The sequence below is a fragment of the Perognathus longimembris genome, chromosome 2 (genome assembly GCF_023159225.1).
Source record: "Perognathus longimembris pacificus isolate PPM17 chromosome 2, ASM2315922v1, whole genome shotgun sequence".
Classification (NCBI taxonomy): Eukaryota; Metazoa; Chordata; class Mammalia; order Rodentia; family Heteromyidae; genus Perognathus; species Perognathus longimembris.
Window position 1 is genome coordinate 87,817,511 of NC_063162.1, and position 72,089 is coordinate 87,889,599.

General features: G+C 39.4%; 1 pseudogene; it reads right to left on the reverse strand.

The window, feature by feature from the left end:
- Positions 1-22,408: 22,408 nt before the first annotated feature.
- Positions 22,409-33,608, reverse strand: LOC125345790 (annotated as a pseudogene).
- Between the last annotated feature and the right edge of the window lie 38,481 nt (positions 33,609-72,089).

Below are 72,089 nucleotides of genomic sequence, written 5' to 3' on the forward strand. Positions count from 1 at the left end.
ACACCATCACCCCACTTTCCAGTGTGGTGGGAAACACTGCTTTTTCAGGATCTTGGAACTTTTGGCCCTCGGTGGTGGCGATGGTTAAATGAGCAGTGTCCCCAATCCGCCAGCCCTTCTGAAGTCAATTACTATTGACTCCATGTGTGGACTCTGACCGAAATGACCCAGGAAAAACGGCCAACATTCATTCGTCTCGGCAAACCTGTTGAAGGAACACGAAAGGTCCCCAAATCGATGCCCTTGGAAGTTCAATTTCTCTCAGTAAAATGGTACCATAGGGAGAGTAAAGCATTGACATCTTATTTTAATGCTAAAATGATTTTGTTTAAAGGGACACTTGGTTTTTGTGCTGTTCAAAGGTTTAAAATATCGATTCTGGCGGAGAGAAGAGTAGGAAGGAGGGAGACAGAGACTGACTGAGAGAGACTATGTGTCTGTGTCTTTGAGTATAATTAAATGATTTTTTTTAAGAGCAAGATCCCTTTGGGCTACGTAATTGTACTTTCTGAATCTTTTAAACACATGCCAGAAACATAAATATTATGGCCATATGAGAGCCTTTGGTAAAAGGAGAAAACCTGTAACTAGAAGCCCCTTCTTCATAAGGAGAAAGGCACAATCCACTATTCAATAAAACAATATTGTATGTTAAGCAAATCACAGATTCTTATCAGTTAAAATGGACTTAGAAGGAGTCATTGCATTTCAGAGAAATTATTGTTAAGAAGAAGCATCCCTCTTGAATAGGAAGCACTGAGGGAAATTTGATTATCTTACTTTAAATGAATATTACTGGTACTTAAGAATAAGAAGTCTTCCTCAGAGTTCAGCAGTTGGAGAACAAAACCAGGGAGCTAACTGCCTTTTCTCTCTAGTCCAAGCTGAATGATGTGGCATTGGGCTCTAAATACAGTCTCTCAGGACTTTGTTTAATCAGTTTGCAATTCTCTTTCCTATTATCTTCCTGCAGCCTATAAATTTGCTAGGGTTTAGAGAAGCAAGCCAATCATTCCCCCCAATTATTCCCCCAAAACAATAAAACCAACTGTCACTCAAATCAGCACTTCCTAGCTGTGAAGTCATTGTTTTGTTTCAAAGTCAAGTTTGTTTTTTTGTGAGTTGGTCCTTTCCAAAAGATTTGTGAGATCCCACTTAAACACACTAAAATACAAATGTTTAACACTTGTAGCTGCATATATTTGTATATATGGATGTGCGTGATGGCTGTAAGTGTCTATGTCATGACAAAGCTATCACCAACACCCACCAACATTTCCAAGTGTGCCTTTGAGATTCCTTCTTCCTGCCACTTACCTCCTTCCTCCATTAATCTATTTCCTGCCACTACAGACTTGTTTGATTTATCTGGAATTGTGCAGATTATAATTCCACAATGACTTCTCTTGGTTTGCCTTCTTTCACTCAGCATTATTACATTTAGATCTAGCCTTATCAAAGCATAGATTGACAACTCTTTCTTTTTATTGCAGGGAGGTTTCCTATTACGATATGACATGACTCAATTTTTTATAAATAATTTAGCTGCTTATGCACTTGGGGCTGTTTCCAGATTGCACTAATATGAATAAACATTCATTTATAAGTCATCATATAGACTTAAGCTTTTGTTTCTTACAGGAAAATTCTTTAGAGCAGAATGCCTAAGTCATATATTGATTGAATGTATCTCAATCTCACAGTTCACCAGTGGCCTAGTTTTGTTTAGCTCATTTGTTTTCCTGTGGGATTTTTAGTTTATTTGTTTGTTTTCAGTACCAGAGTTTGGAATTAGGGCCTCTTGCTCTACCATTTGAGCCACACCTCAAGTCCTGCCTTTTGTTGGTTATTTTAGAGATGGACTCTCATAGACTTCCCTGCTCCAATCAGAGATCCTCTGGATCTCAGCCTCCTCAGGAGCTAAGATGGCAGGTGGAAGCCACTGTGGTCCAGGCTTTGGGATAGCTTGTATTGCTATGTCTTTGAGTTCACTAAACTGCCGCTATAGATGTGACCACTATCAATCTTATCCAATGAATTTCATTGTGCTCTCTTATGTCTTCCATGTTTGAATAGATACAAATGTTACACTAGCTTTTGAATATGTTGTTGTTATGATTGTTTGTTAATTGAGACAAAGTCTTGCCATATAACTCAGGCTGCCCTCAAACTCAGCATCTTCCTCGCTCAGCTCTTAAATGCTAAGATTACAGACATGCACCAACATGCCCAGCTGAAGATAAATCACTACTAAGGATCATTATCTGTATAAGCTGGACTGATCGGTTTTTCTCCACAGACAGTTTACACTTTTACTTTGTGTGTGTGTGCCTCATAATTTTTGATAGGATGTCAGACATTGTGAATTTAACCTTATTGTTGGCTGAACTTTTTTGCATCCTTACACAATTCTTGTGCTTTTTTTTCCTGGGGCATAGTTAAAAGCTTATAAGTAGTTCTGTCCATTTGGATCTATCTTGTTTTGTTAGGTGAGTTAAGGTCAGTTTTGTGAGATGGTTCCCAAACTGGCTTTAGTTTAGATGTGTTCATCAGAAAAATACCTGAAGCTGAATTATATAACCTCATTAGTATCTGATTTTGCAAATGAAGTTTTTTGTTTTGTTTTGTTTTGCTTTTCTTTTGGTGCTGATCCTGGGGCTTGGACTTAGGGCCTGAGCACTCTCCCTGAGCAATTTGTGCTCAAGGCTAGTGCTCTACCACTTTGAGGCACAGCTCCACTTCTGGCTTTTTGGTGGTTAATTTGAGATAAGAGTCTCAGGTGCTTTCCTTCCCAGGCTGGTTTACAACTTTGATCCTTAGATCTCAACCTTCTGAGTAGCTAAGATTACAGGGGCGAGCCATCAGTGCCCAGCTATAAGTGGAGTCATACCTGTCCTATGCATGGTCTGTGGCTACTTTCTTGCTGCAATGCAGAAATGGAGGAGTTGCTGCAGAAATTACATAGCTTTGCAAGGGACCATAAACCATGCAGCATCCTCTCAGTGGAAATGGTAAGGCAGTGAGGTTAGAAACAGAATAATAGGCAAAAATGAAGATATGAAGGCAACACATGTTTATTTTATGTTATAGAAGATAATATGTACTCACTATGTCTGAGAAACAAAACTTGAGATGATCAGTAGCATAGGTTTTAAAGTAATCTAAGGCTTAGTTTCTTTTAGTAAGTTTATACTATCCACATTTATTTTGCATTATAGTCTTCAAAGTAGCCAGTAAGTTCATGTACATAATTCAATGACAAAAATACTTTATATAAAGATGTGACTTGAAAGATCTCCTTTCTATCCATACATTTGTGCAATTTCTTGCCTCCCATATAGCTAATTGTTTTAAAGTTTATTTCTTATGGATCTTTGTAGGCTTTCTTTATGCAAATAAAAGCAAAACTGAACATATGTTCTTATATTTTTTCCTTTCTAATAAGCAAGAAGAATACATCATACACAGCTTATCATCTTTATTTTACTATTTAATACTATATGTTGGGCAACTTTCCATTTAAAATATTAAATGGTTTTTGTTTTGTTTTGTTTTTTGTTCTCTGTGGGTGCCAGTATTCAGTCTTAAAGTTGGGCCCTCAGCACTGACCCTGAGTTTCTTTGCTCAAGGCTGGAACTCTACCCTTAACATACATCTCCACTTCTGGCTTTTTGGTGGTTCACTGGAGATCAGTCTCCCTGGCTTTTCTGCTCAGGCTGGCTTCAAACTGTGATGCTCACATCTCAGCCTCCTGAGTAGTTAGGATTACACGTGTGAGCCACTGGCGCTTAGCATTTTCAGTATATATACATACAAATATAGCATATATGTATATATATATATAATTTGTTACACATTTAGACATTTCTAATTGTCTCCATTATATAATTATATTATGACTTATTTTATCATCTCCTCTCAGTGGCCATGTTGGTTGTTTCTAGCCTGGTGCTATTAAATGTTACTGAAACTAATAGCTTTTTAAATGTGCAATTTCTTATGTGAACAGACATATCTGTAGGAATTTTTCTCAGAACTAGGATTGCAAATTCAAAAGCTATTTGTAAATCTTGCATGCTGCTGATTGAACCCAGGATCCTGTGCATGCTAGGCAGGCACCTGTACCCCCTTGAGCCACGCTCTAGTCCTTTTTGCTTCAAGAAATTTTCAGATAGGCTTTAAGATATTCTTTTCTCAAGGAGGACTTCAGATCCAGTCCTGCCTGTGTAGTTAGATTCCAGATGTGTCCCACTTGTTGAGATAGGATCTTACTTACTTTGATCTGAGCTGGCCTCTAACAGCAGCCCTCTTTCCAAGTAGCTGGGATTATTGGCATGGGCCACCATACCAGCAAAAATATTTGCCAATCTTATAAGTAGTTGCACATTATTCTACATCGGAGATTTATGAAATCTTACTCCCTCTAATAGTCTAAGGTAACTATTTTTCCATAACTGAAGCCATAATGTGATCAGAGTTTGGTTTCTAACCATCAGGTAGCTAAGAATGAGGTACATCAGAGACCTTTAGATTTCATTCCATAATTTTCCCCTTGGTTTTGGGGTGCCACATTCTTCAGTGTGTGTGTTTTCTCTTTTATCCTGTTGCCCTATATGGCTGTACAGTCAAGTTCCATTGCTTAAGTAAGATGGGGGAGATTGTTCAGTATTCCCACTCTCCAACATCATCATTCTTTTCTCAGGGTTATTGACATATTAGTGTTTTTTAGTAAGCTGGGGGTATTTTTAACATTTTATTCATTTATGTGATTAAAAAATGTAGTTTACCACTCCCTTTTTTCTGTCCTTTGCTTTATGATCTGTGAGCTTTCTTTTCCTTCTTTTGTTAATCTATTGTTTCTTCTAGTGTTTCTCTTAACAGATTTGAGCTGAACAATGACTATTATTTCAGCCAACTACCTAGTAGCTACTCCTACTTCCCTGCTGACAGACCTCAATTTATTTCTGTTGTCAGTGTTTTCAACCAAGCTGTTGGATTATAATAATTCTCTTACCTCTACACATGGTTGGCTTACAACGAAGTAACCTAATCTTAGTCAGGAAACTATTAGGCTAAGTCAGGAAAAGCCTTTTCTCCTTCAACAATTAGAGGCTTGTGTTATTTCATTTCCCTTCTCCCTGCTTACTCTTTAGTGAAGATATGACAGAGCTGTAGCAACCCCCTTCGGGTGATGAGGAATAATATCAGAAATATGCCAAACAGTTGGCAGAATGCTAAAATGAAAATGGTCTAGGTCCTTGATAAAACTGGCGTAAGCCAATCTCAGGACTGCTTGCTTTTAGATGGCTCATTAAGTTGATAATGAAAGTCTGTATGTTTAAGTCATTGTTAGTTGTATTTTCTGCTATATGTAGCCCAAAGCATTCCTAATTATCAAGCTATTTAAGTTTCTATTCATTGACTTTTTGTCTATTGGTTTTGTGATTATTGTTTAATTTAAGATATTATTATTATTATTATTATTATTGGAAACCCATCTTTCTATTTGTAATGGATTTTCTTTAATTCTCCCATCATGCATCTGTGCTCCCTTTTCTCTCTCTTTCGTTCCTCCCTTTTCTCTCTTTTTTAGGTCCTCCTTTTCCTTTCAACAAGTTAGACCTGTTATATTCATGGGTTGTGCCCTTTAGTTTGGAAGCTCTGGATTTTTCCCCTTCTTTTTGTCCATCCTTGTTTATTTCTGTGCATTTTGTTAGATATGGGAGAAGGGAGGTTTTGATCCTGTATGTTTTTTCCTGGCTATTAAAAACCAAATCAGAGGCTGACTTCTGGAGAAGATACCAGTTTCCTGTTTATAGATGGTGGAGATGCTGTGTAACTGTCCTGCAGCTTCCTGAGGGGTCTTGTCTTCTTCATCTCTAATAAAACGGGAATTCAAGAAAGTTCAGTCCCCAGGCGGCTGAGGCATCATTTCTACTTTCAATACAATTTGGAGGTTGTAGAAGTGCATATCCTTTGTTACAGGAGAGTTTCCAACCTCCCAGCACCACAGAGGCTGGAGCGTGGCCACCAGTTTCCAAGCTTTATTTGCCAATAGGGTTCAGGTATGAGTTAAGGCAGATCTGGCAGCTTAGGACTTTGGTTTAGAAATTAAGTTTAAATACTTAATAAATGATCTTTTTCTCGATGTGTATTTTTACACATAAAAGCTTTCTGACAACTATACATTATAAAAAGAGTAAGTGATGTATGGAGAGGTCCAAGCAATGTCCTCTTCCCAGCCCAATGGAGACAGAAGCAGTAAATTCTGCAGCATACGAATGGAAGAAGTTTCTAGATTCTGTAGCTACCTGACTAAAGTAAGACAGTTGTGCTTATCATAGCCTGGCTCCCTTGTGAAGTTCTGGCATTGTTTCTAGAACCCCAGCCTAGACTGAAATTTTCTTTTACCCTTCACTCCCTGAGAGTACAATAAGCAAGTCCAGTAAGTAAGCTGAAGTAACTTGAAGAGATTCTGAGGCTTGGAACTAAGCTCTGATCAGAAATAGGGCCATGGGCATCTTGGATGGGGTTTCCTCCCTTCTGGCCATTTCCAGGGGTCCATTTGAACTCATAAGGTAAGAAATATGGACATGGGCCATTGTGAGCAGACTATCTTTGGAAAAGCAGTTGGTATCTCAAAGCAGGAAAGGAAGTTCTTATAAGAAGGCATATAAGTATATGCCTTCGGTATACCTATATGCATAATCCCCAGATTTTTCTTATAAAGTGATAGACACTGAGGTGTTGTGTTGATACTAGGGAAGATAACTAGGCCAAAGGAAAGGAAAAGTTCAAACCATTTCCATGTGCACACAGTGACCTGATTATAGCCATTTCAGGATAGTGAGGGGAAGGATGGGATTTCTAAATAAATGGCACTGACTGTACTGGATATCCATCCAAAAGGACAGATAGCGTAAAACTGTTCTTTTTCTCTTATCAATATTTCTTAGTTTCCTACATATGCCTTTTCCCAGACTAATGAAGTTCTAGATTTAATCTGCTAGATTTTTAAAAATCCATATAGATTGTGAATCTTATAAAATACTTTTTGCCTCTATTGGCATGATAATGTGATTTCAGACACCTGTCTCCGTAGGATAAATGTCACTTATTCTTGATGTCATAATCATTTTCTATACCAGTGGACTTAATTTACTGCTTTTATAAAAATTCTTTTATGTAGTTCATGCACAAGACTGGCATGTAATTTTCTTTCACATAATGTCCTTGTCAGATTTTGATATCAAAACTTCCCTGTCATGATACAATATGTTAGAAAGTGTTCCTTTTCTTTTATTTTAAAAGATATTAGATATAAGGAAGACTGTATTGGTGAATTCTTGAAGGACATTTCTTAAAAGAATTTTGTTTAAACTGAGTGTTTTTCTTAAAAATTGTTATTGAAAAGGTGATATATAGAGGGGTTACAGCTACATAAGTCAGGTAATGAGTACATTTTTTTTAGAACAGTATCACCCCTTCCTTCGCTTTCTCCCAGTTTTTCCCTCTCAAATTCCTCCTACAAGTTGTATAGTTCATTTTCAACATAATGTCTAGTGAGTACCACTGCTGCATTTGTTAACCCTTTGTCCCACCATTTTTGTGCTACCCTTACCCTTCCCAAAACAGATAAACTTACATACAAGACAAAAGGTACTGAAAACAAAAACAGCAGCAAAGGAAAAAACAAAACAAAACAAAAAAGCCAAAATACAAAATAGGACAAAACCTCTTGCTTCCATTTCTTGGAGTTCATTCCAATCGATATCATTTCATATGATTGCCAGGAAGAAGGCTTTTAACTATAAAATTCAATTACTTCACTAGACCTAGGCCTTCCCAAGTTTCAATTTCTTCTAGTAAACTTTTATCAGACATGTTTTATAGGACTTTTTTTCTACATTTCTATACTTATTAGCATGATGTTGTTTTTCATATCCTCATGGATTCTTTTTATTTTATTTTATTTTCAAGTTTTTATTATCAAGCTGATGTACACAGAGGTTACAGTTTCATACGTTAGGCATTGGATACATTTCTTGTACTGCTTGTTACCTTGTCCCTCATACCCCCCTCCCCCCTCCCTCTTACCCTTTCCACCCTGAGGTGTTCAGTTTACTCACACTAAACAGTTTTGCAGGTATTGCTTTTGTAGTTGTTTGTCTTTTTTTTTTCCCTGTGTCTCTCAATTTTGGTATTCCCTTTCAAATTCCTAGTTCTAATACCAGTATATACGGTTTCCAATATACTCAGATAAGATTACAGAGATAGTGTAGATACAACCACAGGAAGGTGATACAAGAACATCATCAATAGTAGAAGCTACAGATACACATGGGACATTGAAAGTAGTTACAACTGTGATATAACAATCATTTCCATAACATGGAGTTCATTTCACTTAGCATCATCTTATGTGATCATAAGGGTATAGCTATTGGGCTCTTGTGATCCTCTGCTGTGACTTGCCTAAACCTGTGCTAATTATTCCCAATAAGGGAGACCATATAGTCCATGTTTATTTGGGTCTGGCTCGCTTCACTTAGTATAATTTTTTCCAAGTCCTTCCATTTCCTTACAAATGGGGCTATGTCATTCTTTCTGATAGAGGCATAAAATTCCATTGTGTATATGTACCACATTTTCCTGATCCATTCGTCTACTGAGGGGCATCTGGGTTGGTTCCAGATTCTAGCTATGACAAATTGTGCTGTGATGAACATTGTTGTGTTGGTGGCTTTACTGTGATTTTGTTTGTGGTCTTTTGGAAAGATACCCAAAAGTGGGGTTGCTGGGTCATAGGGGAGTTCTACATTTAGCCTTCTGAGGAATCTCCATACTGCTTGCCAGAGTGGCTGAACCAGTTTACATTCCCACCAACAATGAAGTAGGGTTCCCTTTTGGCCACATCCCCTCCAACAATTGTTATAGTTAGTTTTCTTGATATATGACATTCTTACTGGGGTGAGATGGAATCTCAATGTTGTTTTGATTTGCATTTCTTTTATGTCCAGTGATGTAGAGCACTTTTTCATATGTCTCTTGGCCATTCTCATTTCCTCATCAGAGAAGTCTCTTTGTAAGTCTTTTTTTTTTTTTTTGCCAGTTATGGGGCTTGGACTCAGGGCCTGAGCACTGTCCCTGGCTTCTTTTTGCTCAAGGCTAGCACTCTGCCACTTGAGCCACAGAGCCACTTCTGGCCGTTTTTTGTATATGTGGTGCTGGGGAATCGAACCCAGGGCCTCATGTATACGAGGCAAGCACTCTTGCCACTAGGCCATATCTCCAGCCCCTCTTTGTAAGTCTTTAGCCCACTTGATGAGGGGGCTATTGGTTCTTTGCGGTTTTGTTTTGGAGGAAGGTAATTTTTTTAGTTCTGCATATATTTTAGATATGAGGCCTTTGTCCGTTGAATGGCCGATAAAGATCTTCTCCCAGTCTGTGGGCTTTCTGTTTATCTTGCGAGATATGTCCTTTGCCATGCAGAAGCTCTGCAGTTTGATGCAGTCCCATTTGTCCAACCTTTCTTTGATTTGTAGCCTTTCTGGGTCTTTGTTAAGGAAGTTCCGTCCTGTGCCAAGGAGACCAAGTGTTTCTCCTACTCCTTCCTTTAGTGTTTTCAGGGTGCCTGTTTTGATTTCCAGGTCTTTAATCCATTTGGAATTGATTCTGGTGCACGGTGATATACAAGGATCTAGTTTTAGTTTGTTGCATGTGTTGAGCCAGTTTTGCCAGAACCATTTGTTAAAGAGGCTATCTTTCTTCCATACTATTGTTTTAGCTCCTTTATCAAAGATTAAGTAGGCATAGTTCTGTGGATTCATTCCAGGGTCTTTGATTCTGTTCCATTGGTCTTCAGGCCTGTTCCAGTGCCAATACCAAGCTGTTTTTTTTTTTATTACTTTTGCTTTATAATACAACTTGAAGTTGGGTATTGTATTTCCTCCAGCACTGTTCTTTCTGCTTAGGATTGTTTTTGCTATTCTAGGTCTTTTATTGTTCCATATGAATTTCTGGATTGCTTCCTCTATTTCATCAAAAAATGGTGTTGGGATATTAATGGGTATTGCATTGAATTTGTAGATAGCCTTTGGCAATATTTCCAATTTGATTATATTAATCCTCCCAATCCAGGAGCATGGGAGGTTTTTCCATTTCCTTAGTTCTGACTTAATTTCATTTTTCAAGGTTTTAAAGTTCTCCTCAAAGAGGTCTTTCACTTCTTTGGTTAAGGTTATTCCTAGGTATCTTATGTTTTGGGGGGCTATTGCAAAAGGAGTTGCTTTCCTGATTTCAGCCTCGGTCTTTGGGTCGTTAGCATAGATAAAGGCCGTTGATTTTTGAGGGTTTATTTTAAATCCTGCAACTTTGCCCAAGTTTTGGATCAGCTCTAGTAGCTTGGGGGTAGATTCTTTTTTTTTTGCGGGGGGGGGGGGGTAGATTCTATGGGGTTCTTTAGGTATAGGATCATGTCATCTGCAAAGAGAGAAAGTTTAACTACATCTTTTCCTATTTGGATCCCCTTCATATTTTCTTCTTGTCTAATTGCTCTTGCTAGGAATTCTAGTACTATGTTGAAGAAAGGGGGAGAGAGTGGACATCCCTGCCTTGTTCCTGATTTTAAAGGGAATGGCTTTAGTTTTTCACCATTTAGAGTTATGCTTGCTGTTGGTTTGTCATAAACTGCCTTGATTATATTCAGGAATGTTCCCTGGAATCCCAGTTTTTCCAGGGCTTTAAGCATAAATGGGTGCTGGATTTTATCGAATGCTTTTTCCACATCCAGAGATAAAACCATGTGGTTCTTTACCTTGCTCCGGTTGATGTGGTGGATGACATTAATTGACTTGCGTATATTAAACCAACTTTGCATCCCTGGAATGAATCCAGTTTGATCGTGGTGTATGATTTTTTTGATAATCTGTTGAAGTCGATTGGCCAGAATTTTGTTGAGAATTTTTGCGTCTATGTTCATCAGGGAAATCGGTCTGTAGTCCTCTTTCCGTGATGAGTCCCTGCCTGGTTTTGGGATGAGGGTTATACTGGCTTCATAGAATGAGTCTGGTAGTGAAGGTTCTCTTTCAATTTCATTGAAGAGTTTGAGAAATATTGGTGTGAGTTCTGTTTTGAAGGCCTTGTAGAATTCTGCAGTGAATCCATCTGGACCTGGGCTTTTCTTGGATGGGAGATCATTTATTGCCGTTTCTATTTCAATTCTGGATATGGGTGAGTTTAGAAGGTTTAAATATTCATGGTTCAGTTTGGGGATATGAATTTTTTCTAGGAAACCATCCATTTCTTCCAAGTTCTCGAATTTGTTGGCATAAAGGTTTGCAAAATAGTCCCTTATTATTTTCTGAATTTTGGTTATTTCTGTGGTGATGTTAACTGTTTTATCTCTTATCTTGTTTATTTGAGGGTGCTGCCTTTGTTTTTTGGTCAGGTTTGCCAGGGGTCTGTCTATCTTGTTGATTTTTTCAAAGGACCAACTCTTTGTTTTGTTGATTCTTTCGATGGTTTTTTTTTTTTTTGTCTCTAATTGATTTAATTATGATTTGATTTTAATTATTTGCTTCCGTCTATTGATTTGGGATTTGGCTTGTTGTTCTCTCTCAAGGAAATTAAGGTGCTTCCTTAAATTATTGAGTTGCTGTTTCTACAGTTTGTTGATGTATGCACTCAGAGATATAAATTTTCCTCTGAGTACTGCCTTTGCTGTGTCCCAAAGGAGCTGGTACTTTGTGTTATCAACTTGGTTGAATTCCATAAACATTTGAATTTCTGTTTTAATTTCTTCAATGACCCTCTGATGGCTCAGCAGTGTGTTGTTTAGTCTCCATGAATTGTAGGATTTTCTGTGGTGGCTGTTTGAGTTGAGCTCTAATTTTATTCCATTGTGGTCTGAGAGAATGCAAGGAATGGTTTTGATACTTCTGAATTTGTACAGATTTTCTTTCTGCCCTAAGATGTGATCTATTTTGGAGAATGTTCCATGTGCTGCAGAGAAGAATGTGTAATCTGTTGTTGCTGGGTGGAATATTCTGTAGATGTCGGTTAAGTCTAGTTGGTCTATGCAATTATTTGGTTCTGTGGTTTCTTTGTTCAGTTTTTGGCGTGTTGATGTGTCCAGAGGTGATAGTGGAGTGTTAAAGTCCCCAACTATCAATGTGTTTGGGTCTATGAGTGTTTTTAGGGTCAGTAGTGTTTGTTTGATGAAGTTGGGTGCTCCTGCATTTGGGGTGTAGATATTTAGAATGGTTATATCTTCCTGTAGGCGAGATCCCTTTACCAATATGTAGTAACCTTCTTTGTCTCTTCTTACCTTTTTTAATTTGAAGTCAATTTTGTCTGATACTAGGATTGCAACTCCAGCCTGCTTATGGGAGCCATTTGCTTGATAGATTTGATTCCAGCCTTTCACTTTTAGAAGATGTTTACTTTTGCTGGATAGATGTGTCTCTTGGAGGCAGCAGAAAGATGGATCTTGATTTTTGATCCAACTTATGAGCCTATGTCATTTGATTGGAGAATTAAGTCCATTAATGTTGACAGTTAGGATTAAGAGATGATCGTTTGTTCCTTTCATTATCACTATCTTTTTTAAAGCTCTGTTTTCCCATTTCTTGATCTGATGTTTAGTATTTAGGGTTCATTTCTCTGTCTGTATTGGGATCTTTATTATTATCCCTGTATAGTACATCTTTGAAGACTTTCTGTAAAGCTGGTTTGGTGGAGATATATTGTTTCAGTTTTTCCTTACTGTGGAAGACTTTTATTTGACCTTCGGCTATGAATGAGAGTTTGGCTGGGTACAGAATTCTTGGTTGGTAGTTATTTTTATTTAGTGTTTGGTATACTTCATTCCAGGCTCTCCTTACTTTCATGGTCTCTGCTGAGAAGTCTGGGGTAATTCTGATTGCTTTTCCTTTATATGTGATTGTTTTATTTGCCCTAACAGCTTTGAGTATTTTTTCCTTGCACTCTATTGAACCTGTTTTGATCACAATGTGTCAGTGGGATGTCCTATTCTGGTCTGGTCGGTTTGGGGTTCTAAAGGCTTCTTGTATCTGTATAGGCCTTTCCTTCTGGATTTTTGGGAAGTTCTCAGCTAATATTCTGTTAAATAGGTTGCCTATCCCATTAACCTCTTTCTCCAAGTTTTCCTCAATACCTATTATCCTTAAATTGGGCTCCCTGATGGTGTCTTGAATCTCCTATAGCGATGTGTTTTGTTGATTGGACTAGATTTGTATTGATTTTTTAATCTTTCTCCATAGAATCTAAGGAATCTTCAGCTCCTGAAGTTTGATCCTCTGCTTCAGTTAGTCGGGACTGTAGGCTAGCTACTTGATTTTGAATCTCTTTTGCTTCTGACTGGTCTTTCCTGATAATTTCTATGTCATTTCTTAGGTCTTGTATGGACTTCTTTACTTCATTAACTTCATTACTTTGGTTTTGAGAGTTGTCTCTCAAATCTTTAAGCTGGTTAGCTATCTTTTCATTTGACTCTTGAAGTTCATTTATCTTTCTATTTGTGGATGCCATGAAATTCTCCATTAATTGTTGCTTTGCCTCCTCTCGCTCTAGAATAATTGGCTGAAGAGATTCAAACTTTTCATTTATCATGTTTATCATTAGACTTTTTAGAGCTTTTTGGGGGTTCTCTTCTATGTCTTTGATTGACTGGTCTCCTTCCTGCTTGTTTTGAGTGGGGGATAAGACTTCATTGTTTGCCATCTTTCTTCTGTTTCTTCTGCCCATTTGAATTGGGGATGCCAGTCTACCAGCACCTGTGAGCACCACTTAAGATCCAAAGCAGCCCTTACCAAGCCCTGTTGTGTAAATCTTACAAGTTCATAATTATATACAGATACCCTGTATACCTGTCTATAAAATTAGATTTGGTGTTCCTAAAGAATACAGTTTCAATGTAACAACCAATCCTGGGCCTTGTATTCAGTAGTTACTTATTTACTGTTACAACCCTATAAGCAAATCTTGTTTTTATATTAAGTTCTTTTAGGACTGGCTTTCTCTATGAACCCCTCTGATTCACTCGGATTACGCTGGGATACCCTCTGTCCAATAACCAGGAGTCAATGGAGACTGGAGGTACAGGCAGTAAGTCAGGAGGGTAAGATGGAGGTAGTAAAGAGAATAGAGTAAAATGTATTTGGGAGGGGAGGTGGTGATTTTGGTTTAGTTTCAGTGACGTGGAAATGTGGAGAAGAGTAGAATCAGTAGAGAGAACAAAGTTGAAATGATAGATAATGGAGAGTTAGCAGAAAAGAGTGGAGGTGTTCTTCATAGGAAAGTAATTTTTAAAGAAAGAGAATGCAAAGAGAGAAATAAAGTAAAAATAGTGGAAGACAGATGCACACAACAGAGAAAAATTATTTAAAAAAGAAAAAATAAATAAAAAGGAAAAAAATCAGAAAAGGAACAACCCAAACAAACAGAAAAGAAAAGAAACTTAATAAAAACAAATAGGTAAAAATAGAAAACATGAAAAAAACAAAACAAAAAACCGAGGCCGTTTCCGAATTGAAAGAAAAAAATTTTTTTTTTTTTTTAGTTTAAAAAATGTTGAAAAGAAAAAGAAAAAAAAATTGGAGTCTTCCTTGTTTGGGTGGTCTTTCCCCAGTCTCTGGTTTCCTTGTGATGGTCTTCAGTCTATATTCCAGATTGTCTGGGTTTGGCTTGATTTCAGTTTGCTCCTCTGTCTGCTGCGGGGCCTTGGCCTTTAACACCTGGCTTTGAATAGGCTGTGGACTGAGCAGGGCGGGGCACCTCTGGCCTGGTTTACCCGGCTGAGAGTTGCTTGCCTGGGTGAAGCTTCTGCCTCCTGGGCGGGCCGGCCGCCTTGGTGGAGGTGGCTTGGAAAGCAGCTCCGTTTCGGGCTGGGAATTGGGCTTCCTCTGTGACGGGATCGTTTAACTGTCTCAGGAACTATTCGTTCCTTGGTCTGGTGTTTCCGTGCCACCGGGAGCTGCTGGCTGCTTTCGCTTTAAATTTAGAAGTTCCGGCGGGCAGGGCGGGGCACCTCTGGCTAAGCCTTGGCCCTGGACACGCCTCCCGCCTGGGCAGTGGGCGTTCTCCTGGGTGGAGCTGGCTCTCACTATTCAGTCCCTCTTGCCCTTTTCAAAGATGGCTACTTTGACCTTGCTTTTCCCAGGCCCACTTTAGTTCCAATCTGGTCTGACCCTATGCCAGTGGCAAAGATGTGCTTTGCTCTGGCGGTGGGGGAAGGGCTGCCTTGCAGAAGCTGCTCTGTGGGCGCGAGTGAGAATATCTTTCGTGGGGTACTCACGCTTTCTCTGCAATTTCAGGTCATCCGTGCTCAGCCGCCGTCTGGAGTATTTCTCCCTGGTCTCCGCTGTGTGCTTTATCTGTGTGAAGTGTGGGTTGCTGTGCCGGGTGCTGTGCTGGCGCTGGCACTGGCGTGGCGGTGGGACTGCCCAGAGCTCGAATCTGTGTTTTCAGATGAGCAAAGTCGATTTTTCCTTCCTGGCCAGAATCCCTATACTGTTACAACTTACTCTGGTTGTCTTTCTAGTAGTAAAAGTTTCTATGGGGTGAGAAAACTGTGATGTTAGAGGGAGCTCAGCTAGTGCACTGCAGCTCCTCCGCTGTTTTCCCGAAAGTCCCTCATGGATTATTTTTAAATCTCCAGTATTGTCAATGATATAATCCTGTTCATTTCTGATACTGATAATTTGGGTGATATGCTCCCTTTTTCCTTGCCCTTTGCTCCTAGATGCCCATTAATTATGTTAAACTCTTAAAATAACAAATATCTGATTTTCTCTAATGTTTACTTTCTGACCAACTTATTTCTTCTCTTATCTAAAAAGTTAATTTTCCTCTCTTCTGGTGAGTTCAATTTGATGGTTTATTTCTTCTTTATGATGTGTGTGTGTATGTGTGTGTGTGTGTGTGCGTGTGTGCTTATGCTGGTACTGGGGCTTAAACTCAGAGTTTGAGTGCTGTCACTTAGCTTTCTCATTTAAATCTGGTGCTCTACCATTTGAGTTACATAAGAGTCTCATAGACTTTTCTGTCCTGGCTGACTTCAAAGTGCTAATCTCAGATCTCAGCCTTCTAAGTAGCAAGGATTATAGGTGTGATTCACCAGGACCCAACTCTTTTTTTCTAACTTAACAATTACACTAAGATAATTAGCTTTTCAGTCTTCCTTTTCTCTTAAGATATGCATTTACTTCTACAACTCCCTCAATGCAACTTTAGTTATATCTCATGAGTTTTAATACATTGACTTTGCATTATCACTCAGTTGAATATATTTTGTAATTTCCACTGTGATTTTTTTCCTTGAACCCATGCACAGTTATTATATGCCAGTCATGGGGCTTGAAATCAGCCTGTTTGCTCAAGGCTAGCACTCTACTATAGCTTTACTTCTAGCTTTTTGGTGGTTAATTGAAGGTAAGAGTCTCATAGACTTTCCCATCCTGACTGGCTTCAAACCATGATCCTCAGATTACAGCCCCCTGAATAGCTAGGATTATAGGCATTAGCCCCAGCTCCGAGCTCTACACAATCCTTACTACTGCTTAATTTGAAAAGACCAATTTTCTAGTTTATTTTTACTTTTAAGTTTTGTCCACTGTGTTGGATTTCAATTCTTTGATTTTGTTGAAATTAGCTTTATTATTAACTTGCTATAATATCAATTTTAGTGTATAGTCTACGTGAACTTCAAATCCTTAAGAATGTATAAGAATGCTAATGGCTCATGCCTGTAATTCTAGCTAATTAGAGGGCTGAGATCTGAGGATCCAGGTTTGAAGGAAGCCTGAGGAAAAAAAGTCCTCTAGACACCATCTCTAAATACCTTGCAAAATATGAGGCTGGAGGCATGGCTCAAGTGGTAGAACACCAGTTGTGAGACAGCAAGCCTAATGAAAGTGTGAGCTGTCTACTACCGACACACACACAAAGAGAATATCTATTCAACTGTTAATTGTATTGTTCAAGTCTAAAACTTGCTTATATTTCCATATCTATTGTTAGTTATTGAGCAAAATATCTCATAAAATTGTATTTTAGATTACTGATTTATCTTTTCCTTTTTTAGATCTATTAATTTTGTTGCATATATTTTTAAACCACAATATTAGATACATTTTATTATAAGTTATTGTACTCCCTTTATGGAACGACTCTTTTATATGTAAAAATATTCACTATTGTCTAGTAATGCCTCTTGTTTTACATTCATATGTTGATGTAATGACATTAGCTTTTGTTGGTTTCTGTTTTCATAGTATGTTGAACCAATGTCTCCAGAAACAGGCTTTGAGATGAGTTTGAATACATGTAGTTTATTTGAAAATAAATCAGGCATCATGGGTAAGAAAGTAGGAGCAGACATGGAAGGAAAAAATGAAGATAATGAAGGATGAATTATAGAGACATGAGGACCTGCCTTGGGGCTTTCCACTTTAAGGGAAGCAAGCTGGAATATTTATCTCCAGCTCACACCCACCACTAGGCGGGGTTGCTCCAAAATGCATTAGCTACTCAGAATTCCTATTTCTGTCATCCTCATCTCTGCACAAAGTACACATACATCAACTTCTCAGAGGGAGCTCCATAAGTACTCACAAATACCCATCGTTCAAAAATAAATAAGTCATAAACTTAGTGAAATGGTCCATAGTGTTACAATTAGCTTACCTACATTACAGTCAAAAGTAGATGGTCACCGACTTTTTGTTTAGGGCAAATTGCTCAGAGGTGTAGATCCCTCTGCATGTCACAACCAGTGAGTGGGTAGGCTCTGTGGAAATAGGAGTATAAGGCACCCTAATGGGGGTGTGGATAGAATGTATGCCCCTGCACAGGAGGCTCAGTGGTTAAGAGGCTGCCTGGCTTGGTGGGAGGAGCAGATTCCTCCACAGCCTAGCTCGCAGCTGAATCAGCTATCAGGGCTTACAAGCTCTTGAAAGGTCTCAAGAGAAACCACATTGACAAACCCTTAACCAAACTAACCAAACAAAAGAGGGAAAAGAACCAAAGTAACAAAATTAGAGATGAGAAAGGAAATATTACAACAAATAGCAAAGAAATTCAGAGAATCTTGGCAAGCCATCCCTCTTGATCAATCAGACCCACTTAAGGCAGGAAACTGTTTGCGTTAAGCAGGTTTCTCTCTGCTCCTTCAGAGCCCATAGTGCCCTTCTCCTCCCTGCTCTGTGCTCAGAGAGGCTGAGCTTCTCAAAAGGCATCAACAGGCACTGGGTGCTTCTAGCTTCTGGCTGGATCTAGCTGTGAGAGGAGGGAAAAAAACAGGGTTATATTTCTTCTACCTTACTCCAGCAAGGGTACAAATCTGATTGCACATGAGATCACTCCCAGTGTCATGCATCACTGGCATTCACACTGTGAGGAAGACATAGTACTTCCATGGGAGTAGGGACATTTAGGGGAAACTTAGTGTTGCTCATATATTGTCCTTAGCAAGCAAAATCAGCAGTGCCTAAGACAGTTGAAGCATACATTTTCTTTAGGTAGACATCTTTATGAAACACAATAACAGGGATGAAAGCATGGTGCAGCTATTCCCCTGCCTACTGGCAAACTCATCCCATCACACTAAGTGTGGTGCCACACAAAAGTAAAATTACAATTAATTGAGGCCCACTCTGTATGAAGCACTGTACTTGAGTTCATCCAATTCCAACAATAGCCCTTAAGGTAAATGTTATTACCCCCATTTTACTAAAAATGAAACGAAAAACTCAGAGAAATTGTAGAAATTGTTCACATAACAAGGAGCAGGACAAGAATCCAAGCTAAGAGCCTGAAGCTAAAATGACTGATTAGGACTCCTGGCTATGATTTATAGGTCAGACAGTAAACCTGCATGGGAGTCTCTTCCTCCAAACTATCCAGTTCTCACTCTTGGTCCCTAAAAACACATCCTGCTTACGTTCCTCACACTGAAGTCACTGTTTATTTTGGAAAGAAGAGCCCAGTTTCCTTCCCCCATTAGCTTTAGTGTCTTGCTTGAGCAACAGAATACAGTAGATGTGACATTTGGGGACTTGAAGTCATGGTCCTTGCAGCTTCTGTCTGTGCCCCACTGCCCTGACTCATGTCATGCAAGCGAAGCCATGTGCTGGCCTATCAGGCATCAAGCATCAATCCCATCCTTCTAGCCCCTCCTTCAGGGGCATGGCACCAGCTAGACCAGCCTGCAGCTAAGTACCACTCACACACATGCAGTAGAGAAGAAAATCTGGATAAGTTCTTCAAAACATTTTCCTTTCAGGTTCATAGAAGTGACAACTTGCAGATCTGTGTTTGAATCTACATAGTTTGATTTCCTACCACTTCCCTTGAATACTATGCTTTTTGTAAAAACAAAACAAAACAAAAGGGGAATGGTTAATACTATTTCCAAGGTTTGAAATCTCAGAAGCACAGGAAAGACTGGAGATGGGGAGAGGGTAAGAGAAAGGAGGGCACCAGAATAGCTGATCTCTACCAGCCATAGATTCTAAATCAGGCACTGGTGGCTCATGCCTATAATCCTAGCTACTAAGGAGGCTGAGGTCTGAGAATTGAGAGTCAAAGGCAGATGGGGCAGGAAAGACTGTGAGACTTTTATTTCCAGTGAACCATCAAAAATCCAGAAGTATAACTGTAGTCCAAGTAATAGAATGGCAGAATAGCACCCAGGTCCTGAGTTCAAACACTAATGCTGGCAGAAGAAAGAAGGAGAAAGAAAAAGGAAAGGAGGGACAGAAGAAAGGAGGTAGGAAGGAAGGAAGAATGAGTTGGGGATTTAGCTCAGTGGAAGAGCACTTGCCTGACAAGTGCAAGGCCTTGAGTTTGGTCCTTAGCTCTGAAAAAGAAAAGAAAGAAAGAATGAGAGAAAGGAAGGAAGGAAAAGAAGAAATAAAAGAAATTGATTTAAGTTGTTTGCTAGACATTTTATAAAAGTAAAAGAGTCCCAAACTTGATTTAAGGAAGAATTATGGAGCAGCATGAAGTTAAAATCTCTTGGAGAGATAATATTCTTAATGTATTTTTTATATGTTCACAGAGAAATAAAAATTGAATCATGATGCTATCCACTAGAGGAAATGACAAATATAGTAGAATTTCCAAACTAACTTAGAAATAAAGGAAAATAACATTTGGATCAAAGAAGAAGTTGTAACTAAAATTATACATTATCCAGAAAGAATTGAAGTGTAAATATCTCATAGATAAAGCTATTAAGACAGATAAACTTGAAATCAAAGAAAAATTTAAAACTGAAAGTTTTAAAAGATAATTTAATCAATTAATTATGAAATATTATATAAAAACAAATAAAACAAGTATCTATAAATGAAAACAGAATAGTACAAAGGAAACCAAAAATTGATTCTTTGAGAAGACCAGTAAAACAATCTATCCAGTTTAACTGAACTTAAAATAAAAAGTAAAAATAATAAGTGAGAAGAGAGAAAAGATATTGAAGCATGAATCATGAACAGATTATGCATATTAAAAGATAACTGAATGTGAAAGTCTACAATAATAAAAATTTAAATATAGGGAAATAAGCCTTTTTATTTCTTAACCTAGACAAATGTACTAAAATTGGGCTGGACATGATGGTTCACACCTATAATCTCAGCTTTTGAGAGGCTGAGGTAATGGGATAGAGAGTTCAATGGGATAGAGAGCCAGCCTGTGCAACATATGAGCCCCCTTTTCAAAGGCAAAGGGGAAAGGAAGAACAGGAAAGAAATACAAAGAAAGGAAACAAAAAATAAAGATCTATTATTGACTACAAGGTAATTGGAAGCATAAACAAACCAATAAAAACATGAGCAATAATTAATGATTCTTCATTTTAAAGGAACCAAATGCAAATGGTTTTACAACTGGATTCCACCTAATCTTTAGAAGTCAAATCATTCCAGACACAGGGAAGCAAGCACAATCTCCCTAAAGTCTTATACTAAAATCTTATAAAGACAGAACAGAAACAGAAAAAAGTCCTTGAGCTAGTTCACTTACAGGAAAGAAATGCAAGATTTCCAGATTATACAAAAAAGCAATCATAAAAGTAAAGTTTCATAGTGTGAGCACTGAACTATATTAAGATATTAATATAAGCTAGACACTGGTGGCTCATGCCTGTAATCCTAGCTACTCAAAAGGCAGAGTGAGATCTGAGAATCACAGTTCAAAACCAGCCCAGGCAGGAAAGTCCATGCAACTCTTATTTCTAATTAGCCAGCAAAAGAGCTGAAAATGGAGCTGTAGTTCAAGTGGTAGAGCATTTACCTTGAGCAAAAAAGCTCAGGCCCAGAATTCAAGCACTAGGATGGGCACACATACACACACACACACACACACACACACACACACACACACTATAAATGACTTACTAATTAGAAAATTAAACGACAGAATATTGTATGACTAATAGATTCTAATAGACATTCTTAGTTTAAAATAAGAATAAAAATATGACTTAACATTTATGAAACCCATCTGCAGTCAGCATGACCTGACACCTGCACCGTGGCAGGTGTCCACTGTGAAGCATGTCTGTCACTGGCTCTTAAGGTTTGCTCAGCCAGCATAGGTGTCAATAGCCTGAGCTCACCTTATAGACTGGGATGTTCCCCATGACCTCTGGGCTGAGATGCGTCATGTCGATATCCAGTTCTCCATCTCCCCTGTGTTGCTTTAGCACTCCCTGATAAGTTTTGCCAAGGTGTATTTTTTCATTATTGGACATCTAATCTTACCATTTATTCCACATTAGTTTGTTGTCTTCTGTGTGAGCAGCTCTTCCTCAATCCTGGGACTACTATATTATGCGGTAACAGACTTCTATTGCAAAAGCAAAGTAAATTCTTTATTCTTTCAGCTGAAAAAACAATTTTCACCTTCATTGGTGACTCATGAGGCTTCTTTTTTCTTTCTCTTCTTTTCTTTTTTCTCCTCTCTTGTAGAGTTTTAGCTATCTGATATTCCCATCGAAGGCTCCGATCCCAATTCATCTCACCCTTATTTCCACTTAAGCATTGATCCCCAGAAAAGACTCCATGCAGTCCAGGAAATCTCAAATGTCTCCTCTTGACTAGTATGAGTGACTGCAGCTTTCTTGCAAATTATAGCTTTATCCTGCCTGACTCTCCTTTGCTGTCTCTGTAGATACGATTTTAGTTAGTTACAGCATTGTCTCTGCTTGGGGCAGAGAATATGGCCTAGTGGTAGAATGCTTGCCTCACATACATGAAGACCTGGGTTCAATTCCTCAACACCACATATATAGAAAAAGCCAGAAGTGGCGCTGTGGCTCAAGTGGTAGAATGCTACCCTTGAGCAAAAAGAAGCCAGGGACAGTGCTCAGGCCCTGAGTTCGAGCTCCAGGACTGGCAAAAAAAAAAAAAAGAACTGTCTCTGCTTTCTGATGATACTCAATCTAAAATAAAATTCTCCTTCTCCCAAACTATCCAATCCAAGCTACAATCTGGCTTCTTTCTCATGTCCTCTTATCCCAATAATACCCTTCTCCTCTCATCTAATCCTCTCTCCTCCACCTGTCCCCTGACAGCCCTACTTCTTCATGGTATGCCTTCTCTCTTGCTTCAGTGAATGAAGAAAAGAAATCTAACTTTCTCAGTAGCAGGTGTTCTGACTGATCTTTGCTAAAGAGAATTGAAGACTATTTGAAGATTTTATGTCATTATTTTAAATCATAGACTATATGGTATATGATGATAGACATAGGTGTATGCATAGTTTCAATTCCTACATATGGTGCTCTGTAGGTATGTGTCTTCCAATCTATTAGGGTTCGTTTGCTTGATACTTAAATTCTCCCAATTTTATGTGTGGAAGATCCTTCAAGCTAACTTAAGTGACTCTTCAACATAGCATCATTATCCTCTGAAAGAACCCTTGGTGTTGGCACAGCAGGATGTCCAAGTTATATTCAATATATCCCCTCCTCCAGACCTAGACAAAGATTTAAAAAGTCAATGATTTCCTTCCTGTAACTGGGAGCTCTCCACCAAAGGCCCAACTCTGGGGATTCCACCATGTCAGGCTTGGTCCCTCGCCCCAGTGGGCCAACAAAAGACAGATAGTGATGAAGGATAGAGAAAAGAGATGCACACCATCAAACGAAGTCAACATGTCAGCCATTTCTAAGACATACACACCACGAGCTTCAAGTTTATTAAGTAGTCTTGGTCACAGGTGTGGTCTAGTTAATCATCATCTCAGAGTGGTTAGGCGTCGACCAGTCACCGTAAGGAAGGTACTGTGGCTTGAGGGCTAGCTCTGACACTTGCCACAGATGTTACTGTTTAGTCCCACCCTTCCTGAATTCCTAGCTGTCTGCAAGGTGACTACAGATAAACTCAGAGCAAAAACAGACAGAAAATGGAGACAGAGAGGCTATACTTCTCTCCTGCTTTAGTTCCCCTTGGGATATGTGCAGGCCCAAGTAAGAGTCTGTATTTTTCAGCAAGAACAAGTACCTATTATATCCAGATGTTCAAATTATTACATAGTTTGTTAGTGGGATATCAGTTTCCATAATGTTTGGGGAACTTAATATTAGGATATTTACCAATATTGAAAGTAATCATACCTATTTTCTCACCAATTCCATTCTTAAGAATCTAACATCACAGAAACAAAAGCAGAAAAATGTAAGACATACCTATGAAATGTCTGTTTCAATGTTGATCATACTGGCAGGAAAGTGAAAGTAGAGTATCCACCAAAGGGGACAGTAAATAAGTTAGAGGATAGAATGTTAGGCACCCTGTTCATAAACATGAGTTATAACTGGTTAGAAAACAGCCATAAAGTACCGATAAAAGGAATGTGCTACAGTCTGAGATAGAGAGCCTGCTGTAATAGGGAAACAACCCCACTCTATACTTCTATTTTAACTTATCATGAAGGAGGAATTTTTAATGCCTGTGAACTCAAAGGTATGGGAATAGTTCCAGGTCCTCTGACTTGTTTTAATAGGTAGAATAGTGTGTGTGTGTGTGTGTGTGTGTGTGTGTGTTATACTGATTCTCTTTATTATGTAAAAAGAAAAATAAAAAGCAAGTAAGCATTAATCCAACTAACAATGGAGCTTTGATATAAACAGTTTTTTTTTCTATGTAACCCATCCATATAATAGAAGTTAAACATTTTAGGGAATGGTGCTGGAGTTACAGGTATGTACTCTTACTTCTAACCATGTAACAGCTTCTTTATCCAGACTTCTCTGGATAGGAAGCCTATCCAGATGTTAGGAAGCCTAACATCTACACCTGCACCATACCACAGGTAGTCTGCCACACCAAGCCCATATATTAAATTAAGATCCACGGTGGTGAGCTAGATAACTCATACTTCTACCTACTGTCACAATGAGAAAAGCACTCAACTCCTCAGTCAAATGGGACAGAAAGTTCACCTTGTAGTCTCATAGACAGTCCTGTAACTAAGTTTGTACTTGGTCCTTTACTACAAAAAGTACAGACATATAGAAATTTTATGGAATTGAGGACAAAACAACTCTGGGAAAAAGTACCTGAAGTCATTATAGTGTAGTGATTTAAAAATAAATGAACAGAGCTTTTCAAAGATATGGGCACTAAAGCCAAATGGAAAAGAAAGCTGAAATGAGAAAAAGGTTCATCCTTTACCCACAGCAGAAGGACTTTCTGCCTAAAGTAATTTCCGTTTTCCGGGTGAGTGGGTTTGTATTATGGCTACACTAATGCGATAGTTCTATGTATGAGTAATTTTTCAGTTCCACTCAGCAATTCTAACTCCACTGATAAAGCCTTCCTGTGGATGAAATAGTATGTTTACTCTTATCAAAAATGCATTTCCATATGAGACTAATTTGTGACAAACAGAAAAAGAAACCATTACTACTAAAGATGCCATAAACAAAACCCTGGTTATACTCAGGAACCTGAGAGCTTTCAGGAATCACTTATTATGTGGATTTAAGTAGAATTTGCTGTTGGCACAATAGTCCTAAGCCATTTTTTGTTTGTTGTTTTATAAGGCATGAGACATTATTATCCAGAAAGTACACTTTGCCCGAAGCCTGATGTTATACAAACAGGAAAGCTAATATTTCTCCTCTTTCTCTGAGTTCATTTATCTTTCAGGGATTGCAACAGGGCTAAGAGGCAGCCATTGTCTTCTGTCCCATTACATGATGTGGTTTAGGGCCTGATGTTTGGGGCACCCATTTATCACTAGCTCTAGCTTAATTATTCTGAATAATTTAGTACAATGGGGTGGAATGGAAGGATCCTGTCCACAAGCAAAATACCTAAAACTTTTAAGTTTCATCTAAGATTGTAAGTATTGACACTTCTACTATTGGTGAACATGAGTTGTTCTTGCCTGACTTAACTTATATTTTAACTTGGAGAATATCCTATCCCAATAAATATTATTGTCTAACCAAAACAATGCACACACAAAAATAAAACAGTTAAAACAGCCAGGCCTCCGTGTCTTATGCTTGTAATCCTAGCTACTCAGGAAGCTGAGATTTGAGGATCCTGATTTGAAACCAGCCCAGGCAGGAAAGTCCTTAAGACTCATATCTCCAAGTAAGCACTCAAAAAGCCAGAAATGGAGCTGTGGCTCAAGTGGTAGAGTAAATAAAGTAAAATAAAATAAAGCTCAGGGACAGTGCCCAGGCTCTGAGTTCAAGCCCCAGGACTGACGCATACACACACACACAAATTAATACAACCAAAAACCAGTGTACACACAGAGATATACAAATACAGATAGATAGATTTATATGCACACATACACACAGTCATCTTGCATGCTGGTTATTGATAGCTAGAGACATGCTGATTAAGGATGTCATTAGATACTTTTTGTCACTGTGCAAACATCATAGAGTATGCTTCCATTTCCACAAATGAAGGTGGCTATGACATCACTAGGCCATATAATCTTCCGGGTACCTGAGTGTTTCTGAGGTCTGTCACTGATTCAAGTGTTATATTGAGTATGGTGTATGGCTCCCCATATATAATATATACTAAATAGTATATGTAGATATAGGCACATATATATTCACATATCCATATGTATATACGTGTGTGTGTGTGTGTGTGTGTGTGTGTGTGTGCTAGTACTGGGGCATGAACTCAGGGCCTAAGTGCTGTCTTTGACCTTTTCTACTCAATGTTGGCACTCAACTACTTGAGCCACCACTCTCCATCTAGCTTTCTGGTGGCTAACTGGAGATAAAAGTCTCAACTTTCCTGCCTGGGCTATCTTCAAAGCTTGACCCTCAAATCTCAGCCTCCTGAGTAGCTAGGATTACAAGTGTGAGCCACCAGCTCAGATATATTTTAATAAGCATTTGAAACTAAATTACAGACATAGTTTGCTTTTGCTACTAATTTTTTCCAAATATATTCCTGAGAACAATTTTTTTACATAGCAACAGTATATATTATCAAAATACAAAAATTGTAATTGATATTCTACTAACATTTTTCTTTGTGCTTGTACTGAGGCTTGAACTCTGGGCCTTGGCACTGTCCTTGAACTTTTTCACTCAAGGTTTGTACTCTATTACTTGAGCTATAGCTCCACTTCTGGTGTTTTTTTCTTTTTATTTTCTTTCTTTTTGGGGGGAATGGTGGTGCTTAATTGGAGATAAGAGTCTCACAGATCTTCTAGCCTAGGTTGTTTTTGAACCACGATCCTCAGATTTCAACCTCCAGTGTAGCTAGGATTACAGGTACTCAACCCAATACTCTACTATTCTTGAACCTACAAAACTTACTTAAATTTAGCCAACTTTTCCACTAATGAATTTCCTTTAGAGAAAAGGGGGAAAAACCAGTTTCAGGATCAGCCATGGCATTGATGTCACCTCTTTGTAGACTCTTTCAACCCTTTACAATCTTGGTTTTTTTGGTGAGTACCAGGCAATTGCTTCACACAGTGCTTCTTCACTTGAGCTCCTCTAGTGTTTCCTCATGATTGTACTTAGGCCTCAGGTTATTTATGGGCAAAACTACAGGACTGACAGTTTTCCCCTGTCAGAGTATCAAAGCAAAAGAGCAGATGAGTGAGAGCTCAGTCCTCTGGGACAGTATCTTGGCCTGGCAAGTGGAAACCGTATGTAAAAGAGACATCTTTCTTGCCTCTGTGCCCCCCTAAACCTTCCTAGTTTCTATAACCTTCTTGTGACCTTGGGGAGAGGTTTACAGAGGGATCTGGCTAGGAATGAACCAATCAGAATGTTGTGGGACCCAGCCAATAGAGTGTTCCCTTCCAAAACGCATAATTATAATAGGGGTCAACCAAGCATCCCACAGCCTAGGGTGTGAGAAACCCTAGACTCAGAGTTCTGGAGACACAGCTACAGAGACACAGAGATACAGAGACTGCCACCTGAAGACTAGATGGAGAGAACATGTAAGTGCCAGACAGAGGTGGCAGCCACAGAGGCAGCAACAGCAGCAATAGTGACAGGGACCCGTGAGCTAGATGCTTTGCTCCTAAATAAAGGTCTTCACGCTTACCTTCCATTGTCCTGGATTTCATTGGTTGAACTTCTGCAACTCAGGCCTCAGGGAGACACAGCAATGGCAGAGCTGCAGCCCTCCTAGCCTGGGCTGCCCAGAGATGACTGTGCCTGGCTTCTCTAATGACTCTTTTCTGCTTTGTCTTAACTTCCTTCTTCCACCCCACAGTACTTTCTCAAGAGGGTACTTTTCTTCTTTTCTTTCTTTCTTTTTTTTTTACTTGATAGGAGTAGAGTTTGAACTCTAGACCTTGTTCTTGCTAAGCTGGCCTTTCCCTCTTGAGGTAAATTATGTTGTAATGGCTTTGCCAACTCTTTATAGAAGAGAAGTTTTTTTAGTGGTAATAACTTTACGCGTTATGAGAATTTGGTGGAAAACATTTCACCTATTTATTTATAGTTAATGCAGATGATCCTACTGCAATTAAACTAGTCCCCTAATTCAGCAAAACATTGAGAGACCCATGGTTGATAATGCACTAAGAACAACTCCTGAGAAGAGTAGGAAGAGGCAACAGTGAGGGGGTAAGCACATGCCTACCATGCGATTATTTAAACTCAGGATAACAAAGGCAGACCTATATTCTCTTACATGCTTAAGAGGCACATTTCTTCCAACCAGACAGAGAGACTCTCAATTTCAAATTAAATGATGACTAACTACTTTTCACACTCTATTTCCTTCAAATCCCTGGAGTCATTAGTCCTTTGTTTTACCAAACTTTATTTGAATCATAAAGCTTTCTGTTTTATTCTGCATAATCTCTCCATCTCTCAGGATGTTCCTTGTCTTAGACTTGAGGATGTAAAATTCCTTCATGGGTAGCGAACAGAATGTTAGAAGTAATGGAATTCCTGCTGGGCAGAATATATAAAATTATTCATCCCAACCAAAACGACATTAATTCGTCTCTCTCAAAATCACCTAAAAACTACTTGTGGCTGGATCCCAGTAGGATGTGGTTTATAGAGCCTTTAGCAGCCAACAGAATAGATCACCACTTCAGTGGGAGTGCGGTAAATACTTGATCCATTTGTATGAAGCTTCACTGGTTCATCAAAAGGCAGCACTGACCTGGAGAGGGCAGGCCCCCTCGCCTTGACTAAGCATCGCAGCCCCCATGCCAAGATTCTGGTAGGGTTGGTCTAGAATCTTGGATAACATTTGGGGCTTTTAAGAGCACACTTGGTGATTCTAACAGGTAGCCAAAGCTGGAAGCCACTGCTGTGCAAGGTTTTCATTCCCCCCTTAATATTCAAGAAATATTCTAGTCTCCCTGTTTATGTGGATTCTTGTGATTCTGTATGTATTTAAGACCTTCCAGCTGGCTGACACTGGCTCATTCCTGTAATTCTAGACACTCAGGAGGCAGGCTTTGTGATTTAAAGCCAGACAGGGCAGGAAAGTCTATGAAACTCCTATTTGCAATTAACTACCAAAAAAAAAAAGCCAGAAGTGGAGTTATGGTTCGAGTGGTAGAGCATTAGCTTTGAGCACAAAATAGGGACAACACCCAGGCCCTGAATTCAAGCCCCAAGCCTGGCACACATACACACACAATTCTCCTTTTATACATGTTATATGTATCATTCTATACATATTAGTTGGTAAATAAGTAAAAACCAATCAGCCTCTCTGACCACTAAGAATTGCTAACACTTCAGAATCTAGTGAGTATGAGTATGTTATCGAAGCTTCATTTTAGCAAATAATGAGTTTGAAGCACATCATTTTCCCTAGTTGAGTTCTACCACAGATGTCACATCATCACTTGTCATGGCATGTGTTTCTATCACTGAGACACACTTTGTGATCGTTCATGGTAGCAGCTGACTAAGCTTGTCCTGAGGCAAGAGAGACCAGGGACATGGGATCTGAGAAGCAAAAACCAGGAACTCAGAAATAAACATTGTATTAGAAGTGAGCAGAGTCCACTTTCTTTTACTAAAGTGTCCCACTCCTTGATTGAGCAGTGAAATATTGGCCTCCTCTCTTCTCATTTTCCTCTGCTCCAGAAAACTCTGGTGCCCTGGGGGTCAAACACACATACCGTGAAGAGAAGTGCCTGGTCTACCTTCCTTCTTTCACTTGGAGGGGTATCATTAAAAGTTACAAAAAGGCTTGGGATATGACTGAAGTGGTAGAATACCTGCCTAGCAAGCCCAGTGCTGGCTTGAGTTCAATCCCTACTAGCACCAAAATAAAAAAGAAGTCTCAACAATGACACACCTATAGCCCTAGCAACATGGAAAGTGGAAACTGGTTGGGAGGCTAACCCAAGAAAAAAATTTTCAGACCCCCATGTCAACCAATAGTATGGTATGGCCTACTACACAAGTCATTCCATTTTAATGAGAAACATAAATTGGAGAATTGTGGTCCAAGCCAGTTTGGTCAAAAAGTAAGACCTCTTCTCAAATATAAGCAGAGAAAAAAAGTGCTGGAAGCATGTATCAGGTTGTAGCGTGCCATCCTAGAAAGTACCAATCATGGAGTTTCCATCCCCAGTTCTGCCTTCCACCACCACTGAAGATAGTCCCCAAGAGAAGTCTGTGTTGCCAGGATCCACAAGCACCTACTTCAGAACTAATAGCTCCAGCCGAGCTGATATCAGAACACTATGACAGCAGGGCTGGCTGAGATATCCCATGAGATTAGAAGCAAGGGGAGCATTTATCCTAAGGGAAGTTTGTAAGGGTCCCCCCACATGTCATCTGCCTTAGCATCTGCCAAAACAGCTCATTCACATCTTTTCCTGCCTCACCTGAGAGCTACATCTTCCTTCTTGCCCTTAGTCTCTTACCCCGAGTCTGCCAGAGATGCTAATCCTTGGATCTCAGACAAGAAATCAAGGGCTGAGTATAGAAACCATTGTATCTCCTTTTTCTTCTCAGCGATCTTCTTAAGACACTCACCAATCATCAATGACAGTCCTTCTATCATTCTAATTTTAATAGCTCAATTTAGGGAGCACTTCCCAGTGACCAAATTGTATAACTTCTAACACTTTATTTTAAACAGGAAAGCATCCAGTTTAAACAGTGAGAGAAGAGCAAGGAGTAGAAGCAGAGTCTAGGAGGCCCTAAAATGTGACCATGTCTTCTTTTTCTTAACTTTATTCTATCTTATTTTGTGTTGACAGTATTGGGGCTTGAATTCAGGCCTGAGAACTGTCCCTGAGATTTTGTTTTTCCTCAAAGCTTGTACTCTACCACTTAATCCACAGCTCCATGTCTGTTTTTGTTATTATTGTTGTTTTGTTTTGTTTTGGGTGATTAATTGAAGTGAGAGTATAGCCGATTTTCTTGACCATTCTCACTTCAAATCATAGTCCTCAGATCTCAGCCTCCTGAGTAGCTAAGATTACAGGTGTGAGCCACTGCCACCCGCCCCATGGCCATGTCTTCTAAGGTAGACATGATAGGAAATGATTCTTTCCATGATTTAGTTCAACACTCACCCCCACACTTCCCCTTGGAAACTTATATTGGCTTAGAAATGACCACATTTTGTTCTAGGGTCGTTTCAAAAACTGAGTTGTTTTTGTAGTTGAAATGGATGAAGGTAGTGTCCACCACCTCCGCATTTGAGTAAGGAAGCTTGGAGCTCTGCTTTCTGATAGCTGCCATTTTGTGACATAGGGTGAAAGGTGAACTTGGAAGCCAATTTGAAAAACAATAGAAAGTTCCCAAAAAGACACCCATGGGAGCAATGTTATTTGTGGGCAAATAAGCAGCTGCCGAAGTAAATGATTTCAGAGCTACTAGAAGGAGTGCCCTCAAACAATTTCTCCTGCTCCTTGATGCTGAAATTTCCTTGAAGGAGAAAGACACTTGTGTTCAATATTTGAATGACTAAAATGCAAACATCTGAGAATGGGTAATCTATGGAGTTACAGTGAGTGGTTGGCAGAATATTTCCAGATAGGTTAATAGGGAGAGGGGGGGAAGGGAGAGAGGGAGAGAGAGAAGAGAGATCAGGAAGGATGTCTACAGGAGGTGCAGAAAAGGGACAGCAAATGTGAACAGACTGCTAACAGAGAGATTGTAGAAGCTCCTTCCATGTAAACCATTTGAACTGAGTTAGTTCACATCATTCACTTAAAATAAGCCAGGGGGCCTATGAGATTTATAAAGGATTTAAACATTTATCTTCTTATTTACTTTATATTGTACATTTCTGTAACACTTAGCAGGTGAACAGATTCATGTAATTGGTACCACAATAAACTCCCTCCTGCTATATTCCTTTGGGGTCATCCAATCTATAACCTCTAACAATATTTGGTCTATCTCTCAGTATTTCAGTTTGTCTTTTTATTGAATAGAATATGCAGCATGTAAACTTTCAAGACCAACATAATGTGTTAGAGATCCATCCAAATTGTTGAATTGGTGGTTTATACCTTTTTTATGGCTGAGTATTATTTCACAGCTATCTCTGTTCATTCATTAGTTCACACATTTGAACAGTGAAAGTGATTATCTTTGTCTTTCTCCTACCTTAGAGGAAAGTATGCAGTTTTTTATCCTGGAGTAGGATGTTAGCTATGTATTAGTAGAAACCTTTTACCAATTTGAGGCAGTCCCTTCCATTCTTATCTCAATGAAAGCCCTCACTATGAATAAGTGTTGAAAATTACAAAATCTTTTAAAATTAAATGAGTCATTTAATAGGATTTTTTTCTTTTTTTAATTGTTAATTTAATGATTGATTTTAAAATGTACTGGGAAAATCTTGCATAGGAAAAAACTGCATTTTTTTTTACTATAGTGTAGGATTTCATATTATTGATGAATATGTCGGAATATCTCGTGGGTGTTTGGGGGGTCTATGTCCATCAGGTATATGGATCTAATTTATCATAATGTTTCTGCATATTTTTAGTATCAACATAATGCTGGCTCCATAGAAAGACATAAAATGTTGCTTCCTCTCCTGTTCTATGAATAGAGTGTAGTATTTACTTCATCATGGATGGGTTTAGCAGTTTATGATTCTTGAGTAATTATTCCATTAAATTTGTGGGTTTGGACTTATATATGAAAAGTCATTACTAGTGTTTCCTCTTATTCTTTTAATGTCTGAGACTTGTAAAATTTTCTCTTTTAATTTATGAAAGCAGTGACTTGTTTCTACTTTTCTTCCTTCTTTCTTTCATTCCTCTCTTCCTTTCTTCCTTCCTATTCTTTATTTCTTTTCTTTTTTTTTTTTTTTTTTTTTTGCTAGGTGCCCTGTTTATTGTGCAAACAAGGCCAGAAATGTACACGGAGGGATGGAGGGGCGGATGCAGGTAGGACGGGACAGGATGGGACGGGACGGGACGGGATGGGTCGGGCCCGAGGGTCCTTCCCTCCCCGGCCGGGCTCCCCTCTAGTCCCTGAGCACCAGCGGGGCCTTCACTTGACTGGCCACGTCCGAGCCGCTGAGCGCCTCCACGATGGCCAGCGCAAACTCGAAGCTGGTGCCCGGGCCACGGCTGGTGAGGAGCAGGCCGTCCTTCTCCACGCGGCTCTCCGTATAGCTGTAGTGACTCCCGTTCACCATCTTGTCCTTGGCGAGTGGGTGGGACGTGACTTTGCTTCCGAAGCCTATTTCATGGGCCAACAGAGCCGTGGGACCTGCACAGATGGCGGCGATGAGGCCCTTTCTGCTCTCCTGTTACTTCAAAATCTCCTTCACGGCGTTCGACTCACATGGATTCTGCGAGCCCAGGTTACCTCCAAGGAGGGCCGCCACGTCGTAAGGTCCCTGTTTCCGCGCCTCTTCCAAACTGGCTTCAGGGCAGATGACAACATCCCGACTGCAAACCACCGGGTCCTTCACAGTCAGGCCTGCAATGGTGACCTTGATCCCAGCTCTCCTCATGAGATCCACTGGGATGACCGTCTCCATTTCCTCTGCTCCCTTGGCCAGGATGACCAAGGCTCTTTTTGTGCCCATTTTTATGTTCTACTTGTTGAGGACAGACAACCTGAGGGGTGGGGGGTGGGAACCACTGCAGCGCGCACGTGCACCGTCCTTCCAGCCCCCAGGCACACACTCTATTTCTCTCTTTTCTTTTCTCTCTTTATCAACACATTTGCCTAAGGCTCAGTGATTTTATTACTTAAAAAAAAAAAAAAAACCGCGGGGCTGGGAATATGGCCTAGTGGCAAGAGTGCTTGCCTCCTATACAAGAAGCCCTGGGTTCGATTCCCCAGCACCACATATACAGAAAATGGCCAGAAGTGGCGCTGTGGCTCAAGTGGCAGAGTGCTAGCCTTGAGCAAAAAGAAGCCAGGGACAGTGCTCGGGCCCAGAGCCCAAGGCCCAGGACTGGCAAAAAACAAACAAACAAACAAAAAACGCAAGCTTTTCCTTAATTTTTTTTCTGCTATCAATTTCACTGATTCCTGCTTTTTATTATTTCTTCCTTGTTTATTCCTATTCTGCTCTTATGTCTTAAAGAGACAATGTAGATGAATGACTTGGGAGTTTTTCCTCTTTACATCAGCATTTAATGGTGAGTTTTCCCCTGAGTTCTTGCTTTGCAGAGATCACAAGCTAAAGGCTGGAAAGCCACATTCACGGAGAGAAACAAGTACACTGTGCTTCCTCTAGTTGACCCAGAAATTGCTTCGGTCTCCCTCCCCCTCCCCCCTCTCTTTCCCTTTCCTCCCTCCCTTCCTCCCTCCCTTCCTCCCTCCCTGCCCCCCCTCATTAGTCATAGGGCCTGGGCTCTGTCCAGGAGCTTTTTCTGTTCAGGGCTAGCACTCTACCACTTGACTACAGCTCCACTTTTGATTTTGCTGGTGGTTAATTGGATATACAAGTCTCAAAGACTTTCCTGTCCATGCTGGTCTTGAACCTTGATCCTCTGATCTAAGTCTCCTAAATATCCAGGATTATAGGCATAGTGACTGCTACCTGGCCTGGCTGCTCATTTGTGTGTGTGTGTGTGTGTGTGTGTGTGTGTGTGTGTGTGTGTGTGTGTGTGTGTTTATTTTAAAAACAAATTTTTGGAATATTTCCTGCCAAATAAAATGTCTTTCTTTCATATTATCATATTCATGAAACTTTCTTCTTGTAAACAACAGGATAAATGTGTGACACGTTTCTCATAATTTGTTGAAAGTGTGTGTTTAAAACTAATGCCTGCCTGGCCAGGCCCCTGCAGTTCAGACCTGTAATCCCAGCTTCTTATGAGGCTGAGATCTGAGGATTGAGGTTCAAACCCAGCACTGGCAGGAAAGTCTGTGTGACTGTTATCTCCAATTAACCATCACCACCAAAAATAAATAAATAAATACAAACAAAGCAAGAGTAGAGCTGTGGCTCAAGTGGAAAAGTGCTAGCCTTGATCAAAAATACCTCAGAGACAGTGTTAAGACCCTGAGTTCAATCTCAAGGGACAGGCACCACCCCCCCCCCCAAAATAAAGCTAATGTCTATTATAGTAGTACAATAAACTCCCCCCACACACAATTAATGTTTAGCTTTTGAACAAGTCATTATTAATCATTCCTCCCAACTCTTCTGTGAGAAAGAATATATCATTAACCTTACAATGCAACAGCAATACTTAGGAGACAATATGCTGTAAACCAACTGTACAACTTGGAAGAGGGGGAGGTAGGAGAAAAATGGAGGAGGTAATGTACTCACTGCTTTATATATGAAACTGTAACCACTCTGTACATCACTTTGACAACCAATAAAATAATTTAAAAATTAATAGAAGAAATAAAAAAATCCTAAGTCTCTCACAAGAGACCTCTTTTAGTTCGGGTGTCCAAAGAGTCAGTACAGGCTGAATTCAAACGGCACAAGGGGAAAATGAATCTCCTGTGGATATTCTTATATTCCTTTCATTAATCCTTAATCCATTTGGCAAGCCCCAGAATTTGCCACAAGCTTCAAATGAATCAAGTAGCCAATCTTATTGCACCCATTTGTTTCCCAGTGTTTCTTAGGGAAAAGAGTGTCAGGATTATGATCTAAACCCCGGGAGCCATTGACTATTGTTCCTTGCTCTCCCTTACCAGTGGTATAACAACAGTTTCCCTTCTCTCCTACCATTTACGATTCCGTACCTGCTTTTGCTATGAGGGCACATTCCTGCCACTCATTTATTTTGGGAATTATAGTCAAGCTTCTCTTTACCAACTGATATGGAAATCAATATAAGCAATAGGAAATTTGTACAATTACTCAGAGGAATATAGAAAGCCCCAGTCTGCATATCAGGCCCCTATATTCAATATTTTGTCCCAGCAATATGGTCTAAGTCCTTCTGGCCCCTCAGTTTTCCTTTGCCCCTTCACTATGTCAGGAAAAGGGACAATAATCCCTTGAGAACATAGAAATCAAGAGATTTTTCTTTAGTACTACAACTCTGTAACTTGGCCTCTATGTTGGTCTTGTTTCTAAAACTATGAATAAGCAAATTAAACTAAGTTTATTATAATGGGTTGGGTCCTTTCTGCCATGTAGAAGCTTATAGAGTAGCAAATGTTCAAAGAGTTTGAATCTAGTAACAAAGAAGTTAAGGTTTTTTCGCAAAGAACCAATAGCCCCCTCATCAAGTGGGCTAAAGACTTACAAAGAGACTTCTCTGATGAGGAAATGAGAATGGCCAAGAGACATATGAAAAAGTGCTCTACATCACTGGACATAAAAGAAATGCAAATCAAAACAACATTGAGATTCCATCTCACCCCAGTAAGAATGTCATATATCAAGAAAACTAACAATAACAATTGTTGGAGGGGATGTGGCCAAAAGGGAACCCTACTTCATTGTTGGTGGGAATGTAAACTGGTTCAGCCACTCTGGCAAGCAGTATGGAGATTCCTCAGAATGCTAAATATAGAACTCCCCTATGACCCAGCAGCCCCACTTTTGGGTATATTTCCAAAAGACCACAAACAAAATCACAGTAAAGCCACCAACACAACAATGTTCATCACAGCACAATTTGTCATAGCTAGAATCTGGACCCAACCCAGATGCCCCTCAGTAGACGAGTGGATCAGGAAAATGTGGTACATATACACAATGGAATTTTATGCCTCTATCAGAAAGAATGACATAGCCCCCCATTTGTAAGGAAATAGAAGGACTTGGAAAAAATTATACTAAGTGAAGTGAGCCAGACCCAAAGAAATATGGACTCTATGGTCTCCCTTATTGGGAATAATTAGTACAGGTTTAGGTAAGTCATAGCAGAGGATCACAAGGGCCCAATAGCTATACCCTTATGAACACCTAAGATGATGCTAAGTGAAATGAACTCCATGTTATGGAAACGATTGTTATATCACAGTTGTAACTACTTTCAACGTCCCATGTGTATCTATAGCTTCTGTTATTTGATGATGTTCTTGTATCACCTTCCTGTGGTTGTATCTACACTATCTCTGTAATCTTATCTGAGTATATTGGAAACCATGTATACTGGTATTAGAACTAGGAAATTGAAAGGGAATACCAAAATTTGAGAGACACAGGGTAAAAAAAGACAAACAACTACAAAAGCAATACTTGCAAAACTGTTTGGTGTAAGTGAACTGAACACCTCATGGGGGGAAAGGGAAAAGGGGAGTGGGGGGGTATGAGGGACAAGGTAACAAACAGTACAAGAAATGTATCCAATGCCTAACATATAAAACTGTAAACTCTCTGTAAATCAGTTTGATAATAAAAATTTGAAAAAAAATCCAATTTGAAAAAAAAACAAAGAAGTTAAGGTTTTTTAAAGTTAGCATTTAAAGGTTTCATAACCTTATTTGAACTTTGTGAGTGATTTAGAAGGCTCCCCTGAAATCCCACGGTAAGTCCACTATAATCATCAAACCCATTTGGGCAACAGATAAGCTGAAGTGACAGTGAATAGAGAATTTGGTTAAGAGAACGTCAGCTAATTAAGACTGTACTCCCTGGGCAGGGTGTTAGGCACTAGAAAGTATTTTAATATTGGCATGAATGGCAGTCTTTCATCTAAGACACATTGTCCTAACTGGATGTTCTGAAACCTCTCCATTGTACCTGTCATTTACTCCTCATAGCATCTTTGGACACTGATTGTTACCCTCTAGGACCTGGTGCAGAGACAACATGATGCTTCATAAAGCTGCTATGTGCATGATCCTGGGAGATGCCGTCATCAGAATAGCTGCCTCCTGGGGAGAGAGTCAACTTGCCTTTCTCAAAGAAGCTCTGATTTCCCTGTTATTGGTTTATTCTTGCCCTGCTAATTACTCAGACAACATTGTGTTACAACCCTCCCCTTGCCAACTATGACTTGCTGAGAACCAGAGATAGCTGGGATTTTATTTAGATCATAAATGACAGAAATAGGCAACACTGTGCAAAGACAATCACTAGCATTCACGCCTACCAGGAGTCTCATGATGAGAGGCCATCACACTGTCTCTTCATCCTGCAGGACATTCCCTGCTCAGATGCCCTTCAGACTTTCCTTTCCTTGTGACTAGAGGTTTTTCAGTGACAGTGTGACACAGTAGAATGGAACAGGCTCCTATTGTCACCTGGTCCTTTCCTGCTGATGATTTTTATTCTACTTCTCTCTCCTCTCTGGCTCCCCTGTCCTTGGAGAAAACCATACAAGCCCATAGAGCCACCACTCACAAGCCTCACCTGTGATTGGTAATCTCTCCTTCACATATTCCCCAATCACAATCAGCTATTTAATAACAGCATCTATGCAGTCAGGACAGACTTTATGCTATTTTAATTTAGATGTATATAGATACTCTTGTACTTTTTTTTCCCTCCATGTCTTTCTACATAAGCCAGTCTATGGTGCCATTTCATATCTTTCAGCCAAAAATTCATGGAACAGTTTTTTTAAAAAAATTTTATTGTCAAGGTGATGTCCAGAGGGGTTACAGTTATATATGTAAGGTAGTGAGTACATTTCTTGTCAAACTTGGTATCTCCTCCTCATTTTTCTTCCACCTTCCCTCCTCCCCACCTCCAGGGTTGTACAGTTGGTTTGCAGCATATTTTCTTGTAAGTACTGCTGTTGCATTGGTTTGCCTTTTACCCTTTGTCTGACCATTTTGATGTGTGGAACAAGTTTTGGTTGGTTCATTTTATAAACACAGAAGCTTAAAATAAATCTCACCTTCAGATCTACTCACCTCTGTAGGAGGAACTCAGCTAAATTAGCAATAGATGGAAGATAGATGATAGATCGATAGAGTCACCTATATATTCAATTATATTGAGATTTAGATACAGATGAAGAACTATGGCTGGTTATTTATTAAGGTTTAGTCTTACTGGAGAAACGTAGAGATCAAAGAGAAGTTAGGTGATAAAGCATCACAATAAGGAATACTAGGTGCTTTCAAGACAACCATTTCCAATAGAGGAGGTTTTGCTTCCTGTAGGATATTTGGCAATGCCAGAGATACTTTGGGTTATAACAGTTGGAAAAGAGGTGCTACTGGCATCTACTAGGTAGAAGCCAAGATGTTGCTAAGCACAGGCCCCCAACCCAAATATGAACATAGCTGAAACTCAAAAATTCCATCTCTAAGGTTGATCTTTGTCATTTTTTCTTTTCTACTTCTGAGTGCAACACAGTGAAACATAACAAACACAACCACTCAATAAATCAAATCAAATCATTAATTTCCATGTGTAACCAACAAAATGCTAGCTATCAAAGGGTATAGTTTTCCTATCGAACTAGCTGTGAGTACTTTTTGGAACATTTATTCTTCCTTCATGTGAGAAGTGACAGCATCATTTAAGAACATTTTTTCCCCTTTCTGGTATTGTATGTGTGAGAGAAGAGAAACCTGGGAGAAAAATCTCAAGTCTCTGATCAAGCTACAAGAGGGTAAAAAGAGCATTCTATGCGCTCCATTCTAGATCTATCCATATGAAATGAATACTGCTAAATAGTTCATTGGAGTTTTCAGGGATAGAAAGATAACCTTCTTTAAGGAGAGTTCAATTATAAGCCAGACATGCCTTTCCAGAAAGTGATTGGACTGGAACAAAGGGGCTAGGAAGGGGAGAGGTCAGAGCCCTGGGGTCAAGAAGGAGGCCTGAGGGAGGCATTAGGCCAGCAAAGGGAAGAAGATCAAGAAGATCTTTTGGGATATGAAGCGGTAGAAAATCTGATGTGATATGTCTCCCAGATGATGGTTGTCCACCATTAACTTTCCCCAACTCAGATCCATACCTTGACATTCTAGACTCTTCCGAAGGGTCATGCGAATTGACCCTGCAAAGGGTCTCTGGCTCCCAAGGCATCATACACACTGAAGGAGGAGATGCATAGATAGATGAAGGTCAGCTTGGGCTAAAAAACTGACATCAGTAGGTGTACAGAGTTCTGAAGCATCAGATGGACTCAGAGGTGGGAGGTCCAGATGAATCCTGGGTCTCCTATGGAAAGGCTGTGGGACTCCAGCCTCCACCTCCACCTCCATTTCTATAAAATGATCGAGTTGAGATTAGAATCCATAGTTAAATTTCTTTCCAACTCTAAAGATGCCTAGTTTTGTCCTTCCTTCCTCCCTCCCTCCCTCCCTTCCTTTCTTCCTTCTTTCCCTCCCTCCTTCCCTCCCTCTTTCCTTCCTTCCTCCCTCCCTCCCTCCCTCTCTCCCTCCCTCCCTCTTTCCCTCCCTTCCTTCCTCCTTCCCTCCCTCCCTCCCTCCCTCCCGTCCTTCCTTCCTTCCTTCTTTCCTTCCTTCCTTTTTTCCTTCCTTCCTTCCTTCTTTCCTTCCTTCCTTCCTTCCTTCTTTCCTTCCTTCCTTCCTTCCTTCCTTTTTTCCTTCCTTCCTTCCTTCTTTCCTCCACTTCTTCCTTCCTTCCCATCCTCAGCATTAAGGATTCAGTCTTAGCACATGCTACATAAGGATACTACCACATCTTATCATTTGTTTCTACTACCTTGAGTATTTCCATCCTTTCTTCTTGATTTCATGACCCAGCAACACTCAGTTAAGAGCCACTTTCATGCCAGGTGCTAGTGGCTCACACCTGTAATCCTAGCTATGCCTGAGGCTGAGATCTGAGGATCGTTGCTCAAAGCCAGCCCAAGAAAGAAAGTCCGTGAGACTCTTATCTCCCATTAACCACAAAAAACTAGAAGGAGAGTTATGGCTCAAGTGGTAGAGTGCTAGGCTTGAGCACAAAAGCTCAGCCACAGTGCCCAGGTCCTGAGTTCAAGCCCCATACCAGCAAACAAATAAACAACAACAAAAAAACCCTCTTTCACTGGTCACTCTTCTGTTAAGCCTATGGCATCTGTCTTGCTAGAAATTGACAGTGCTATCTTTTCTCCTTATTGAAGAGATTATGAAATAATTCCTAACTTAGTCACATGACTGTAGTTATGAGATAATTCTACAACTGCTCTTCTATCATAAGAAGAATATGGTAGAACAGGAAAGAGGTTGTATGGATTGGCTATGAGAAGCCCAAAATCTGCTTTAACAGCTAAAAGCCATTGATAAAGAATGAAAGCCATCATAAAAAAAAAGATACTGTACCATTTGTAAGAAATGGAAAGACTTGGAAAAAACTATACTAAATGAAGTAAGCCAGACACAAAGAAACATAGGTTGCATGGTTTCCCTCATTGTGGTAATTAGAATGTGCCTATAAATCTATAAGTAAACGCACTGGCTGGTAAAAGAAAATAAAAATACACTGGGACATGGTCATTTATACAGGTCTCACACAGTGAGACCAAAGAAGCTAGTCTTAGGAGAGGATTATATAGGCACAATAGCTATGTGCATCTGACCATATAAAATAGTATTTGTTGAAATGAACTCCAGGATATGTAAACAAGAAGCTTTTTCCTCTTCATTGCAGTTTTTGTTTTCATTTCCTTTTGTCTTGTTTGTTTGTTTATCTCTCTTTGGGAGGATAAAAGCGTCACAGAAACTGCAGGACAAAGGATAAACAAATGCAGCAGTGATACTCAGTGGACACTATATTGGAAATGAACTATACAACTTGTGGATGAGAATGGAAGGAAAAACTGGGAGAGAGCCAGGAAAGGGTGGGTGACATTGTTCAAAAGAAATGTATCCTTTATCTGACTTATGTAACTGTAACCCCTCTGTATATCACCTTTACAATAACAATAAAGTTAAAAATTGTCAGCTATTGTTTGTCTGTAAGGAGACTCTGTCATTCTACATATTTATAAGAAAATTATTGTATAATTGATCTTGTAAACTAAGATATGCCCCACCAATGGAATAATAATAATAACCTGTTAAGCAAGTCTTTAAACTACTTGAAAGCAATCAGCAAGGTGGAATTAATGTGATGGTTCTCAACCAAGGGGCAGTTTGTTTTCAGGGGACTTTTTACTTTTGGCTCTCACCATTTGAGTGTGTGCCAGCATCAAGTCAGAGATCATGAATGCGACTAAACATTGTACAATGCACAGGAAAGCCCTCCACAACAAAGAATTGCCTGGCCAAGTTGTCAATGCTGTCAACTTGGTGTCGCTGTGTATTTGGGACTCCCAAATGCCCAGAGCCTCCATAACTCCTCCAGTCATTATCACTGTCACTGCCTCCATAACTCCTCCAGTGAGGGAGCCTCACTTCTGCCATTACTCCCTTACTTGGCAAGACCAAGCTGAGCCTATGCTGAGCCACTGCTATGATCCTGGAGCACGGGGTGCTCTCTCTACCAGGAAAAGGCCATGTCCCTCAGCATCCTCTTGGGTAATCTATTTTTTAAATGTTTACAAAGTAATGTGGCAGGATAAAAAAAATTAGAGAACAGTTGAGAACACAGCCAGTCCTGTTCATTTATTCTTGGAACTCCTGACCAGCATCAGGGCTGGTGTTCCAGGTACTGAAATACAGCCGGGGACATTAAGCACCCACCTCACTGGCTACATGCTGCTTCATATATTGTACTGGCAGAGGCTGAGTTGTGCCATCATTGTCTCATTAGATTATGGTACAAGCCCTTGGCCCCGAAAGCTGTCATATCCCCATTTCATTTTCTTAATATCATCTTATGAATGCCTACTTCAAAGTGGTATTGGTGGTATTGTTTCAGTGTGTGTGTGTTGGATCCTTATTGGTTTTCATAGTTCTGGTAAGAGGTGTCATGTTAGCAAGAACTGAGCCAGATCTGTTATCTTAAAAGACACCAACCATCTGACACCTTCCCTCCCTGTGCAGAGTTGTCTCTCACAGTGAGCAGGATGGCTGGATCCTGCCACATATGTGCAATAGGCTTTTTGTTACAAAATAAATATAAGTCACAATCTAAGTAGCTGAAATAAAATTACCCCCCACCTTTTTTTGAGCCAGTACTGGGGTTTGAACTCAGGGCCCTGTGCTCTCACTTAGCTTTTTTGCTAAAGTCTGTTACTTTACTATTTGAGCCACACCTCACTTCTGGCTTTTTGCTAGTTAATTGGAGATAAAAGTCCGAGTCTCCGACTTTTCTGCTTAAGATGGCTTTGAACTGTGATCCTCAGATCTCAGCCTCCTAAGTCACTAGGATTATAGATACAAGCCTCTGGCACCAGGCCTAAAATTATTTTTTTAAATCACTGTATATCTTCTGATTTAGCAATTCCAAATTTTTAGAAGTGAGCTAAATAAATATCCACATGCATGAATATTTTGATATAAATGTTTTGACATAAATATAAATATTTATTCGATATAAATATGAACATTTTGATATAAATGTTTATTGCTACATCATTAGACCAGAAAATAATTAGAAAAATCCCCAAATGTTCACGAATGTGATGCATAGAATTTTATATAGCAATAAACAGGAAGGATCTGCTCCCATAAGTAATGACACAACTAGATCTCTAAGAGCTACAGTCTTGTGACTAAAAGGTCCCTAGGAAATGGAAGGACTTGGAAAAAGTTATACTAAGTGAAGGAGCCAGACCCAAAGAAACATGGACTCTATGGTCTCCCTTATTGGGAATAATTAGTACAGGTTTAGGCAAGTCACAGCAGAGGATCACAAGAGCCCAATAGCTATACCCTTATGAACACATAAGATGATGCTAAGTGAAATGAATTCCATGTTATGGAAACGATTGTTATATCACAGTTGTATCTACTTTCAACATCCCATGTGTATCTGTAGCTTCTATTATTGATGATGTTCTTGTATCACCTTCCTGTGGTTGTACCTACACTATCTCTGTAATCTTATCTGAGTATATTGGAAACTGTGTATACTGGTATTAGAAGTAGGAAATTGAAAGGGAATACCAAAATTGAGAGACACAGGGTAAAAAAAGACAAACAACTACAAAAGCAATACTTGCAAAACTGTTTGGTGTAAGTGAACTGAACACCCTGGGGGGGGGGAGGGAAAGTGGGAGGAGGGAGGGGGGTATGAGGGACAAGGTAACAAACAGTACAAGAAATGTATCCAATGCCTAACATATGAAACTGTAACCTCTCTGTACATCAATTTGATAATAAAAATTTGAAAAGAAAAAAAAAGAAAGTAAAAGGTCCCTAGGGATACATACCAGATTTGGCATAGTGGTTACATCTAGACACATGAGAGATGAGGTGCTATCACATTAATGACATTAATCTTAATAGTCAGCTTGATTGAACTGAGAAACAACCACAGATGAGTAAAGTGTATCTCTGGGTGAGTCTGTCCAGAGACAATTTGATTATGAAATCTCTAGCCTAAGGAATGGATTGGTCCCTTGGTGGATATAGAATATAGTGGGAAAGTGGTGAAAGATAAGAGGTAGGTTCTAGTTGGAGGAAGTAGGTCACTAAGGTCTGTGTCCTTAGGGGCTATATTTGTCTTTGCTCCCTGTTTTCCCAGAAGTGAGGAACAGCCTCAGTCCCACACTCTTTTGCCACCATGATGTTCTTTCCAAGAGCATGGAGCCAGCTGACCACAGACTGAAACCATGAGGCAAAACAGATTTCCTTGAAGTTGTTGGCTCAGGTATTTGATCATAGCAGATGAGTAAAGCAACAAGCACTGTAGAGAAGATAGATGAGGAGCACTGGTCAAAGGAGAGTTTAATATGTTGTCTCCCAACACATATTATTGAGGAGACTGTTTTTTCCTTACTGTGTATGTTCTTGGCACTCATGTCATACATAAGGTCAGTTGGCCATAAAACAGGTTGGTTTCTGGATCTCTGTTAGGATCCTTTATTTTTTATATCATTTTTCATGCCAGCACTGCACTGTATTGATAAATGCAGCTTCATAATCTTTTGAAATTCAGAAGTGTGATTTATCCAGCTTTGTTCTTCTTACTCAAGATTCTTTTGGCTATTTATAAATGTGAATAATTCCACATGAACTGTGGGACAATTTTTTTCTATTTCTGTGAAAAATGCCATTGGCATTTTGGTAAGGATTTCATTGAAACTGTGGATTTTATTGGATTCTATGAATATTTTAACAGTACTACTCTCCATCCATGACACAAGTATCCTTCCATGTACACCATCTTCAATTTATAGTTTTCATTACAGAGGTTTTTCATTTCCTTGGTTGAATTTAGTCTTAGCATATTTTTCTTTCTGATGGTAATTTCTATCCAACAAATGGGATTGTTGTCTTCATTTCCTTTTTAGTTCACTGTTAATGTATACAAGTGCAATTGCTTTTTGAATACTGATTTTATATTGTGCAACTTCACAAGTAATTTTATTTTAAAAAATGATAGTAAATATGGCTAACGTATTTTCCTCTGCAACTACTAAAACCCATAAATCATTGCAACTATAAGGTAGATCGGTATCATAAGAAGGGAAGCCCTGTTCTGCATGGCTCATCAAGGAAGATTCCAGAGAGAAAGGAACATGTGAAGTAGGTCATTAGAGGGCGGGGAGGAGTCTGGCAGGCTGAGGTGCAACAATCCATGGGACATTTCTACATGTTTGCCCCATCCAGACAGAGTCGATCAAGAGTAGGAAAGTGATACACTGAGGGCCTGATCATCTGAGAGGGAGGACCACACTGGAATTGATGTTTCATCTGTCATGCTGAGGAGTTTTGAACTTTCTCCTGTAAGCAAAGGAAAGCCTGCAAATGAGAGGTGACACAAATAGTTGTTGAATTTAGAAATGTCAATCAAGTCTATGTAGAGGATAGATGTGTTCATTAGCCAGGCAATTTATAGTATCACATCTAACCATCACATGCCCAGACTGACTTTCCTCATATTGCCTAGCATAAGGACCCTGGTTATTATCTTTTTAAAACCGTTATTGTAAATGTGGTGGATAGGGGGATTACAGTTACATAAGTCAGGTAGTGAGTACATTTTTTTCTCCCATTGTTTTTCCTCTCAACCTCAGTCCTCCCCCACAAGTTGTATTGTTCATTTTCAATACTGTATCTAGTGACTATCACTGCCGCCTTTACTCACCCTTTGTTCTGCCAGGTTTCCAAATGTAAAAGAAAGAAAATGCAATAATAAATGCCTAACAACCAGATTTCAGAAGTGTTTTAAAGTATATCCACACATATGGGAGCGTATAAATTTTAAGAGTAAATTTGATGTTTGATGCATGTTTATAAAGCAAATGTACCTAATTAGTCACAGTAAAAATTAAGATAAAAATACGGTCCAAACTCTAGACATATCAAACTATAAATCAAGAGATAAACAAACACTACCAAAACTTTTGGCCTTTCTAAGAAATTACCTTCCAAAAACCTGGCCACTGTTCCAACTTTTTCTGGAAGTTGCCACCTCATTAATTGAAAAGACCATCATTTCCCAACCCCTGCATGTCAGTGTTTCATGTGTTGGAGAGCAGTTATGTAGAGCTGTGCCTATGTGGAGTTGTATGGAGAACTCTATGTATATAAAAGTGTGTGTGCTTAGAGCTGTGTGTATGTAGAGCTGAAATATATATATATATATATATATACATGTGACTGTTTCTGACTTGCTCTTTGTACCATGTCTACTTGTGTATCCTTGTAGAAATTCTGTACTGTTACAATATATGCAACTCTATAAAAAAAAAACTTTGACAGTATTGTGATTCATCCATCTCTTTTCTTCAGGATCTCAGTTCTATTTTCAAGGTATTTCATTTCCATGTAAATTTTGGAAACAGTTTGTTGGCTTCTTCAAAAAACACTGAAAGGGGGCAGTGGATATGGCCTAGTGGCAAGAGTGCCTGCCTCGTATACATGAGGCCCTGGGTTCAATTCCCCATAACCACATATACAGAAAACGGCCAGAAGTGGCGCTGTGGCTCAAGTGGCAGAGTGCTAACCTTGAGCAAAAAGAAGCCAGGGACAGTGCGCAGGCCCTGAGTCCAAGCCCCAGGACTGGCAAAAAAACAAAACAAAACAAAAAAAAAAAAAAAAAAAAACACTGAAAGGTCTATTTGGATTGCACTGGATTTACTGATGCATGTGGAGTACTGTTGATCTATTTACAATATTGAGTCTTCTGATCAATAAACTTGGTATGTATCTACAACTATTTTAGGATTTCCTTTTTTCTTTCTTCTTATTATATTTAAGTAGTTTGTAAAAGGGTTTCAATTAACATGTCACTTCATGAGTAGTGAATGTATCTTGGTCAATATTATCTATTACATTATTTTGGGGCATTTTAAATTTCAGTAATGATATGTAGTTTTCTGTCTAGAATTCTGTTGTCATATGTATTTCTATGTTTTAACTTTTATGCTAGTATAAATGGTATCCTATTTTAATTCCAGTGTTTCATATTTCTACTATATAAAAATGCAATTGACTTTTAAAATATTGTTCTTTAAATCATTTTGGTGAAGTTCGTGTGTGTTTTGTGTGCGTGTGTGTGTGTGTACTTCTACATATAATAATGGATTGAGCATGTGCAAATAATGACAATCTAATTATTGTTTTCAATTTCTATATCTTCTATTTCTTTTCATGCCTTGTTGTACTGCCTATTCCCTCTATTAAAATGTTAAATAACAGGAATCCTTGTTGTGTTTTAGTCATGAGGAGGAAATCTTCAATATTTCAACATCCAGCCTGTTTTTACAGGCTTCTTGTATGATCCTAAAGAAAATTTCATTTGATCTTAGTTTAATAATTTTATGTTGTATTGGTGTTGAATATTATCAAACATTTTTTGGAGATCTATTGAAATGCCATAAGATTTTTTTTTCCATTTCATTCTGTTCATATAGTGAAGTATATGATTGACTTCTGGAGTAAGTACAACTTGAATATTTTTCATTTTCTATATCACAAATAACTCAATTTGCCAATATTTTTCTTAGGACTTTTATTTTAATATCCAGGGTGTACATTGAGCTTCAATGTTTCTTTCTTGTAATATTCATATTAATTCTACGTTGGCTCATAGATCATTTGTCTTATTATTGCAGTGCTGAGATCAAAACCCCAAGCTTTCAAGCTAGCACTGTCCCACTGAGCTATGTGCCATAGCCCATAGTTTCCATGAGATTTTCTGAAGATAAGATTTGATATCTATGAATAATGAAAACTTCATCTCTTCCCGTTCAGTCTCCTCCTTTTAATTTTGACTTAAGACATTAGCTACCATGCTGAATAATAGATCACAGTGCACATACATATACAAATATGTGCTGTTTGTATCTTAGCTGGAAATGACTCTCATGCTTTTATCACTAAGTGATTATTATAGATTTTAGTAAACATTAGTACAGAGATTTCTTTGTGTTCTTTTCTTGCTAAGAGATACATTTTAATCAATTACAGTTTTTATAAGTTAATGGTAATACCTTAGAGCATAAAAGGCTTATGCAGCTTTCTCCTTTAATCTGTTAATATAATGTATATCACTGATGTACTTTTAAACATATATTTGTATGACTTTTTAAATGCCTTTTACAATTTTATCTACTACTATTTACTTAAGAAAATTTTCATTTAGTTCCATAAATTAGATTAGGTCTTTAATTTTTTTATCATGTCCTTGTTATGGTTTTAACACATAGAAAATAGGTTAGATGCTGCCTATGTCTATATGTATTTATGATATGGTGAGAGCCAGCTAATGTCCTTCTTTGTCTTTCTAGGTAAACCAAATTTCCCTCTACACTAAGAGCATGAGATAAATTAAACTATCTTTATGTCATCTTTTATTTCCCTTCTATTACAGCATAATTAAGCTTTTGTGGTTTGGCTTGAACATGCAGAATATATTCCAAGTTTTTAACTAGTGGCTGACAAATGAGCATTACAACCCCAAGGCCCTGAAAACTGAGAGCTGCCTGTATAATGTTTCTGAGGCCCCAAGCAGTGAATGGCAATTTGCTACTTGCTTTCAACACCTTGGCCAGCTTTCAACACCAAGCCAAGGGAGGAGATCCTCAAACCTACAAGCCAGCCCCAGTCTGGTGAGGGTGGCATGCAGCCAAGATTTCAGAGCTGTGGTTTTCTGTGTCCACCAGGCTCTGCCCTTCTATGTAGAATAGAATAGAATAGATCACACCTTCCAGGGGCTGGGGCTACAGAGGATGGTAGAAAGTCAGCTATCCTGTGGTCTCTGTGAAACTACTTGTCAAAGCTTACTTGGAGAAAAAAAAAAGTATGGATCCTAGGTGACCTCCCCTCCTCCCCGGTGTGTGTGTGTGTGTGTGTGTGTGTGTGTGTGTGTGTGTGTGTGTGTGTGTGTGTATACAGACCCTTACCTTTTTGCTTAAAGTTGGTGTTCTATCACACCTCCACTTTGGCTTTTTGCAAGTTAACTGGAGATAAGAGTCTCTCCGATTTGTCTGCCTGGACTGGTTTTAGAACCATGATCCTCAAATCCCAGCTTCCTGAGTACAGGAGTGAGTCACTGACACCAGACTTTTGATTTCTTATAGCTTGTGTTTTGGCTACAGTCTGAAGAGTGTAGACCACTACTAAACCCACCATCACCACCCAGATTGGCGGTAATGGGCAATTTGGGAGAAAATGACTAATGCAGACTAAATCCCACCATACAATCATGCAAGTATTTGCTCACTTAAACATGCTGTATATTAATCTAATCTAAAAGCAATTATAACCCTCTCAGGATTTACATGCAAATGTAACACAACTGTTGAGAAATTACAGGAAGAGGAAAAAAGAATTGTTGGTCTACTCCTATCAGAAATAACCTCTTATTTTCCAAATGAAATAAAAACGTGGAATCATGCTATTTATTTTTTCAAGAAATAATAGAAGTCTTAAATTTGGGGCTATAAGGAAAACTAGGAATATTAGTCATTCTATTTTTAAATTTAATTTTGTTGTCAAGGTGGTGTACAGAGGGGTTACAGTTACATAAGGTAGTGAGTATATTTCTTGTCATACTTGTTACCCCCTCCCTTATTTTTCTCCCACCTTTCCTCCCCCTAGCCCCCCAAGTTGCACAGTTAATTTCCAACATATTGTCTTGTGAGTATCACTTTTGCATTGGTTTACCTTTTTTCCTTTGTCTCACCATTTTGATGTTCCCCTTGCCTTCCCTAATTCAGATAAACATATATACAATACCCAGGGCAACAAAATCAAATACAGTAATAACAGGGGATAAACCATAGGAAAGAAAAAATTCACATAGTACATTAAAAATAACAACAACAATCAAAACCTTTTTGTGTCCATAACTTGAAGTTATTTCACTTTGCATCATCTTATGTGATCATATATACATAGCTATTGAGCTATTGTGATCCTCTACTAGGACTACCTTTTAGCAAGTCTCTCACTTGATGGCCATCTCAGCTATCAGTCCTGAAGGAGCCAAGAATCCTTGGACTAATGTTTCTCTTCTTCATGCTATATAGTGCAATCCAAGGTAGATATTGCTTCTGTGTCCTTGGTAAATCATGTATATCATATTCAGTCATTTCAATAGTCACTGCATGTCAGCATTTTCCAAGGACCACATATTCCCAGGCAGTGCAGGTAGAGTCTCGTATGGAGCGACATTAAATACCACTCTAGTTCTAGTAGTTCTTTCCTTTCTTCCTTCCTTTCTTTTTTTCTTTTCTTTCTTATGTGCGTGTGTGTGCGCACACTGTGTGTGTGTGTGTGTGTGTGTGTGTGTGTGTGTGTGTGTGTTCCAGTACTAGAGTTTGAAACTTATGGCCTGGACACTGTCCCTTAGCTTTTCTTTCAAGGGGGGATATTCTACACTTGAGCATCACCTTTACATCCAAACTTGGGGAGATAAGTCTCACAATTGGAGATAATAATAATTAACTCCAATAATAATCAGAGATAAGTCTCATCAACTGCCCAGCCCAGAGTGGCTTCGAACTTTGATCCTCAGGTCTCAACCTCCCGAATCGCTAGGATTACAGGCATGAGCCACAGGCACCCAGTCCAGTAGTTTCTTATTAAAGGCCCATTTGTGCAAGGGCATAATTTTCTAGCTGAAAAGCAATACACACAGCATACATTTATTTTTAAAGAAAAAAATGGCAGCACTAACAAGTTTAGAGTACCCTGCTGGCATGTTAGGCTACTGAATTCTTCTCCTCCAAGCTATTTGTAGAGCCATTAATTGAGAAATTAGAGAAATAAGGGCATATGTGCCTCTGTAATTAAACTGCCCATTTCTCCTCCTCACTCAAGCTGTTTCCAAGGATGTTAATTGTCTGGCAACTTTCTCCCAGCTTGGTAGATATTGATAAGTTGTGCACTAAACAAGAATTGCTCCCACCTTTAAAGTATATGAGAATTTTAAGTCTCTTAAACAGATTTAGCACTTTGAAGTGTTAATGACAGATAGAAAGAACATTTTTGATTTGTGTGTTTCTTGGCATATTGGCGACTGATGACCCTCTCACCATCAAATGACTACAATTCCTCATTGGATTTTCTGATTTACCAGAGGTTGTGGGAAGGGGGAGTCGCAAGCAGAACGCTGCTTTGTTTTTGGCAAGACATTCATTTCCTCAAGGGTTTGCTTTATAAGAAAGTCTATTTGATTTCTGTCTGTGGTTTCCTTCCCAGCCCCCGCATCTGCCATCCTTCACCCAGGCTGTCCTGCTGCCTCCGCAGATGCATTGTGCTTTTGAAGAGGATTCTGGAAGAAATGACTATCAGTGCCCTTTGCCTCTGTGTCTCTGTCACCCCGACCCATTCCTCTTGATGGTTAATTGTTCCTTTTCTCTCCACTCTCTAAGAAAGAAAATGCATGTGCTTTCTCTTAGGGGAAAAAAGAATTGTGTTTTGCAGTTGTTGTTTTTTAACAGCCAGTGATGGTGACTAACAACAATCCTTCACTATTTTTACACAGCAATCATTGATTGGACCCATAATTTTGGAGACAGTCTCAATTGCAAATATTATGCTTTTCTGTTGTGTAAATACATTTACAAATGAAAATGGAAAAATAAATATTCCTTTGGTGATGAATTTATTTGACTTTTAGGCTTAAAAACCATAACTAAAACTGGGTGCTGGTGGCTCATGCCTGTAATACTACCTACTCAGCAGGCTGAGATCTGAAGATCACAGTTTGAAGCCATCCTGGACAGGAAAATCCATGAGATTCTTATCTTCAATTAGCTACCAAAATAGCCAGCAGTAGAGCAAAAAAAGTACAGGGATAGTTTTCAAGCCCTGAGTTCAAGTGCCAGACAGGCATTAAAAAAAAAACAAGCAAACAAAAGGAAAATCATAACTAAGTTGAGCCATGTGAGTAAACATGGGTAGAATTGACAGATGGTGTGTATGTGTGTGTGTGTGTGTGTGTGTCTGTGTTAAAGAGGGGGGTATCTTGCTACATGGTAGAATCAACTAATAAGCAGGTAAATAAACAAGTATAGTTAGATGGGCTGTCAAATTTTAAAAGAAAATGTATAAACATTAGAATTGGAGAGATGTATGTTGGAATCCTAGCAACTAGGAACAGTTCCTAGCTGACATGCTTGAGTCTCAGCCTCAGGGTCAATGCAGGTAATATTACTCACCTGGCAGCTTCTGTGTACAGCTAAGAGTTAAAACTTGTGTAGTTAGGCACCAGAGGCTCAGACCTATAATCCTAGCTGCTCAGGAAGCTGAGTTCTAAGGATCACAGTTCAAAGCCAGCCTGGGCAGTCTGTGATTTTTTTTTCTCTAGTTAACCACAAAAAAGCTAGAAGTAAAGCTGTGGCTTAAGTGGTAGAGTGCCAGCCTAGAGTGAAAAACGCAAGCAAGAGCTCAAAGCCCCAAGTTCAAGTCCCTTACCAAAAGAATTACTGTAGACATCTTTCCACCTGTTTCTTGTCTTTCATGTCAAGGTGTCATGGGCCACCATCTCCATCATTATTTTGGTTTTGTTCTACATTTTAACAGCAGTAATGTCCTTTCTTTTTTCATTATTATTTTAAGTAGTTATACAGAGGGGCTTCAATTCAACAAATCAGATTATGAGTACAATGCATCTTGATTAATGTCACCCCTTCCTTTGTTCTTCCCCATCTTTCCCAGACCCACTCATAAGTAATGGCCTTTCAATGTGATTTTTTTTCATCTTGTCAGTTTCAAGTGGATAGGAGACAGGTTGAGTTGTTTGTTTTATGATGATGGTGATTTTTTATTGTTTTCTGTGTAATAAGAAATATATAACCAAAAGATTATAAACCACTGTTTGATTGTTATAATTTCCCAAGGGTACTATTATGCTTTCAAATGGCACTCCAGAAAACTAAGTATCATGACATCAGTCATTCTATTTAGCATGGATTTTAGTATTAGAATGGGATCGAAAGGTTGAAATTCCTTGTTAATTTCACTAACAACAAAAATATACATCCATAATGAGGAGGTCACTTGGCGCAGAGAAGAAATTTCCCTTTTCAGTTACAAACACCATGAGAGTAAGCACAGCCACTACAAATGACTGCGTCAGGCATTCATTTCGAGACGTTGGGTTGTCTGAATTGGGGTGAGTGGAGTGGCATCAAAGCCTGCATGCTGGTGACACAGGCTGCATCTGCCCAAAGCTCCCAGCTGCCAGGTGGGACCCAGGTAGCCTGACATTCACCTTATCTTCTGTGTCCTGTTTGAGTCACATGATAAATGTGTCTGTTGTTACTAGGCACAAAAAAAGAGAAACTGAAATAGAGATTATCTTAAGAAATGAATCAAAGTATGGAATTACTTGTAGACAATAGTATTCCGTGTTGATGTATGTAGCTCATTTTTGGATCCTTATGAATACATATTAAGTATTATTTATAAAATGTAAATTCTCATGGTCTCAAATTGGTGTTTAAAACACTAAAAAATAAATATAAAGAAGAAAGAGGCACATCTTGAAGGGAAGAGCAAACCAGAATTTTGTTTTTGTTTATAGAGTGGTATTTAAACTGGGAGTCAGTGGTTCATACCTGTCATCCTGGCTACTCAAGTGGCTGAAATCTGAGGATCCTGATTCAAAGTCAGCCCAGACAGACAAATCCAAGGCACTCATCTCCAGTTAGGGAGATAAAAGCCAAAAGGTAGAGGTGTGACTTAAGTGGTGGAGTGCCAGCTTTGAGCAAAAAGCCAAGCATGAGCACAAGGTCCTGGGCTTAAGCACCAACACACACACACACACACACACACACACACACACACACACGTTGTGTTGTGTTAAATTTGAAAAATAGGCAGTAGTGACTGACAAAAGAAAATACATGGTGCTACTAAAGGACAGTGCTGGGGGAGGGAACAACAGACATTACAGAGACATGCTATCTATAGGGAATGAGAAGCTGCCCTGCTCAGAGACTCAGTCATACACTGAGCAGAATCATCAAGCCCAAGCATTAGGTGTACAGAGAAATCCATACATCTGGGTCTTTAGAAATTTTCCCTCCAGGAACGGAGGAAATTCCCCCTCCCCCCCATGGGATATTTGATTACATCCAGAGACATTTTTGGTTGTCACAACTTGGCAGTACTATTGCCATTAAGTGGTATAGGTTAAGGATGCTGGGGCTCACTGTAACACACAACACAGCTATGCCCCTGCCATGACAAAGAATTGCCCCATCCAGGACATCAACAGGGCCCAAGCTACCAGGCAATTCTGCTTTATCAGGAATGCTTTCACCTCTGATCAGCAGGGGGGAAAAGCCTACTGCTATAGCAATTTAAATAATTAAGAGCTTTATTTATCTCACACAATAAGTAGTATAAAGGTTGCCAGGCCAGAGCTGATGCTGCAGCTTAGTGATGTCATTAAAGACCCAGGACCTTCAGAAAGGGTTTTAGACAATGCAGATTTTAGCTGTGCAAATTGCAAGTAGACAATGGAGCATGCTAGTAAGAAGAAAAGGTTTCTATGGATATGGGATAGGTCAACCGCTCATTGGCTACAAATATACTCTCCTTTTCCAAGCTGCTGTGCCTCTAGACTGCTTTAAAAAAAATTATCTTCAGGTGATTTTACAAAGGACTTAACATTTAACCAAGTTGTTTATGAATACAATATATCTTGATCACCCCCAAAACGCTACCCAGCCCCTTTCTACCAAGTGAGAGCCTTTTCTGGAGTGTCCCATGCCATTCCCAGGCAATGATGATCTCTCTGAGATAGGTGATTTACTTTTGAGGGACAAGGAGGGTGTCAAGCCAGAAAGGGAAAGAAATGGTGCATTCTTCACAGGGACAATCGTTAATGATCTGGACTTCCCAGAGAGAAGGAAGTCATAATAAGAAACCATAGATATCTGAGAACATAATAAGCGATGCTGACAGGGAAAAGCACATCAGAGCTATTATTACTATTACTACTTTTTAATACTATTATTATTGAGCAAGATTGTTGATTTAACACAAAATCTAAAGTAAAATTAATAGAAAATTCAGAAACTTAGTGAGAAGGTTTGCAAATGGGTTTCTCAGAGCCAACGTATAACAAATAGATTGGTCATTATTTATTTATTCGGTTAGTTAATTAGTCAGTTACGTGCAATTCTAAAGCTTGACCTCAGAGTTTCACATTGTATGTGGCTTTTCCTCTCAAATCTTGCCTTCTATCTCTTGAGCCACACCTCCACTTCTGGCTTTTTTTTAAACCTGTACTGTGACTTAAATGCAGAGCTTTTGTGCTCAAGGCTAGCACTCTACCACTTGAGCCATAGCTCTATTTCCAGCTTTTTGGTGGTTAACTGGAGATTCAAATCTCATGGAATTTTCTGCCTGGGCTGACTTCAAACTCAACCCGCAGATCTCAGTTTCCTGAGTAACTAGGATTACAGGAGTGAGTCACTGGTTCCTGGCTTGTCCTAGCTTTGTGATGGTTAACTGGAAATAAGTGTCTCATGGACTTTTCTGCCTGAACTAGCTTTGGGCCTTGTTCCTGAGCCAAGAGCACCTTGCTATTATTATCATAATACAAAAGTAATACAGATAAAAATGACAAAATTCATATTCATGAGGCAAAGTCTTTGAACCATTGCAGCCCATTACAAAAGAGGAGGCAGAGGCTTCATCTGAGCTTAGGGTGAGGCTAGAATGGAATTTGACTAGTGAGCACAGACACTGGTTCACTGGTTCAGGAGAGATTGGATCATAAAGTGACCCCTTCTTACAGCAATGTCTGGACACTCCCTGAAATTGCCAGTTTTCCTGCCGGCCCAGAGAAAGGTGAGCTTTTAAAATTTTTTTCTATCAACCATGTACTGATTATTTGTACTGCTGTTGGTTGTTCCTAAAGGTTATAGAAACTTCCCAAAAACCCTATAATCTTAAAGTGGCTTGTTCTGTGAGACTTATAATGGACCAGTCCTTGAAATGGGAAGTCCTTTGGGCAATTTAAAAATGAAATCTTGGCAGTTATGATTTCCTTTTTAAAAAAGACACTTCAGCTAAGCAATTCTTGAAAGACTGCTTAGCAGAGTATAGATCAAAATGTAACAGGTTCTAGAAGGGCCTCCTTAATAATTTGGCACTTTTCAAAATTTATATTCCTTTTATATTTCTCTTCTAATTTCCCTTGGAACAAATATTTGTAACTCACAGAAAATCCTGTAAGTCTGAGAGATTTATGGTGTTTTTAAGCACTTGATTTCTCCCTGAGACTCAGAGTTTATCGGCAAGAAAACCTATATCATTCTGTGTTCTAAGGAGACACGCAAACATGAGTAGGAGCTGTCAGTAAGCACTTGGTAGTTAATTGGAGTAGTTTTTGCTCAAGATGATCCAAATGGCATGGCTGTATATGCACTAAGATTAGAGTGATGCACTTTAACCTATTTTCAAACCTACTCCATTTCCTTAGCAGTATGTTTGATATAATGGAAGATGTGGTTTGAAAGAGGCTGAGGGGAAAAAAAAGAAATCTGTACATCATGACCCTGATGTGTGCTCCAATTATCTTTCTATTTCAGGGGCAGGTAGGATGTACTTGAAAGGCCCCTGATTAGTTCAGTTCTGTATCAGCACATCAGCATTTTTAAACAGATAGAGGAAAATAATAGCTGGTGGAGTTTCCACCAATATTGTAAAGGAAAGCATGATTTATAGATATTTTTCTCCAGCAGGAAGTTTGCAAATGAGACTGAAATGGCAGTGTAACAGTCTACTGTAGACATGTTTGGTTTCTGAACAGATTTGATTTCTAGATTGGGAGCTCATTCTCCATTAAAATATAGGTTGATTTGGCAAAATTGTGTTCAAAGTTGTACTGAATAAGCAGCACAGGCAAGAAAGGATGCTACACTGGAGGTAGCAGAAGAAGTCTGTTCTCTGCATGTATGTTTCAAGGCATACATCTCCTGTTTCGATGAGACATAATATCAAGAAGTAAGAGCCGAGCACCGGTGACTCACACCTGTAATCCTAGCTGCTCAGGAGGCTGAGATCTGAGGATCACTGTTCAAAGCCAGCCCAGGCAAGAGGCTAGGCATGTGGTTTAGTGATTCAGCACTTGCCTAATGTGCATGAAGACCTAGGTTTGATTCCTCAGCACCACATAAACAGAAAAGGCCAGAAGTGGCGCTGTGGCTCAAGTGGTAGAGTGCCAGCCTTGAGCAAAAAGAAGCTCAGGAACAGTGCCCAGGCCCAGAGTTCAAGCCCCAGGAGTGGCAAAAAAAAAAAAAAGTCTGAGAGATTCTTATCTCCAACTAATCACAGAAAAAGCCAGAAGTGTCAGTGTGGCTCAAGAGGTAGAGCATGAGAGCATGAGCAAAACGGAGCTGAGGTATAGCACCCAAGTCCAGAATTTGAGCGCCAGGACCAGCAGCAACAGCAACAGCAGGATCAGGAGGAGGAGGAGGAGCAGAAGGAGAAGGAGGAGCAGGAAGAAGAGAAGTAATATGTTTACCTTCAACTAGCTGCTGGTGTGAAGCTCCATTTAGAACTGTGTATCATTCTTGCCTGCCTTGGCAGCTGATCTAAACATGGCTGAGTCTGTACACTACTACCCATACCTTTTGGCTTTCTCTCTATCTTGCACACTGCTGACATGAATTTCACATCTTCCCTTTACCATTTGGAAGAAGCTGTGTTTACCAACCCAATAGCTATCCAAGTGTGTTAAGGAGACCCTCTGATATTGTTCAGGGTTTAGGTGTATATTCACCACGTGTCTCTGAAGAACCTGGATTTTAGGGGTTTGCCCACCACTCACCTTCTCCTCTCACTTCAGAAGAAGAGTTTTTTTGATAGAAGTTGGAGCAGGACTGGGAATTGAGCTCAGGCTCTAGCTTATACTCTACCACTTGAGCCATGCCCTTAGTCTTTTTTTGCTTTAGTTTGTTTTTCAGATAGAATTCTGCAATTTGCCTTGTTGGCCCCAGCCAAGGTCCAATTCTCCTACCTAAGAAGTTGGGATGACCATAGCTGGCCTAATTTTTTATATAAGTCCTCATTAATTTTGCTCAGGTTGGCCTTGAACCACAATCTTGTTTTGGCTTCCCAAATTGCTGGGGTTACAGGGATGCCTAGGCAAGCCTGGCTCCAGAGGCAGTATACTGATACAGAGTTAAGCCAAATATGGTCATTCCATTCTCTTTCGTTTTATTGGTTCAGGAAGCGGTAAGGCTGTGTCATTCTAATCAGTGAAATATGAGAACGAACTTGAGGGGAACTCCTATAAATATTCTCTGTACTTTAAAACGTTTACAGGAGTGGACTATGCCTGTAAGCCCAGCATTCAGAAGGCTGCGGTAGAAGAGCACATGTTCAAGGCTACTTAGGCCTTGAGATCCTATTTCAAAAACAAGCAAAAGCAGCAAGCTGGGTGCTGAGGGCTCATGCCAGTGATAGCTCACACCTGTCCTCCTAGCTACTCAGGAAGCTGAGATTTAGAGGACCATTATAGGAGGCCAGCCCAGGCAGAAAACTTCAATAGACTGTGCTACCAAAATAATTGAAAAAAAAATAACCACACACACACACATACACATACACACACACCACACACACACACACACACACACACACAGCAGATGCTGTGCCTCAAGTGGTAGAGTGTCAGCGTGAATAAGCAAGCCAAGCTCTAAGTTCAAACTCCAGGAATACCCCCTCCACCAAAGCAAAGCAAGCAAACAAATAAAAGTTCACATGGCCTTTCCTTTCCTTTTACTTCTTTTATCTTTTTTGTCTCATCTCAGCAGTGGCATCCATTTTGGAGTCACCACAGCAATCAGGCTATGAGGAAAAGCCAGCTGAGTCCCTTATGTCCACCACTGAGCTCCCAGGTCGACGCATCCTGCCTGTTAGCCACGGTGTTATAGTAGACACTGGGATGTACCACGGGCTCCTTCTTTTACACAAAGGCACTGCAAATATTCTGGCTCCCAAAAATCATCTTGGGTCATGACTTCACTCGAGAAAGCCTAAATCCTATAAGGAATTATAGACAGACACACAGTCCTGACCACCCAGATTCCCAACTCTGAGGGTTTCTGTGGACCAGCAAGCTCTTCTGTTTGCCTTACAGTTTAGCTTCCTCCAGTCAGATCTTGGTTCTCTCACTTGCCAGGCCTGGGGTTTCAAACTCAGGGCCTTATACTTGCTCATCTGGTATTATACCACTTGAGCCACACTACAGCCTGAGTTTTTGCTGGTTATTTTGGCGACAGAGTCTACTGGACTTTTGAACCATGATCTCTGGATATCAGCCTCCTAAGTAGCTCAGATTGCAGGCATGAGCTACAAGCTACAAGTATCCAGTTTTCCTCACTTCTTTATATGCACTATGCTTGAAAGCATTCCCTTACTTAAAAAAACAAAAGGAAAAAAATTTTATTGGTGCCTGTAGACACATGCATCTCTAAAACACTATATTTTATATTTGCTAGGTTAACCACCACGTTTGCTAAGAGAACTTTACATAAGAGTTATATGCTACATAGATTTTGTTGTCTGTCTTTTCCAGCCATTATTATCCTTCGTGTGTGTGTGTGTGTGTGTGTGTGTGTGTGTGAGAGAGAGAGAGAGAGAGAGAGAGAGAGAGAGAGAGAGAGAGAAGGAGTTTTCATGACTTACTGTGTAGGACTCATCTCAATAATTTATATCATAACAATTTACGGTAGATGCTTAGTATCACCTATTACTGGTAGCATATGGGTTATTTAGAGTTTGAAGCTATGATAAACAATGTTGATATGCAGGTTCTGGGGTGTTTATCTGATATGCATGTCTATGCACTGACTGCAGGAACACCCTTTTAAGGAAGACCTGTTCAAGTCTCTGACCTATTTTTCTATATTGCTTGTCTTTACTGAATTTCATAATTCATTATATGTTTTGGTTATAAACCACACACTGCTCTCAGTGGCTGGATTTTTTTCACTCTCTGAATCATGTACTACATAAAAACAAGCTCTTAGCTTTAATGTAATGAAAATTATCAGTCTATTTGTGTCTAGTGCTGTGTAGTTCTGATTAAGAAATATTTGCCTCTCCAATACATTCAGTATCATAAAGTTATTCTGGTATATTATGTTATAGAGAGTTTATTTTGTTTTTTGCATTTGGGTCTATAATCTAACTGTACTTGTTTACAGTCTAGACTATGAGATATTTTCAGTTTGTGCCATGTGAATAATTAATGTTCTGGCACAGTTCACTGAACGTACTATCCTATCCCCTGCATCTCAGTAACTCTGCTTTCATAAATCAAAAGTCTATACAGGCATGGGTCTTGTGATTCTGAGCTTTCTATTATGTTCTATTGGTCTTCATATTTATCCTTTCATTGATACCAAATTGTGTTAATTATTGAAACTCTCTAATTAAGATGGTTCAATGTTTGTAGTTTGGTAGAATGAGACCTCACATTTTAAGAATGTCTTGGGCTGGAGGTGAGGCACAAGCAGGACAGCTCCCCTTGCAAGCACAGGATGCTGTTTAATCTCCAAGATCAACCCCTCAGCCTCCAAAATACATGTCTTATCTCTTACTGACAACTTCCATTTTCTTTTTGTTCCACATTTTCAGCATCAAGGGGGTTTCATTTTAACATGTCCATCTATGCATATTAGATACTTTGATTACACTCATCCTCTGCATCCCTCTCCTTCATCCCCTCTTCTTGCTCCCCAAACCAATTCCAACAGGCTTCACACTCCCATTTTCACAAGTGTGCATGAAGTGTTTTGACCATATTCACCCTGATTTCATTTTTTTCTACCTTCCCTCCTCCAAATAGTAGCCCCATTTCAAAGAGGACCTGTTTTACCTTTCCATCTATCATTTTTTTGTATATGCTAATTGTTCAAAGGGGTTTCACTATGGTAGCTCATACATATTTATACAATGAGACTGACTTCATTTGCTCTTATTTCATTGGTTCATTACCCCATCCTCACTACCACTTATTATTCTGAGAAGTTCATGTTGGTATCTTCCCTCACAGATGTTTGCCCTCTTAGACCCTTTAGTTTTTTAAAATATAATTCATGATGAATTTATCAAGTTCCACAAAACACTATTATGTCTACATTCCATTCCTCCCTGAAACTGTACCCTTGATATGAGGTCATTTTCTTTGTGCCTAAAAAACCAACCTAATCATTTCCTTTGTTGGGTGTTTCTGATGATATAAACCCGTTTTATTTTTGCTTTCATTCTTAACACATTTTTGCTAAGTCTATAATTCTAAGATAAGAATAATTTCTTTCAGTGCATTGAATTGTTCATTTATCTGTCTTTGGGAGGATAAAGGGGGCACAGAAATGGAGGGATAAAGAATGAACAAATGCAGCAGTGATACTCACTAGACACTATGTTGAAATTGAACTTACAACTTATGGTGGTTGGGAGGAAAAATAAAAAAAAACACTAAATAAAATGAAACAATTTTAAAAAATCATTTCTATGCTTTCTGATTTGTCACTTCTATTTAGATATCAGCTGTATAACCTCCAGTCCTGCTTTTCACAGGTTAGTTTTAAGATAAAACTCAGGCACACACCTGAACTTTGATCCACCTACTTTAAGCTTCCCATAATTGCTGATGTGACAGGTGCATGCCACCATGTCCAGCTTCCATCTATGGAAATGTAATCACTAGACTCTTCTGCCTGGGCTTGCCTAGGACCACAATCCTCTCAATCTCAGTGTCCAACATAGCTAGGATGACAGGCTTATACCATTATACCAAGCTATAGGTTGAGGAGTCTTATGAACTTTACTGCCTAAGCTGGGCTTAAATTTTAATTTTTCCAATTTCAGCCTGTCAACTAGCTAGAATTAAAAGAGGTGAACTATTAGTGCCCATCTGTCCTTTTTCTTTCTTTGTTTAGACTTTTGAATTTTTCTTCTTGTCTTTGGTATTCTATAATTACAGTATGCTATAAAGGTGTTATTTAGACTTCCGGGAAGACAGTGGAGGAGCTGCACAGCACTAGCTGAGCTCCCTCCGACATTGCAGTTTTCTCACCCCATAGAAACTTTTACTCCTAGAAAAACAGCCAGAGTAAGTTCTAACAGTACAGGGATTCTGGCCAGGCAGGAAAAATCGACTTTGCTCATCTGAAAACACAGATTTGAGCTCCGGGCTGCAACCCGCCGCCGCGCCAGTGCCGGCGCCGGCACAGCACCCGGCACAGCAACCCACACTCCGTGCAGCTAAAGCACACAGCGGAGACCAGGGAGAAATCCTCCAGACGGCGGCTGAGCACGGACGACCTGAAATCACAGAGAAAGCGTGAGTACCCCACGAAAGATATTCTCACTCGCGCCCACAGAGCAGCTTCTGCAAGGCAGCCCTTCCCCCACCACCAGAGCAAAGCGCCATCTTTGCCACTGGCATAGGCTCAAAAAAGATTGGAACTAAAACGGGCCTGGGGAAAGCGAGGTCAAAGGAGCCATCTTTGAAAAGGGCAAGAGGGACCGACCAGTGAGAGCCAGCTCCACCCAGGAGAACGCCCACTGCCCAGGTGGGAGGCGAGTGCTGGGCCTCGGCTTACTCAGTGGTGCCCGGCCCTGCCCACCGGAATTACTAAATTTAAAGCAAAAGCGGCGAGCAGCTCCCAGTGGCACGGAAACACCAGACGGGGGAACAAACAGTTCCTGAGACAGTTAAACGGTCCCGTCACAGAGGAAGCCCAATTCCCAGCCCGAAACGGAGCTGCATTCCATAGCCACCTCCTCCAAGGAGGCTGCCCCGCCCAGTAGGGAGGAGCCACCCCCATGCAAGCAACTCTCAGCCGGGTAAAATGGGCCAGAGGCGCCCCACCCTGCTGAGTCCACAGCCTATTCAAAGCCAGGCGTTAAAGGCAGCGGCCCCGCAGCAGACAGAGGAGCCACGGTTCCTGAGACTGCTCAAGTCCCCATCTACAGAGGACGCCCAAGGCCTATCTTCAAGCTGTGCAAACCACAGAGACCCAGGATTGCACCAACAGGGGGGAAGGGTCAGAACAGAACCACCCCCTGAAAACTGAAATCAAGTCAAACCCAGCCAATCAGGAAAATAGACTGCAGACCCATCACAAGGAAACCAGAGACTGGGGAAAGACCTCCCAAACAAGAAGGACTCCAATTTTTTTTTCTTCGTTTCAAACATTTTTTAAACTTAAAAAAAAATTTTTTTTTTCACTTCTGAAACGTCGTTGGTTTTTTATTGTTTTGTTTTGTTTTCCACTTTTACCTGTTTGTTTTATCAAGTTTTTTTTTCTTTTCTGTTTGTTTGGCCAGTTCCTTTTCTGGTTTTTTTCCTTTTTATTTTTTTCTTTTTTAAATAATTTTTCTCTGTTTTGTGCATCTGTCCTCCACTATTTTTACCTCATTTCTCTCTTTGCATTCTCTTTCTTTAAAAATTACTTTCCTATGAATAACACCTCCACTCTTTTCTGCTAACTCCCCATTGTCTATCATTTTAACCTTGTTCTTTTTACTGATTCTACTCTTCTCCACATTTCCACGTCACTGAAACTAAACCAAAATCACCGCCCCCCCCCAATACAATTTACTCTATTCTCTTTACTACCTCCAACTTACCCTCCTGACTTACTGCCTGGAACTTCAGTTTCCATTGAGTCATGGTTATTGGATAGAGGGTATCCCAGCGTAATCCGAGTGAATCAAAGGGGTTCATAGAGAAAGCCAGTCCTAAAAGAACGTAATATAAAAACAAGAATTGCTTATAGGGTTGTAACAGTTAATAAGTAACTACTGAATACAGGGCGCAGGATCGGTTGTTATATTGAAATTGTATTCTTTAGGAACACCAAATCTAATTTTATAGACAGGTATACAGGGTATCTGTATATAATTGTGAACTTGTAAGATTTACACAACAGTGCTTGGTAAGGGCTGCTTTGGGTCGTAAATGGTGCTCACAGGTGCTGGTAGACTGGCATTCCCAATCCAAATGGGCAGAAGGAACACAAGAAAGATGGCAAACAATGAAGTCTTATCCCCCACTCAAAACAAGCAGGAAGGAGATCAGTCAATCAAAGACATAGAAGAGAACCCCCAAAATGCTCTAAAAAGTCTAATGATAAACATGATAAATGAAAAGTTTGAATCTCTTCAGTCAATTATTCTAGAGCATGAGGAGGCAAAGCAACAATTAATGGAGGATTTCATGGCATCCACAAATAGAAAGATATATGAACTTCAAGAGTCAAATGAAAAGATAGCTACCCAGCTTAAAGATTTGAGAGACAACAGTCAAAACCAAAGTAATGAAGTTAATGAAGTAAAGAAGTCCATACAAGACCTAAGAAATGACATGGAAATCATCAGGAAAGACCAGTCAGAAGGAAAAGAGATTCGAAATCAAGTAGCTAGCCTACAGTCCCGACTAACTGAAGCAGAGGATCGAATTTCAGGAGCTGAAGATTCCTTAGATTCTATGGAGAAAGATAAAAAATCAATACAAATCCAGTCCAATCAACAAAACAGATCACTACAGGAGATTCAAGACACCATCAGGAAGCCCAATTTAAGGATAATAGGTATTGAGGAAAACTTGGAGAAAGAGGTTAATGGGATAGGCAACCTATTTAACAAAATATTAGCTGAGAACTTCCCAAATATCCAGAAGGAAAGGCCTATACAGATACAAGAAGCATTTAGAACCCCAAACCGACCAGACCAAAATAGGACATCCCACCGACACATTGTGATCAAAACAGGATCAGTAGAGTACAAGGAAAGAATCCTTAAAGCTGTTAGGGAGAAGAAAACAATCACATATAAAGGAAAAGCAATCAGAATTAACCCAGACTTCTCAGCAGAGACCATGAAAGCAAGGAGAGCCTGGAATGAAGTATACCAAACACTAAATAAAAATAACTACCAACCAAGAATTCTGTACCCAGCCAAACTCTCATTCATAGCCGAAGGTCAAATAAAAGTCCTCCACAGTAAGGAAAAATTGAAACAATATATCTCCACCAAACCAGCTTTACAGAAAATCTTCAAAGATGTACTATACAGGGAAAATAATCAAGATCCCAATACAGAAAGAGAAATGAACCCTAAATACTAAACATCAGATCAAGAAATGGGAAGACACAGCTTTAAACAAGATAGTGATAATGAAAAGAACAAACGATCATCTCTCAATCCTAACTCTCAACATTACTGGACTTTATTCTCCAATCAAATAACATAGGCTCATAAGTTGGATCAAAAATCAAGATCCATCTTTCTGCTGCCTCCAAGAGACACATCTATCCAGCAAAAGTAAACATCTTCTAAAAGTGAAAGGCTGGAAACAAATCTATCAAGCAAATGGCCCCCATAAGCAGGCTGGAGTTGCAATCCTAGTATCAGACAAAATTGACTTGAAATTTAAAAAGGTAAGAAGAGACAAAGAAGGTTACTTCATACTAGTAAAGGGATCTCACCTACAGGAATATATAACCATTCTAAATATCTACAACCCAAATGCAGGAGCACCCAACTTCATCAAACAAACACTACTGACCCTAAAAACACTCATAGACTCAAACACATTGATAGTTGGGGACTTTAACACTCCACTATCACCTCTGGACACATCAACACGCCAAAAACTGAACAAAGAAACCACAGAACTAAATAATTGCATAGACCAACTAGACTTAACAGACATCTACAGAATATTCCACCCAGCAACAACAGATTACACATTCTTCTCTGCAGCACATGGAATATTCTCCAAAATAGATCACATCTTAGGACACAAAGAAAATCTGTGCAAATTCAGAAGTATCAAAACCATTCCCTGCATTCTCTCAGACCACAATGGAATAAAATTAGAGCTCAACTCAAACAGCCACCACAGAAAATCCTACAATTCATGGAGACTAAACAACACACTGCTGAACCATCAGAGGGTCATTGAAGATATTAAAACGGAAATTCAAATGTTTATGGAATTCAACCAAGTTGAGGATACAAAGTACCAGCTCCTTTGGGACACAGCAAAGGCAGTACTCAGAGGAAAATTTATATCTCTAAGTACATACATCAACAAACTGGAGATACAGCAACTCAATAATTTAAGGAACCACCTTAATTTCCTTGAGAGAGAACAACAAGCCAAACCCCTAAGTAAATAGATGGAAGCAAATAATTAAAATGAAATCAGAATTAAATCAATTAGAGAGGAAAAAAACCATGGAAAGAATCAACAAAACAAAGAGTTGGTTCTTTGAAAATATCAACAAGATAGACAGACCCCTGGCAAACCTGACCAAGCAATGAAGGCAGCAGACACAAATAAACAAGATAAGAGATGAAACAGGTAACATCACCACAGAAATAACCGAAATTCAGAAAATAATAAGGGACTATTTTGCAAACCTTTATGCCAACAAATTCGAGAACTTGGAAGAAATGGATGGTTTCCTAGAAAAAATTCCTATCCCAAACGTAAACATGAAGATTTAAACCTTCTAAACAGACCCATATCCAGTATTGAAATAGAAACGGCAATAAATGATCTCCCATCCAAGAAAAGCCCAGGTCCAGACGGATTCACTGCAGAATTCTACAAGGCCTTCAAGACAGAATTCACACCAATATTTCTCAAACTTTTCAATGAAATTGAAAGAGAACGTTCACTACCAGACTCATTCTATGAAGCCAGTATAACCCTCATCCAAAACCAGGCAGGGACTCATCACGGAAAGAGGACTACGGACCAATTTCCCTGAGGAACATAGACGCAAAAATTCTCAACAAAATTCTGGCCAATCGACTTCTACAGATTATCAAAAAAATCATACACCACGACCAAACTGGATTCCTTCCAGGGATGCAATGTTGGTTTAATATACGCAAGTCAATTAATGTCATCCACCACATCAACCAGAGCAAGGTAAAGAACCACATGGTTTTATGTCTGGATGCGGAAAAAGCATTCGATAAAATCCAGCACCCATTTAGGCTAAAAGCCCTGGAAAAACTGGGATTCCAGGGAACATTCCTGAATATAATCAAGGCAGTTTATGACAAACCAACAGCAAGCATAACTCTAAATGGTGAAAAACTAAAGCCATTCCCTTTAAAATCAGGAACAAAGCAGGGACGTCCACTCTCTCCCCTGCTCTTCAACATAGTACTAGAATTCCTAGCCAGAGCAATTAGGCAAGAAGAAAATATAAAGGGGATCCAAATAGGAAAAGAGGAAAAGATGAAGTTAAACTTTCTCTCTTCGCAGATGACATGATCCTATACCTAAAGAATCCCATAGACTCTACCCCGAAGCTACTAGAGCTGATCCAAAACTTTGGCAAAGTTGCAGGATATAAAATAAACCTTCAAAAATCAATGGCCTTTCTCTATGCTAACGACCCGAAGACCGAGGCTGAAATCAGGAAAGCAACTCCTTTTGCAATAGCCCCCCAAAACATAAAATACCTAGGAATAACCTTAACCAAAGAAGTGAAAGACCTCTTTGAGGAGAACTTTAAAACCTTGAAAAACGAAATTAAATCAGAACTAAGGAAATGGAAAAACGTCCCATGCTCCTGGATTGGGAGGATTAATATAATCAAAATGGAAATATTGCCAAAGGCTATCTACAAATTCAATGCAATACCCATTAATATCCCGACACCATTTTTTAATGAAATAGAGGAAGCAATCCAGAAATTCATATGGAACAATAAAAGACCTAGAATAGCAAAAACAATCCTAAGCAGAAAGAACAGTGCTGGAGGAATTACAATACCCAACTTCAAGCTCTATTATAAAGCTATAGTAATAAAAACAGCTTGGTATTGGCACTGGAACAGGCCTGAAGACCAATGGAACAGAATTGAAGACCCAGAAATGAACCCACAGAACTACGCCTACTTAATCTTTGATAAAGGAGCTAAAACAATAGTATGGAAGAAAGATAGCCTCTTTAACAAATGGTGCTGGCAAAACTGGCTCAACACATGCAACAAACTAAAACTAGATCCTTATTTATCACCCTGCACCAAAATCAATTCCAAATGGAATAAAGACCTCGAAATCAAAACAGACACCCTGAAAACACTAAAGGAAGGAGTAGGAGAAACAGTTGGGCTCCTTGGCACAGGACAGAACTTCCTTAACAAAGACCCAGAAAGGCTACAAATCAAAGAAAGGTTGGACAAATGGGACTGCATCAAACTGCAGAGCTTCTGCACGGCAAAGGACATAGCTCGCAAGATAAACAGAAAGCCCACAGACTGGGAGAAGATCTTTACCGGCCATTCAACGGACAAAGGCCTCATATCTAAAATATATGCAGAACTAAAAAAATTACCTTCCTCCAAAACAGAACCGCAAAGAACCAATAGCCCCCTCATCAAGTGGGCTAAAGACTTACTAAGAGACTTCTCTAATGAGGAAATGAGAATGGCCAGGAGACATATGAAAAAATGCTCTACATAACTGGCCATAAAAGAAATGCAAATCAAAACAACATTGAGATTCCATCTCACCCCAGTATGAATGTCATATATCAAGAAAACTAACAGTAACAATTGTTGGAGGGGATGTGGCCAAAAGGGAACCCTACTTCATTGTTGGTGGGAATGTAAACTGGTTCAGCCACTCTGGAAAGCAGTATGGAGATTCCTCAGAAGGCTAAATATAGAACTCCCCTATGACCCAGCAGCCCCACTTTTGGGTATCTATCCAAAAGACCACAAACAAAATCACAGTAATGCCACCAGCACAACAATGTTCATCGCAGCACAATTTGTCATAGCTAGAATCTGGAACCAACCCAGATGCCCCTCAGTAGACGAATGGATCAGGAAAATGTGGTACATATACACAATGGAATTTTATCCTCTATCAGAAAGAATGACATAGCCCCATTTGTAAGGAAATGGAAGGACTTGGAAAAAATTATACTAAGTGAAGTGAGCCAGACCCAGAGAAATATGGACTCTATGGTCTCCCTTATTGGGAATAATTAGTACAGGTTTAGGCAAGTCATAGCAGAGCATCACAAGGCCCAATAGCTATACCCTTATGAACACCTAAGATGATGCTAAGTGAAATGAACTCCATGTTATGGAGACAATTGTTATATCACAGTTGTAACTACTTTCAATGTCCCATGTGTATCTGTAGGTTCTATTATTGATGATGTTCTTGTATCACCTTCCTGTGGTTGTACCTACACTATCTCTGTAATCTTATCTGAGTATATTGGAAAGCGTGTATACTGGTATTGGAACTAGGAAATTGAAAGGGAATACCAAAATTGAGAGACACTGGGTAAAAAGACAAACAACTACAAAAGCAATACTTGCAAAACTGTTTAGTGTAAGTGAACTGAACACCTGGGGGGAGGGAAAGGGTAAGGGGGAGGGGGGAGGGGTATGAGGGACAAGGTAACAAACAGTACAAGAAATATATCCAATGCCAAACATATGAAACTGTAACCTCTCTGTACATCAGTTTGATAATAAAAATTTGAAAAAAAATAGTAAATAAAGGTGTTATTTAAAAAATATGTCTTGGGGCTTGGAATATCGCCTAGTGGTAAAGTGCTCATCTCATATACATGAAGCTCTGAGTTCGATTACTCAGCACTACATTTAAAGAAAAAAGCTGGAAGTGGAACTGTGGCTCAAGAGGTAGAGTAATAGCCTTGAGCAAAAAGAAACCAGGGACAGTGCTCAGGCCCTGAGCCCATGCCCCAGGACTGGCAACACAAATCAATCAATCAATCAATCAATAAATAAATAAATAATATGTCTTGATTGCAATTCTTTGTTATTGATGTATTTCCCAACTCAAAAACTTCTGAGCAAGTAACATATCTCTTTAGATGTTGCTCATGTTTCGTTCTATCCTTTCTGTCAGTGTCTGAAACATGTTTTGGATAGTCTCACTGTAATCACTTTACTGCTGTCTCTTTTGCTTTACTTTTGCCTACCTGCTTTCATTTGGGATATTTTTTTCTGATCTAAGTTCAATAACTTTCTGTTCAATTCTTTATAATTATTTGCCAATCTCATTCATGGAGTTGTTAATTTTATTGTATTTTGAATTCTATAATTTATTGGATTCTATTTTGAATCTACTTTATTATTTTTACAATAAATCTCACTCTCCAATTTGAACCTCAATAATTTTCAAGACAGCTGTTCTTTAAACTTGTATTCAATCATTCTAGTCTCTAGAGCTGTATTGCTTCATTTCCATTCATTTCATTTGTGCATGTTTTTTTCTGAATAATTATTTATTGTCAGAGTGATGCACAGAGGGGTTATAGCTTCATACATAAGGCAGTGGGTATGTTTCTTGTAAAGTTTGTTACCTCCTCCCTCATTTCCCCCCTCCCCTTTTCCCTCTCCCTCCATGAGCTGTTCAGTTGGTTTACACCAAATGGTTTTGTAAGTATTGTTTTGGGGGTAGTTTGTCTTTTTATCCTTTGTCTCACCTAGTTGCTTGTGTAACTTTTTCTGACTGTGTTTTGGACATTACATTTGCAAGCAGTTTGAGAAGTTACTTGAAGTATAGGATACTTTTGTTTCCCCAATATGAAGCATTTTATTCCTTTCAGGCTTCAGTAGCTATTAGCAAGTCATCATCATTAATATCTAGATCATAGATTGTCTTTGAAGATTGGTTTACTTCAACTTTATTCTCATTCCTGGATACAGATCTCCAGACTCTCATTCCAGAGGTTGTAGTGGAGAGAGGAAGAGAACAGAACTCTGGTTTGTCTTCCTTCTCCCATGAAGTTTTCTCAGGCACAGCCCAGTATTCCAAGGTATCTCTTCTAGCTCAGCATCCATCAGCAGGGTCAATTCAGTCCCAAACACAACTTGCCTCTGTGGATTTCTGTCTTTTCCTGAATATTAGTGCTGTACTTCTTTTTTACTATCTTAGTTCTCTAGTGTTTTCAAGCAGACTTGTAAAAAAAAATTCTAGCTTTTCTAGTTGTCTTGAATTATAGAATGGCTCTCAAATTATCTAGTTTGTTGATGCTGGAATCCTAATAGTTTCATTTCATCAGCATAGAAATCAGCTATAATAACTCCTATTTACTGCTTTTCTCCTGAAAAGCCCCTTCTATGATCCCCTTTAGCTATTCTTTCTACTTTCCTATTTTTCAATCCTTCCTTATTTAAAAACTCTTCAGGAAATCTATACCTTGATATATCAAATTCTATGTCTCTCTATTTTCCTTTGAAAGTAACAGTTTCTCTCCAATATTATACCAAAAAATCTCCTACAAAGTGTCTGGTCAAGGCCCTGTGGCTCCCATGATGCCATCTCAAAGTGGTCCATTCCTAATCCTCATCTTATACAACCTCCCTAAAGCATTTAGCACACTTTATTTGCTAGAATTCTATGAATTCTCATCATTCTAGGTTTCCTCCTAACACGTAATTTCTAATGCCTAACACCAGTTTCCTGCCATCTCAAACTGCATGTGATCGTTCTCCCCTCCTTTCCCAAGGAAATGCTGCACTCTACAAGTCTGGAACCTTATCTGTGTTTCTGAGTAGTCTGAGGATGCTCATCAAATGGATTTTGGAGAAGATTTCTCAGGGATAGTCTTCAATTCTTTGTCCTTGAGGAATGTCATCCAAAGTTCCTATCTTCACATTCAAAGACAGGGTAGCAGAGCTGCTTGCTGATCTATACCCACTTCCTTCTACCTTACCAACTTTACTCGGCTCTTTTTCACTCTTGTCTT